The 72,089-nt window shown below is 33.7% G+C and overlaps 2 protein-coding genes across 2 annotated transcripts; one reads left to right on the forward strand and one right to left on the reverse strand.

Moving 5' to 3' along the window:
• The first annotated feature begins 21,039 nt into the window (after positions 1–21,039).
• On the forward strand, positions 21,040–23,282 carry LOC114712361 (UDP-glycosyltransferase 82A1). Its single transcript, XM_028896881.1, has 2 exons — positions 21,040–21,542; positions 21,845–23,282. The coding sequence occupies exons 1-2, from the start codon at positions 21,056–21,058 to the stop codon at positions 22,690–22,692; spliced, it is 1,335 nt and encodes a 444-aa protein (XP_028752714.1). The 5' UTR covers positions 21,040–21,055; the 3' UTR covers positions 22,693–23,282.
• A 22,896-nt stretch (positions 23,283–46,178) lies between these two features.
• LOC114712353 (chloride channel protein CLC-f) lies at positions 46,179–56,410 on the reverse strand (the record flags this gene model as incomplete). Its single annotated transcript, XM_028896873.1, is given in 11 exon segments — positions 46,179–46,685; positions 46,772–47,004; positions 47,445–47,657; positions 47,812–48,039; positions 48,336–48,440; positions 48,563–48,596; positions 49,029–49,032; positions 49,318–49,533; positions 55,599–55,635; positions 55,638–55,760; positions 55,763–56,410. Coding segments are annotated over 11 exon segments (1,923 nt in total), but the record flags the coding sequence as incomplete, so codon positions are not given.
• Between the last annotated feature and the right edge of the window lie 15,679 nt (positions 56,411–72,089).

Consider the following 72,089-nt stretch of genomic DNA (forward strand, 5'->3'; position numbering starts at 1 on the left):
GGTTCTTCATTGAACTAACAAATTTATGAAGGCTTGATCAACCTTGTGGTAACACTTTGAGTCCTTGTTCTTCCATGCTCAAGGGTTCAAGTAGATCACCAGATGATAGCATTCCATATAGAGGTCCTAAAGTCCAACAAGCCATCCAAAGTACATCTCTAGATTGATAATACTTACATGGAGGATGACATGGATCAGTGCATGAAGGGTCATATGGACATATTGATAGCATATCAGGAGGCATTCAATATGAAGCTCATGAAGCGCAAATAGCACTCTTTCAATTAGAGGCCACAAGCCCTCCAGAGTATTCAAGGAATTTATAACTTAGAACACCTACATGGAGGAGGACATGGATCATCCTTGGATGATGACATGGACACATGTGGAGCTCAATGTGACATGTGGAAGGCCACCCCGAAAGCCACCATGGCATGTTAGTCATTGGAGTATAAACACTTGGACCTTGACAAAGACAAAAGCACATTCTAAGAGCACAAAAGGAGCATTTGAAGCCAATTCCTATGTTATTAAAGGTCCAACACAATAATATGTGCATAGAAGAGTCCATTGGAGTTATAACCTTTTAAATTGGGGCCCAAATGCATTGTGTTATGGACCATGAGAGTTTTAGAATGTGATTAAACCATATTCAAGCCCAAATGGATGTCTAAAAGGCCAATACATGCTTATGGACGTGAATAGCATTTATGAAGATCCATTTGAAGGGTCCATGAACATTCAAGAAGGTCAAGAAGGCATCATTTATGAATTAATTATGATTTAAATTTATTTTAAAGAAGTTTCCTTTTCTTTATTTGCTTTGAATAAGGCCTTTTGATCAAGGATTGTTCTAAAAGATCATGTTATGATCTAGTTTCTTATTTTCAAATAGCAAATTTGTTCTCAAGTTTAAGTTATTTCCTTTTATTTCTATGTAATAAATGGTGCCTTCCATAGTCAAATAATCATTAATGAGGCATCATTTCTAGTATTTATGTCTTAAGATGCTGACTCTAGAGTGTTGTATAATTGTCTATAGATAGGCTATGATTTTGCAATTAAATTTCAGACTTAGATGAATGAGAATAGAGTTTATTTCTTTCTGTGTGAGCTTTACTTGCATCCTTGTATTCTCGTGAGAATAATTGACAGTATCAAGGGATTGATCAACCTTGTAATGTCTTCGTGGCTAGGGTTGTAAGAGACAGGTTCTTATAAGGTTCTACCTAGATCAACCATCTGTTTGTTACTTGATTCTAGCTGGTCAGTATGTCGCTCCCATACAAGTGGTATCAGAGCTAAGGTTTGCTAGATTTCAAGCTCTATCTTTTACGTGTTTTCATTTTTTTTCTTTCTTTATTACTTCCGTCTTCTTTTCGTTTCCATTCTCCTTGTTCTATCTTCCTTCTTTCTTCCCTTCTGTTTCTGTTTTTCCTTTTCATCTTTTTCCCACCCATTGTTTATGTTCATTTGACTTGCTGTTGTTCTTTTGAGTAGTAAAAAAAATTGTGCAAAAAATGGTCCAGTTGTGTAGAGCAAAGAAAAACAACAACAAAAATCATGCAAAAAAAAAGGAGAAAAAAAGTGCAGTTGTGTCCTAAGGGCTGCAGAATTGCTGGAAAAAAAATAAATTTGAAATTAAAAAAAAAGTTAAGAGTTTCCAGTTTTGGAGATTGCAACATAAGAGGCAAGTTTCCTATTTTAAAAGAGCTGCCATTGCAAGTCACAATTAATTTCTTAAATCTTTATGCTTGGATTGTAAGACTCCTACTTGCCTATTTCTACTTTTCTTTATTTTATCTAGTTTCCTATTTTGAATTCCTTTTCTTTTCATACTACTTTTGTATTCTTTTTCTTCAAGTTTCCTTCTTTCTTTTGTTTCTTATTTCTTTTTCCTTCCTTTTTCATACTATTTGCTTAATTTGAGTTATTTTCTTGTAAGGTACTCACTTTCCTAACATGCTCTCAAGGTGGTAGTAGTAATACTTTTCCTAATTTCTTTGTTTCAACTTTCCTTTCTTTCCATACTCATATTTGTGTTCATAAAGTTTCTGATATTTTTGTCTACGTTTTTTCCCCTTTCTTATCCATATTTTTTTCATCATATGCTTTTCTTTTGCATTTGTCTTCACTCCCTCCATTCATCCCATATTCTTTTCTTGTCTATCATAACTTCTACAATTTATGGTTGTGAAGGCCACTGCAAACTAACATTGTCTCTTGATTTTATTGAGTTTCAAGCAAGAATATTATAGCAGGTAAGCTTGAGTGATAAAAGGCAAGAGTGTTTTATATCAATTTAAAAGCCAAATTTGAGTGAAACATGAGTGAAATAAATTATTTTGAGTGATACATGTGAGTACAGTGGTGAGGTCTATTTTCTCTCTATTTCTAATCTTTCAGGCACAAAAAAAAAAAGTATGGTCACAAAGAACTTGGGGAAGATCTCAAATCTTTCCTAAAAGAAGTTCAAATGCTAAATACTGAAGTAGACTAGTTGAAGTCTAAGCACAACTTCAAGATTAAAAGAGATTTATATAGAAGATTGTAGGAGTTGAAACAATGGGACTAGGGCTAGGATAAAGGAGACTCCAGAAGCCACCATGGATTGTTTTATATGTGGGCTTAATCCTAGATTAGCACGTGTTGCAAAAATGTGTAGCTTCATAGAGATTTCTGATTTGGTTTCTCTACTTAGCAAGCATGGGAAAGAACTCAAAAGAAAGGCTCAGGGAAGACAATGCTCCTCTTCAAAGAAGAACAATCAAGAGAAAGATGTCATGTCCACATACAATTCAAGTCACATTAACTCTAGTGTTGTGGATAATTATGAAAAAGAAGAGAGCTTGAGTAAAGAACAAGTGAAGAAGTATCTCAGTGTCGTCAAAATAATGAAAAGAAAGCATTGAACATATATAGTTGAGAGTGATTCCAAGGATACTGAGTTGAATGAAAAGAACGATGAAAAGAATTGTGAGAAAAGTAGGGTTGAGAATGATTCCAAAGATATTTCTTCGATTACTAACAATCCTAATCATTCTTTTGTATGTATTTTTGGTGAATTGTAGGTATTAGGAGATTTGTTCCCCAAAGAGCCACCTGATGGGTTCTTATCCTTAGGAAGCATTGAACATATATCTCTTTTAAGCAACAATATTGGAAACTCGGTTGAGGCCCGAAAAGTGAAATTACTATGAAGATAAACTGTTACAAAATTTCTCGTAAACGGAGGTTTTTGGGAAAATATTAGAAAAAGAGGAGAAAAATAATTATTTTAATTAGTTAGAGGCCTCAATAAATTTAAAAGGATGAATAGATCATCTAAATATTTATTTGAATTTATAAATTTGGTTTTAGGCCTTGGAAACTCAGGAATTAAGTTTAGGGAATTTATTTTTCTGCATCGACACTGATAAAGGCCTAATTAGAAAAAATTCAAAATAAATATCTAGAGTTAGTGAAAAATTATGAAAATTTCTGAATCATATTCTTATATTAAAAGGTGAATTATCAACAAAGGTTTTTCCAGAAAATATTAGAAAATTAGGAGAAAAATAATTATTTTAATTAGTTAGAGGCCTCAAAAAATTTGAAAACAAGATATATAAATCATCTAAATATTTATTTGAATTTATAAATTTGGTTTTAAACCTTGGAAACTCAGGAATTAATTTTAGGGAATTTATTTTCCCGCACTGATACTAATAAAGGCCTAATCGGAGAAAATTCAAAATAAATATTTAGAGGTGGTGAAAAATTATGAAAAATTTCAGATCATATTTTTATGTTAAAAGGTGAATTATCATGAAGAGAAATAAATTTTTAGAGTCTGAAAAAATTATAGAATGTTACTAGTGAATAGTAACCGATAAAGTTTCAAAGTGGTTTGAGATTTTGCTTTGAGATGTGGGCCAACTTTTTGGACCAGCCCAAGCCATTTGTGGGGCCCAATAAGAGCCCAATTTTGTTGTTTTCTGGCCACTCCACAAAATTAATTAAAACAAATGCAAAATTAAGGGATAAATGCTTAGAAAACTCTAGAATTGTGCCATTGTTCAAATCTAAATTTCTTTTGCATTTGATGGCTGCCACATACTCCCATGAGGTGGCAATTTTCAGCCAAGTAAGGGGGAGAGAAGGCATATTGCAATTTTTTATATATACCCCTCTTGAAAATACAAAGAAATGTTTAGAAAGATTGGAAAAAGAGGGGAGGTGCTGCCACTGTAGCTTCAGACCTTAAGGACCCAAAATTTGGAGCGCTTTGGACAAAGAATCATTTAACTTACATCAAGGAAACATCAAGGTATGCTTAAGCCCTCTTATCCCTAAATTTAAAGCTAGTTTAGTTAGAGTTTTGGCTTGAAATTCTAAGGCTAGAGGCTGTCCCATTTCAGTCTAATCATGGAAGGTTTAGGAAAGGATAGAAACCTTAAATGTCAAGTAGAATAAGCAAGATTAAGTGGTGTATCGATTGGTTTTTAGAAGAAAATACGCCTAGGGATCTATATGCTTAATTCGACCAAGGGATGTTCTTGCTAGAGGAAATTGTTTTAGCTTAATTTGATGATTCTAATGGGTTTAAAACATGCTTTTGTGTAGAGGTATACTATTGAAAAGTGTTTAAAATCATTGGAATCAAAAATGAAATTTTTGAAAGATTATACCCCTTGTTCGGCCAAGATGAATTCATGGGGAAGAAGTTTGATTTTCAAAAATATGATTCTATATTTGAATTGCTCATGAAAAATTGTGTAAGAATGAGTCATGAGGTTATTGATCCTAAAGGAAGAATTATTTTGTTAAAAATCCAAGAAAAAGGGAGAAATTGTTAAGTTAAAGATAAAGTGTTATGTTTAAATGGTTTTGCTATTAATGTGACCTATGTTTATGCTTGATTTAATAGACTTTGTAAGGAGGAGTTAAGGAGGATCATTGTCCCTTAAGGAAACCAAATTAATCAAGTGATAAAAAGTAGCTTTGAATTATAATTCGATTGTATATCTTGCTTATTTAATGTGAGTTGTTGTTTGCTTAGATTGAGGAACTTGTATTGTGACTTGGGTTGGTTGGATACCCCTGGTTTATGCTTTGGTCAAATGCATTGAATTGTGTTAATATGGAAGTGTTAATGTTCCTCTCCTAGCATATTGTTGGATATGATTTTATATGGCTTGAGGATGTCTTGAAGTTATAACATGTCACATTGTAACTTGCTTGATTTGCATGATAATTGTAATTCAAGTGCTACTGGGATTCCTTTGAAATCTCACTCCTCCTATGTTAATTTATGTACCAAAAAGGGAATGGTTCATTCGATGGCAAGGGCAAGGAAATGGTTTTGGGATGAAGGAGCAATATAGAACTCATGATATTTTGGAAAGTTATATAATGCTTTAATGAACTTTATATTAAGTTGTAATGAATATCCTTATAGAACTCAATGTTGAAACATTGAGTGGTAGAATGTCACAAGGATAAGGAAAAAGGAAAAAGGGAAACAAAATTTAAGAAAGAGGTAATTAGGGGATAAAATTTCCTACATCAGAGTTAAAATGGTAACACATAAAATAATAAGCAAATGATAGAATATAGACCTGAGATTTTACAACCAAATAGATCTCATTTTTAGCTTTAAATCAAGTGGTAAATCATCAAATTTGAATATGTGGGCTAAGAGTTATGCCCTTTCAAAGTTGGGCTAAAATCCTAAAAATTCAAAAATTGACCATATGAACAATGCAACTTTTCAAATTTTATGGTGCTGATCTGGATGCACTTAAGTCCAATGAATATCTTTTATCTATAGAACTCTTAGCAAGTTGCTTCATATGAAAATTAGAACCATCTCGTTTCGATTTTTTTAGAATTAGTTATGAATTTTCAAAGTCGGCTCAAATTTGGATGAACAGTGTACAGACAGGATTAAATGTGAAATTTTGAAACTAAAAATTTTCACCCATAAACATTTGGAAACATGTTATAATTGTTCCAATTAACGTATAATGGGATAATAAAGAAGGTGTTATAGGTTTCAAATAATCATTTATATTTGGGTACATGTTATAATGAAAAGATTTTTAACCCAAAGCAAGTTTCAACAATTTTCTAAATTCAAGTCTCCTCAAATAAATCTAAGAAATCAATATCACTCTCAAGATCTTAAACAAACCTATGATTTCACTTACAAGATTCCTCCATTTGGTAAGTTTTGTGTTCATATTATTTTTGGAAACTCTAATCTCTTCCCTTTTGATCCAAGTCAAGATTCGAAGACAAATCTTTTCGAAGAGGGAGGGAATGATAGTATACCAAGAGGCATTTAATATGAAGCTCATGAAACCCAAATAGCACTCATTTAGTTAGAGGCCCAACAAGCCCTACAGAGTATTCAAGGAATTTATAACTCAAGAATACTTACATGGAGGAGGACATGGATAATTCTTTGGATGATGATATGGACACATGCAGAGCTTGACATGACATGTGAAAGGCCACCCCGAAAGCCACCATTGCATGTTAGTCATTGAAGTATGAACACTTAGACATTGACAAAGACATGAGCACATTCTAAGAGCACAAAAGGAGCATTTGAAGCCAATTCCTATGTTATTAAAGGTCCAATACAATTATATGTGCATGGAAGAGTCCAAATGCGTTGTGTTATGGACCATAAAAGTTTCAAAATGTGATTAAACCATATTCCAGCCTAAATGTTGTCTAAAAGGCCCATAGATGCTTATGGACATGAATAGCATTTATGAAGATCCATTTGAAAGGTCCAAGAACATTCAAGAAGGTCAAGAAGGCATCATTTATGAATTAATTATGATTTAAATTTATTTTTAAGAAGTTTTCTTTTCTTTATTTGCTTTGAATAAGGCCTTTTTGGTCAATGATTGTTCTAGAAGATCATGTTATGATCTAGTTTCTTATTTTCAAATAGTAGACTGTTCTTGAAGTTTAAGTTATTTTCTTTTACTTCTAAATAATAAATGGCGCCTCCCATAGTCAAATATCATTAATGAGGCATCATCCCTAGTATTTATGTCTTAAGATGCTCATTCTAGAGTGTTCTATAGTTGTTTATATATAGGCTATGTTTTTGTAATTAAATTTCAGACTTAGATGAATGAGAATTGAGTTTCTTTCTCTTTGAGCTTTGCTTGCAACTTTGTATTCTCATGAAAATACTTGACATTTACCTTGGGACCAAATAAGTTATTGGGCAGTCAAAATTGTAACTGGCGTACCTGAAGCTATTCTTGTAATAGGATCATCTTTGATAGAGTTATTATGCCGAAGTGCTAGCATGGGCCCATCTATCTTGACTCGTTTTTATAGTTTACACACTTTTGTATAAAGAGTGATCTTATATGACATTAAATAGGATTATATTTTGTTTTAATTAGTTTTCTATTTTACAGTTTTCTATTTTATATTGATTGCTTCTCAAATGCAAAGACTTGGTAAAGTCAAATAAAATTCTTCTCATTAATTATGGGATCCTCTTAGGTAGTGTGTGATCTAGAGTATTCTATCTTGACTAGCATGTTAGAGTATTCTATAAGGTCTTTTGATTTTTCTCATTTTATTGTATTTTCGCATCAATTTTTAATGTATTTTATTTAGTTAGTCTTTTAGGCTCTAATAGCTTATAATGGGCTTTTGTTACTAATTAGGGTTTTGATACTAATGTTTTCAAGAGCCTTAGTTTATAAATAATTCCATGTGTACTCTTTTCAAAGGGAGAGAGATGATTTGAATGATTAATAACATGGAGAATTTTATTTCTCTTGGATGAGCTTTGCTTGCATCCTCATATTCTCATAAGAATACTCAACAGTATCAAGGGATTGATCAACCTTGTGGTATCTTCATGGCTACGATTGTAAGGGACAGGTTTTCTTAAGGTCATATCTTGGTCAATTGTCTATTTGTTACTTGATTCTAGCTAGTTCATGCGTCCCCTAATATCACCTGACCTTTGTTTAGCTTTCTTGGGGTAAGTATATTTCATATTGGTTATGGGTTTGCACCAAAAAATGAGATCACTATGATTACAAATGAGAAAAAATGAATTAATTCCTATTAGAATACATAATTTTTGGCATGTTTGTATTGATTATAGGAGGCTTAATAATGATTCTACAGTGAAGGATCATTTTCCCCTACCCTTTATACCAAATGCTTGAAAGATTGGCTTGTAAATCTTACTACTGTTTTCTTGATGGCTTTAATGGCTATTTTCAGATTCCCATTACACCTCAAGACTAAAAGTGTTTATGGATGATTTTACTATCTATGAGAATGATATTGATGAATGTTTAGTGAATTTGAAAAAAGCTTTATCCAAATGTGTTGAAAAGAACCTTATTTTGAATTTTGAGAAGTGTCTCTTTATGGTCAAGCAAGGTATAGTTCTTGGTCACCTTATTCTGAAAAGGGGATAGACAAAGCAAAAATTGACGTGATTTGATCTCTGCCTTGTCCAACAAATTTAAAGGAACTTAGATCCTTTTTAGGCAATGTTGGACTTTATAGAAGGTTTATAAAGGACTTTTAGTAGGGTAGCTTTTCTAACGTATAAATTGCTGCAAAAAGATGTTGTCTTTGATTTTAATGATAAATGTAAGGTGTCTATTGATGAGATCAAATCCAGATTGACTTCTCCACCCATTTTGACTTGTCCTAATTGAGATTTACCATTTGAATTGTGTTGTGATGCCTTTAATTAAGGTTTTGGGACAAAAGGATGGTAAGGTTTCTAAAGTAATTGCTTATGTTCATAAAGATTAGTTAAAGCTGAAACCAATTACAAAACAACTGAAAAAGAGCTTTTCTCCATTGTTTTTGCACTAGACAAGCTCAAACCAAGTATTTCCACGATCAAGTATCTTTTCAGCAAGCCACAATCCAAACCGAGACTCCTAATGTTGATGTTGTTGATCCAAGAATTTGATATTGATGTGAAGGACAAGCCTGGAGCCAAAAATGTAGTAGCTGACCATCTAAGTCTCCTACCTGAGGCTATAAGGGGAGTAATTGATTCAGATTTTATTTGTGATGAGTTTAAAGATTGTTCTGTTTCTACGTTATCTCTCATGGAACCTTGGTATTGTCACATTGTCAACTTTTTGGTTGCTGATTTAATCCCTTCTTCGTTGTCACATTTTTAGGTGCAAAAGATTAAAAGTGAATCATTTGGGACCCTCCAATCCTTTGGAAAGTGTGCAGTGACCAAATGATATGAAGGTGTGTGCCAAATGAAGAATTTCAAGACATTCTGTATGCTTACCATTCTCAAACTTGTGGAGGACATTTTAGTGCACAAAAGAAGGCTAGGAAAATATTAAAAGCTGGTTTGTAACCCTTACTCTTTAAAGACTCTTACGAATATTGTAAGAATTGTAATATTTGTCAAAGATTTAGTAGTGAAAAACCATGTCATAGGGGCTCTTCAGAGAAAAACTAAATCAAGCTAAAATATAATATAGTAGCCTAAACTAAGTCGATTCACAAAGGAGTCTTTTTATCTCTTAATTCCTACCTAATCCACTAATTAACAAATTAAAGTTGCAAGCAAAAGAGCAATTATTTAGTTTAATCTTCTGGTTTATAATTACAGAAAATAGATCCTTATAATTTCCTGATTTATCTGGATGAGATGGTGTGAAGTGAAAAAGTGATAGAATATCAAATGTGGAAGAGTGTTCTCTAGGAAACATGCTCTGCCTTCCTAGTCCGATTATGACGTTGGAGTGAAACTGAATTAAAAGACTGAACTAACGACTTATTAATTCAATCGTCAATTAGATTTCGTAACTGCAATAATCCAAGGACAGGCATACTCATGCGGTTAAGAATCAGACGCACAACAAATCAAGCATCTCTATGACAATCACAATTGTGCACTGACTTGAACATTAATCAAATTGATTTTAAAGTCTGCAACAACTCGAACAGAAACTGTAATCTGATTCTACTCAATAACAGAGAAGGCACTTTCAACTCGAATGTGCGATAGATTCATTACTCTACTAATCCTCGAACAGATTCTAAAGTCCCAGTGAAATATAATTCATAATCAATCCTAAAATAGTAATATCAAATGAACAACGTCCAATTCGCATTATAATTTCAGACCAGAACTGAAGAAACAAGAAACTCCCTATTAAAGCAAGGACTCGGGCATAGGTTCCATCTTCAGGAAGAACGAGAGAGATCAGCAACGCATATTCTGCACTGCAAAAGGACGAAAAAATGCTTCGGCCATGGTGGAAATGACGGAGGAAACGAGATAAGGAGAGACAGAGATGAAAAAGATCAGGAAGATGGAAGTGTGATGGATATCTGGTTCTAAAGTGAAGATGATGATTAAGTGATGAGAGGTGACAGAGAGAACGAAGCTTCTTCTTCTTCTTCTTCTTTAAATTTTTTTATTAAATCTGATTCTCAATCCCCTTCTCCAAAACGCATAGCTTAAGCTGGTCCTTTTTACTTAATTATGAAATTTGGCAATTTTCCTCATTAATCCTGCAAAAATCATATAAAATATTGTAAGATTATGTAATCACAGAATATCCAAGATTAGTGCAATTTAACTCACAAAACATACTAAAAACTCCAATAATCTCAAATATTAGCATAGTACAATATGGATTTATCTGTGAAGTATTTGAGGTGTGGGGCATTGATTTTATGGGCCCTTTCTCTTCTTTTATGGGTTATACTTATATTCTTCTTGCTATTGATTACTTTTCAAGATGGGTAGAGGCCATAATAACTAAAAAGAATGATGTTGCCACTGTTTCGAAATTTCTTAAAAATAATATCTTTTCTAGATTTGGCATCCCTGGAGCAATAGTTAGTGACAATGGAACTTATTTTTGTAATAAGTTGTTGCAAGGGTTGTTCACTAAATATGAGGTGACACACAAGACATCCACACCTTATTATCCCCAAAGTAATGGGAAAATTAAGAAGGTGTTGGAAAGGATAGTTAAACCATCTAAGAAGGATTGGAGTACTAGGTTAGATGACGCTCTGTGGGCATATAGAACTGTATTTAAAACCCCCATAGGCATGTCCCCTTATGCTAAAAGTGTCACTTACCGATTGAGATTGAACATAAGTCTTTTTGGGCAATTAAAGCACACAACCTTAATCTTGATTCTGCTGGTATGGAAAGGTTATTACAGCTACAGGAACTTGAAGAGTTAAGGCTTTACAAGAGGGAAAAAAAAGATTATTCATGACATGCAAATTTCAAGGAAAACTTTCAAGTTTGGGGATAAGGTACTGCTATACAAGGCACGATTTACATTCAAACCTAGAAAGTTGAGCACTAGATAGGAAGGACCATATTTGGTCACTAGAGTGTATAATTTTGGCATGATCGAGTTGGTGGATGAAGCTAGTGGTAAAACCTTTGAGGTCAATGGCCACTTACTAAAAATCTACAAAGAGAATTTCAATCCCATATAATTTCAGGCTGTCTCCTTCCCTACCTCACATACATTAGTCTGTGTTTATTTGACTTTCATCATCCTTGAACTATATTTTTGACCAAGTGTGGGGGTAGGATAGTTGAGTTCAAAAAAAATATAATAGGACTGTTCTTTTCTTTTCTCTTTTCTGTTTTTCTATCATTTATTTACTGTTTGACTTCTTATCTTTCTTTTTCACACTGAGGATAATGTTCATCTTAAGTGTGGGGAAGAGGATGCAAATTCTGGAATTTGAAAAAAAAAATGATTGATGATTTTCATACACTCCTTCCTGCTTGATTTGGTAATCATTGGAATTTTCCTGAATCTGGAACTATATTGTGCTGTATCTTGATGAGCATTCATTGATGTGAGCTATGCTAATTCATTAGTTTTCATTCGTGAAATATGCATTATGATTGGGAGCTTGGTGCATTAAGTCTGATTCACATGTAATTTTTACTTGGTAAATGAACATGGGAACTAAGCCAAGTTGGAAGGATATTTGGGCCTAATTATTCTTATATTGTGTGAATATCACTTAGCAAGATTTTCTGCAGAATTTGTCCAAATCCTTAATTCAAACCATAAATACATTTGAACCTGTGGAAATGACAAGGGCATTTTGTTCTACACCTATTTTTCACTAAATACAAACCTCAACTAATAATATCCCCTGCTGGCCCTTTGAAACCTTCATTTCCAAATTCCATGCATTCCATGCATTCCATTTAGTGCGGTGTATGAATCAATCTAAATTGTTCAAGTTTTGATGATTGGTTTAAATTGTTGTTGCCATTACGTTTTGTATTGATTCTTCCAATGGTGCCACATCAGGGAAAAAAAAGAGGAGAAAAAACAGAAAAAGTCAAGAACAAAAGAAAGAGAACTAAAAAAAAACTTATGAAAAGAGAGGAAAAAATGTTAGAAAAGCTTGAAAAAATCTGTGAGAATAAGATGCTCACCTTAAGCAGTTGAGTTCTATCAAGTAAGAAGGAGCTAAGCCTTCATCATTGCTGTTTGGATCATTTGATTAAGCTTGTATTGAGTTCAAATTTTCAGTTTTCACCGAGCTAAGCAGTGGTTGTATGTGATCGACTCTATGTAAATTCATGCATAGCACTACATTGTTATATTTCTATTCATGCATTTTTCCATGTGACCAACTCCAACATTACAGCCCTATAAAGAACCTTAGATTCACAGATTCACTTGTTACTAATGGTAGAGATGGAGGATTTTTACAATCCTACGGAAGAGGTCAAGCTAAGATGATCAAGAGAGAAATAACCCTTAAACACTTGCGAGTGAGAGCATTGAATTAACCTGTGAGGAAATCTTCCCATGTTCCATCTTTCCTTGGTTTAATTGTTTGTTGTTTCATTCCTTTTGCATTCGGTTATCTTGATTAATGCTACCTAAGGGTGGTGACTAATAGTTGGCTAGTTCATAATCAATATTCTTTGTCATTTTCCAGCAATATATACTCTTGTATTCATTTGGATTCCAATTGTTTTGCCCAGGAGAGCAAAAAGGTAGTGTGGGGCAATTTGATAATCTCTTATTTACCTTTGGAATTTAGATAAATCCTATGGAATTCAATGATTAGACTGGGATTAAATTGGGAATTTTTGGCGAGAATTGGATGCTTAATAATTCTGGAATAAGTGGATAAATAAAGCTTTTTGCTGATAATAATGTGGTTTAACATTTTGGATAATTTAAATCCATGTTTTGTTGCTTTTCCACTTCAGGACATGACTTGGTTGTCGAAGAAATAAAGTGCCAGGGCTATTTTTGTAAAAGTAGAAGGAACACTACTAAAGGGGAAGGAAATTCCAGAGGAATGGACAACTGATTCCTTTAATGAATGGAATGGAAAATGAATTCCAGCCCCTGAATATCACGATTGAATGAAAATTTAAAGGGAAAAGGGCGCGAAGGAGATTGAGAGTAGCTAGAGCCAGAAGAATGGTGCTGGATCATTGGGTTTTTACTTGACATTGTCACATCCCAAGAAATTTCACTCAAACATAAAGAATTAAAAATTAGGATAAGGCCAATGTAAAAACTAGACAGAGAGATGAAATAACTTTTGATGTAAAACCTCAATAAGGTCCAAGCTAGCATTTTCGTAATTATCGGTCTAGGAAGGATAAAACGGGAAATTTTGAAAAAATTCTAGAAAATTCCCAAAAAATGGGAAAAATACATATTAGAGGTTTTAGAATTTCAGTTGAAGCCTGAAAGGTAGAATTATTATGAAAATAAATTATTAAAGAATTTTCCCGTAAACAGAGGTTTTTCGAAAAAATTATTGGGAAATCAGAGGAAAATAATTATTTTAATTAGTTAAGGGCCTCAATAATTTCAGAAAAAATATGAAAAAATCATCTAAATATTTTTTTGAATTTATAAAATTAGTTTCAAAAATTAATTTTAGGGAATTTATTTTCCTGTAGCGATGCCGATAGAGGCCTAATCGGAGAAAATTCAAAATAAATACCTAGAGGTGGCAAAAAAATATGAAAATTTTCAGATCATGTTTTTATATTAAAAGGTAAATTACTATAGAGATAAATGAGTTTTTGGAGGTCTAGAAAAAAATTATAGAATGTTACTAGTGAATAGTAACCGATAAAGTTTTGAAATAGTTTGGGATTGTGATTTGGTTTGTGGGTCTTTTTGGGCCAAACTAAACCATTTGTGGGGCCCACATTGAGCCCAATTAAGGTCCAATTTCGTGCAGCTTTTGGACCCTACTGTTTTTAATTAAAATAAAATACAAAATTAAGGGATAATTGTTGGAAAACTTTAATAATGGACACTTGTATATATCTGAAGTTATATTGCATTTGATGGCTACCAACTCACCCTATTTTGTGGCATTTTGTGCGTCCAAACTGGGGAGGAAGTGGCAGGTTGGTTTGTCTATAAATACCCCTCCCTAAAACACCAAAAAAATGTTAGAACATCAGAAAAATAGAGGGAGGTGCTGCCACTTTGTGTCCAAACAAAGGAGACCAAAATTTGTGAGGTATTTGGGCAAGGAATCATTCTTTTTTTTTTTATTATTAAGGAAGCATCAAGTTATGTTCAAGCTTTCCTATCCCTAAGTTTCAAGCTAGTTTAGTTAGGGTTTTGGGTTGAAATTTTGAGGTGAGTTGCTGCCCAATTTTCGATTGAACATGTGCTATTTAGGGAAGGATAAAAACCTTAAAGATCAAGTTGAATAAGCATGGTTAAGTGGTGTATGGATTGATTTTTAGAATAAACCAAGTTAAGGTTTTGTAGCGTTCAATTCAACCAAGCACTGTTCATGCTGAGCTTGATTCACTTTGATTTGATGATTTCAATGGATTTAAAATGTATTTTTGGGTAGGGATATACTATTGGAAAGTGTTTAAAATTATTAGAATCAAAAATAGAATTTTTGGAAGCTTGAACACCCTATTCAGCCAAACCAATTTCATGGGGAAGGAGTTTGATTTTTGAAAAATTGATTGAATATTTGGATTCCTCATGAAAAATTGTATAGGAAGGAGCTAAGAGATTATTAATTCTAAAGGAGGAACTATTTTGTTAAAAAAAAAAAAGAGGAGGAAAATGTTAAGTTAAAGATAAGTGTTATGTTTAAATTGTTTGGTTGTTAATGTAGCTTATATTATGCTTGAGTTAATTGGTTTTGGGAAGAGGATACAAGGGGAGGATAATTACTTCAAGAGGCCGAAACCTATTAAGCTTGAAAGGTAGCATTGAATTATAATTTGATTGTCTATCTTGCTTGTTTAATGTAATTATATTGTTTGCTTGGATTGAGGAATTGATGTTGTGGTTATGGTTGACTGGATAACCTTGGTTTGTGCTTTGACCAAATGCATAGAATTATATCAATGTAGAAGTGTTGATGTTCTTCTCCCAGCATGATGTCAAGTACGATTTTATGTAGTTTGATTATACCTTAAGGTGTAATAACATATCACATTATAACTTGCTTGATTTACATGATAATTATGATTCAATTGTTACTGAGGTTTGATAGCATACTAGGAGGCATTGAATATGGAGATCATGAAGCCCAAATAGCACTCCTTCAGTTAGAAGCCCAACAAGCCCTCTAGAGTGTTCAAGGGATTTATAGCTTGAGAATACTTACGTGGAGGAGGACATGGATCATTCCTTGATGATGACATGGATACATATGAAGCTTAACGTGACATATGGAAGGTCGCCCCGAAAACTACCATGGTATATAAGTCATCAGAGTATGAACATTTAGACTTTGAGAAAGATAAGAGCACATTCTAAGAGACCAAAAGGAGCATTTGAAGCCAATTTTCATGTTGTTGAAGGCCCAACACAATTATATATGCATGGAGGAGTCTATTGGAGCTATAATCTTTTAAATTGGAGCTCAAATGCATTATGTTATGGACCATGTGAATTCCAAAACGTGATTCAATCACATTCAAGCCCAAATAAATGTTTAAAAGGCCCATTTATGCTTTTGGACGTGAATAGCAATGAAGGTCCATTTGGAAGGTCCAAGAAGATTCAAGAAGCATCAAGAGTGATATTATTGACATTAATTAAGACTCTGTTTGTTTTAATTAGTTTCCTATTTTACAGTTTCCTATTTTCAAATAGCAGACTTATTCTTGAAGTTTAAGTTATTTCCTTTTATTTCTATGTAATAAAATGATGCCTCTCATAGTCAAATAATCATTAATGAGGCATCATCCCTAGCTTTTATATCTTAAGATGGTGATTTTAAAGTGTTCTATGGTTGCCTATATACAAGTTGCGTTTTTGTACTTAAAATTAAGATTTAGATGAATGAGAATTGAGTTTATTTCTCTCTGTGTGAGCTTTGCTTGCATCCTTGTATTCTCGTGAGAATACTTGACAATATCAAGGGATTAGTCAACTTTGTGGTGTCTTCATGGCTAGGGTTGTGAGAGACAGGTTCTCCTAAGGTCCTACCTAGATCAACCGTCCGTTCGTTACTTGATTCTAGCCGGTTCGTATGTCCCCCCATGTCAAGATTTCTATGAAATCTCATTCATCCTATGTTAAATTATGTTTCACATAGGGAATGTCTTGTCCATGGATCAAGGCAAAGAAATGGTGTTAAGATAGTGGAGTTTTATGATTTTCATAACATTATGATATGTTGTATAATGTATAATGAACTTTATATTAAGTTTGTAATGGATTATGGATAATATTGCACAATGTATATATATTTGTATAACGAGCAAGGATGCTAGAATTATGAGTGATGGAGGGAAAGGAAAATAAAAATCTAAGAAAAAAATGATTAGCGGATAAAATTGCCTAACTTAGGGGCAAACTTGTGCCGCATAAAATAATGAGCACATGGATGAATTTGGATATGAAACTTATTATAGAACTCACTTTTAGCTTTAAAACAATTGGTAAACCATCAAATTTGAAGTTTTATGCTAAGAGTTATATGCCCTTCCAAATTTAGGCTAAAATACTGAAAACTTGAAAATTGGCCATATAAACAGTGTATTTTGTCAAATTTTCTTTGGATGGAATTGAGGCTAATGAGTTTTTTTTTTATATTTTAAGAACTCTTAGCAAGCTTCACATGAAAATTGGAATCACCTTATTTTTTATTTTTATAGATTTAGTTATGAATTTTCAAAGTTAACGTAAATTTGGATAAATAGTGTACAGACAAACCTGAATGCAAAGTTTTGAAATTGAGATTTTTCACTCGTAAATGTTAGAAAATACGTTATGATGGTTTCAAATGATGTATAATATAGTAATAAAGGAGATGTGACACTTTTATTCAATTGTTACATCCCAAGAAATTTCACTTGAACATAAGGGATTAAAAATTGGGATGAGGGCCAATGTAGAAACTAGACGGGGAGATGAAACAACTTTTGATATGAAACCTTAATAAAGTCTAGGTTGGAATTTTTGTAATTATCAATCTAGGAAGGTAAGACAGGAATTTTTCACAATTTTTTGCCACCTCTAGGTATTTATTTTGAATTTTCTCTGATTAGGCCTCAATCAGTATCACTGCAGAAAAATAAATTCTCTAAAATTAACTTTAAGCTTTCAAGGCCTGAAACCAATTTTATAAATTCAAACAAATATTTAGATGATTTGTCCATATTTTTCTCAGAATTATTGAGGCTTTTAACTAATTAAAATAATTATTTTCCTCTGATTTCCCAATATTTTCTCGAAAAAGCTCTGTTTACAAAAAATTCTTTAATAATTTATTTTCATAAAATTCTACCTTTCAGGCCTTAACCGAGATTCTAAAACCTCTAATTTGCATTTTTCCCATTTTTCTTGAATTTTCTCAAAATTTTCTGTTTTGTCCTTTCTAGACTAATAATTACAAAAATGTCAGCCTGGATTTTATCAAGGTTTCACATCAAAAGTTATTTCATCTCCCCATCTAGTTTCTACATTAGCCCTCATCCCAATTTTTAATTCCTTATATTCGAGTAAACTTTCTCGGGATGTGATAGACATCACTTCTCCATTTGATGAGGGAGCCAAGTCAGTTAGAAAGATCTGATCTGATTTAAAAGGAAGATTTTCTAGTTTCCATAAGACACTTCCACATTTCCAGATTTTGTTTTCACTCTACCCCTCAATTTTCTCTCAACATTTTCGTCTATTTCCTCTCATTCTTCATCTATTTTCATGGTCCTCTCATTGATTCATATGGAGCTAGTGGCTAATTAGAGGATGATTGGTTGAATCTTCAAGTTCCCCTAGCAGTAAATCTAACCTAAGTTTATGGAGAACAAGGAGTCTTTTCATATCTGATTTTCACTTTCAATTCTAAGATTCATTTATATCAGTTGAACATTTGTGATTAGATTGAGAGCTGTTTGATTTAGTTTTTCAGTTTTGGAATCTTGGATCTGATTGAACACTTGAAAGTGGCTTTGTTTCCTTTAGTTCAGTTGAATGAAGGATTTTCTGTTTGATTGTACATCTAATTTGAATTTCTTAGACTATTGTTCTGTAATTCTCAATTTGATTGACTGATTCTGACTATTCACAGTTGTAGTCATCCTTAGAAAATTCAGATTTGCTTCTCAAAGTGTTCTTGTCAATTAATTTTCCCTTTCTACAGAGCAAAGCAATTAATCTAGTGAGATAGTTGTTCTTGATCTGTGGTTAGAGAGATCTAAGCAATGGCTGAATCTATCCTTTTTAATTTACTTCAAAAGACTCCAAATCACAATTTGCATTTTGAATCCTCACTGTCATTTCTGATTTTGTTTGATTTCATCTTTGGTTTCGAATTCCAGTTCTGGTTCCACTTTTATATACAAGAAAACAACCTGTTTAGTATAAAGTGAATTGTTAGGAACCTAGATTTAACCTAAAGCTCTTTAGAGAAGAATGACCCAGGTTCGTATCACTGTATGCATTTTTTCCTAGTTTAATTTTTTTATTACCTATCAATAAGGTTTATCGACCACTAATCCACTAAGTGTGAGTGGGAGATATTGGAATAAAACTTAATCCACCAATGGCAGATTAGGCCCAAGTCCAAGAAGCTTAGGGTCTAATTTACTGAAAGATTAGGATAGATATTACTAGAATACCCAATCTTCATTTTGAACTTTGGTAGGAACAGTTATAGGGAGTGGGAGTATGTGCATGATGAGAAAAAAATGTTGTCTAACTACTCTTTTTTCTTCCTGATAAAAATTTCTCCCCAAAGCTCTTCCTCTCTATATATTTGTTCTAAACCATAAGTCTGTATTTATATTTGTAAACAGACTTCGTATAGGCAAAAGCATACCGAATATCACATTCATGTACGTCCAAAAACCCAACAATAACATATACCTACTTTCCGTACTGAAGAAACAATTTATTAGCATCACTTTAATCATTATTCGGCACTATATATATACATATATCATTATCAAAGACAAATATGGGAGGAGATCATCACACTGCGCATACTATATCGTCATATATTATTTATATTCACTATATCTGGACATTAACGCAAACATATATAAGTATATTTAATTTTTTATATGTTAAATTCAATAATTAATTTCTTAAGACAATCCATTGTAAAAATAAAATTTATATAATTTATTATAATATGGACAGTTTAATTTTTAAAAAAAATATCCAATAATTAATTATTTCAAATTTAAGTCTTGCTGGGGATCAAATAATAGTTAACTTTTCTATAATAATCTTTTCATTTAGAAAAATCTAACATGAGATCATACCTAAAAAGAACCAAATGATCTTTTCATTCGACTAACTATCATATATCTGTTGTATGCTCAAGCTCCTTTCATACAAAAGGTGTGTCGTGCAGCTTTTTAATTTGAACAAGCCAGTGCAATCAATAAGCTTTCATTTCCATTTTTCTTTGGGTTCATACCGGACATTTCCAAGTTGAGATGACGCGGAAAATTAATAATAGTACTTTTTTAACTAAACACATAGGCAAATAAAATCATTAGTTCGTATATATTAATGTAAGCGTGCTCCCAATGACATCATACCCACGTTGGAAAATGGATAAAATAATAGGTAAGATGGTGTGAACTCTTTTCTTGTAAAAATATTTGGACACAAGAAATTTTCAATTAAAAAAAGTCAAAATACCTCAGTCATATCCCTTACCCACCCACAAAGGGAGTACACAAGTGGATCATATAAAACTAAAAAAAATGATGCTTTCATAAAGTAGCCATACGTTGTCATTTCATTGAAAACTCCATCATTGTAACGTTATTATGTTGACAATTGGACTTATTATGAATTTACTATATATTACTTTATATGCATATAATTATTTTTATTAAATATTTATTTATTGTGTGATCATTTTTACTGCTGGCTGTATTATAAAAATTGTGAAATCCTAATATTTCCAATTCAACGTGAATCCAGTCTGGCTTTTAAAATATTACCTAATATTTCCTGCTTCCATCTTTTTTTATAAGATTCTCCTTCATGGTTCTTGTCTTATGGCTCGCTCTATATTATCTAATGCTTATTTGTAAATGCACTCTATTTTGATATTTTAATTTCTAATTAACCAAATATATACTTCCTGAATAACTCCTTATTCTCTATATAATGAATTCCATTCATTAATAATAATTCTAGAAATTTAAAAGCATTAGTTAACACAGTAACTAAATTTCATAATCATTGTAAAATCGTTAACGTGTTTTGTAACAAGGACGAAGAATATATAATATAAAAATACCGAATAAATTATAATAGTACAACTCATTTAGGCAGTGGCGCATGTTGGCAATTCAATATAACTCATTTAGGCACATGCAAGTTGACTGGTCTCTCTTTGTGTACGTGCTTATTTTATACAAGAAGCTTCTTCTATAAACCAATTAATAAAAGAGACATTGTACGTACAGCTAGCCTCTATATTCATTCAGTCAGCAACCTCACTTGTATATATAGGGTAGCGTGGAACAACTAGACTAAACCAAATTACAAGCAAAACTAAGCCAAAACTGATTGAAGATTGCTTGTCCGAGACGGGAAACATGAAGCAATCAGAGAAGCCAAGGATCATTCTGGTGCCATATCCAGCACAGGGACATGTAACTCCCATGCAAAAGATGGCCATAGCGTTACTGAACCTTGGCTTTGAGCCGATAATGGTTCTTCCCCAGTACATCTACAATCAGATTGTGATTCATAATGAAGAGAATCATCATCACCACGATCGCTTCAAGTGGGTTGCTGTAGCTGATGGATTGGAAGAGGACACTGCTGGGGATTTCTTTGGGATTGAATCAGCCATGGAGAACACTATGCCTTCTCAGTTGAAGAGTTTGATTCAGGAGCTTCAACAAGGCGGGGGCGGCGTGGTGGTTTGTGCGGTGGTTGACTTGTTGGCTTCTTGGGCTATACAAGTTGCTGAAAAGTGTGGCATCTTTGTTGCCGGGTTTTGGCCTGTCATGTTTGCGACTTACAAATTGGTTGCATCCATACCTCACATGGTTCGCTGTGGCCTCATTTCTGAAACAGGTTTATATAGTTGTTAATTTGTGATCCTTTTTTTCTTTTTTGACCAGAAAGTTAATTTGTGATCTAACTCAGTTTACTGTTTTAAAACTTGCTAATTGTATGATAAATAAATAAAGAATTTTATTTCAATTGAATTGTTCAAATTGTATAATCATCAATTACTGACATTGGTAAATGGCCCAAAGCAATTTGATTATGATTCAATTCGTGACAATCATAAGTCAAAAGTTCATATTCTTTAGTCATTGATGCAATCACAGAAAGAATCTAACTTGAAACAATTTTGATATATTTGCCTCCAGGTCTTCCACAACATGAAGGCAAATTTTGCTTTATACCACAATTGCCTATATTAGACACTGAAGATCTTCCATGGCTAATTGGAACAGTTGCTGCAAAGAAAGCAAGGTTTAAATTTTGGACAAGAACTCTAGAGAGATCTAGAAGTCTCAAATGGCTTCTTGTGAATTCCTTCCCCGATGAAACCAAACTTGATAATTCTGCCACGACACTTTTGTCCCTAGGCCATCTTTTCAATCATACACACACCAACAATCCAAGTTTTTGGGAAGAAGATAAGAGTTGTTTGGGGTGGCTAGATACTCAAAACCCTAACTCTGTAGTGTACATCTCATTTGGGAGTTGGGTGAGTCCAATTGGTGAAGCAAAGTTGAGAAGTTTAGCGATGGCACTTGAAGCATTAGGAAGGCCTTTCCTTTGGGTTTTGAAGAAAGCTTGGCGTGAAGGGTTACCAAACGCGTTTGAAGAAAGAGTTTCAAGGCATATTGGAAGAGTGGTTTCATGGGCACCACAAATGAAGGTTCTAAGACACAAGTCTGTGGCATGTTACCTCACACATTGTGGGTGGAATTCGGCGACAGAGGCAATACAGTTTGAGAAGAAGATGTTGTGTTATCCTATGGCAGGTGATCAGTTCCTGAACTGTGCTTACATTGTTCAAGTGTGGAAGGTGGGTATCAGGCTGAATGGTCTTGGAGTGAAGGATTTGGAAGAAGGATTGAGAATGTTGATGGAGGATGTGGAAATGGAAAGTAGGCTAAGGAATCTGCATGATATAGTCATTGGAAGGGATGATGATTTGAAGGAAGATCGTAATGTGCGTGCCTTCATTCAAGATTTTTCAAAATAGAGATAGTAAGCATATACCTTTAATTTTGTTCAGGCTGTTAATATTTGGTAAATTTTCTTGTTGAATACTCCTTGTCATAGAAGACCATGCCTGGTACTCAAGCATGAGTGAATTCAAAGGGAATGGTAATTAAGAGGTAAATGAGAATGGGTTTTAAAAACACAAACTAATAGTATACTAGGAGGTGTTTAATATAAAGGTCATGAAGCCCAAAAAACACCCATCCAGTTAGAGGCCTAACAAGTCCTCCAGAGTGTTTAAGGGATTTTTAGCTCAAAAATGCTTCCATGGAGGAGGACATGGATCATTGCTTAGATGATGACATGGACACATGCAAAGCTTCATGTGACATATGAAAGGCCACCCTGAAAGCCACTATGCATATGAGTCATTGGAATATGAACATGTGGATCTTGAGAAAGACAAGAGCATATTCTAAGAGCCCAAAAAGAGTATTTGAAGTTAATTCTCATGTTATTAAAGGCCCAAAAGTTGGGGCCTAAATGCATTGTGTTATGGATCATGGGAGTTTTAGAACGTGACTCAACAATCCAAATGGATGTCTCAAAGGCTCATAAATGCTTATAAACGTGATAGTATCTATGAAGATCCATTTGGAAGATCCAAGAAGATTTAAGAAGCATAAAATATGGTCTTATATGGCATTAATTATGATTTTATTTGTTTTAGTTAGTTTCCTATTTTACAGTTTTTTATTTTGTATTGATTACTTCTTGAAAGCAAAGACTTACTTATTTTTTACTCCTTCTTTGGTTCTCCAGATCCTTTTATTTACCTATAACTTTAACATAATTTCTTATAATATCTAGTTCCTTATGATCCAAGATAAATGAAAATCAGCTAAGAGTCGTTAACAACACTTGAAAATGCATGAATTAAATGCAAAAAGACAGTGATAAGAATTGGCTCAATGATAGGCAAAAAGTGTGTGAAAACACTTCAAGAACTTTAGAAATAACTCAAGAAAGAGTGTTAAATCAACTATCCAACACTTAAACCTTTGCACTCCTGAGCAAAGCTTTCTAAATCATTCAAAAAATGAAAGCTGAGGGTTAGTTAAACCACCTTCTAAAGAAGTCGACAAAAGTGGGATGAAGAAATGCCAAGAAAGTAATTACTATGAGTGCTTAAACTAAGAGATTGAGCAAAAGAGATTTTCTCAAGAGTAAGTGTTTAGCTCATAGCTCACTTGATCAAGATTATTTCACTCTAAAAGCTGCTTAATTAATTCTCTGCCATAAACTTGTAATGATTCTACCTCTCCATAAGAGAACCATGAATTGTGAATCAAGAGGGCTTGAGGGTTGTAATGATTAGTGAAGGCCAAGTGAAATGAATGGAATGGAAAGAGAAAAAGAAAAAGGAAAGTACCATGCATCTCAATTGTTCTCTTCATGCAATCAATATCTATCTTTCTAAAGGTGATTTTAAGGTTCTTATACAATAAATTTTTGTTCACTATTTTTTTCACTTTTTCACTTCTTTTTGTATTTTTTTCTCTTCTTTTTTTTTTAAAGAAAAATACTTAAGCAGTCACCATTGTTTTTCAAGAAAGATACTTACAGCATTTTTTATAACTACGCATGTACTCAATGATGGGTGGTCCAAAATGGTTAGCAAAGGTTAAGTATTTGGGCTTGTGTATAGAGGTAAAACGAGTTTAGAAACAAATGCCTCTATCATATTCACGAAGTTCTAGAGAGACATAAAATTAAGCAGACACTCACAGGCAAGAGAATTTAGGCCCATATACCCGTCAACATGGTTATCATCTCAAGTGGTCATTCTCAAAATTCAAAAACACATAGCACTACTTTCAAGGCATAAAATCACTCACTTCAAGTTGAAAGCATTAAAGAGAGAATTAACCAAAACCAACTACCATTTAAAAACATGGATGATTTTCTAGGAACACAAGTAGGACTTCTAATTTCCAAATTTTCAAAGCAAGGTAGTGTGAAAAATTCAAGTTGAAAAGAGCTGTTGATGTAACAGTTAAATTGCAAAGCAAAAAGGAAAGAAAGAAGGCAACGATTTTTTTCTTTTTTTGGTTTTTTTTATTGCCTTCAACATTACTGTGTCGAAGTTTACCCAAGAAGAACACAATTAAACGTTGAAGGGCTTCACCATGACGAAGTTGAGAGTTGGTGATATTGTGGGACATACAGACCAACTAGAACCACATATAGGATGGGATAAGATCCTAAGAAACTGAGCGGATGATCGAGGTAGAATCTTAAGAGAACTTATCTCTTACAACTCTGGCCATAAAGACACCATTAGGTTGATCACTCTCTTGATACTGTCAAGTATTCTTATGAGAATACTAGGATGCAAGTAAGGCTCACACAAAGAGAAATAAAATTGTCACAGTATGAATCATTTAAATCATCCCCTCCTCTAAAAAGAGTATACATAAATTAGTTATAAACTAAGACTCTTAAAAACTATAGTATAAAAAACCTAAGCCCTAAAAGCCCAATATAAGTTATTAGTGCCTAAAACACCAACTAAATAAAATACATCAAAAATAGATGAGAAAATATAATAAAATTAAGAAAATCAAAAGACCTTTTAGAATACTCCAACTTGCTAGTCAAGATAGAATAATCTAGGTCACACACTATCTGGAAGGATTCCATTATTAACGAGAAGGATCTTATCTGACCCTCTACTATTTAATGCAATGTACTTTGCCTTTAAAAAGCAATCAATACAAAATAGAAAAGTTTAAATTAGGAAACTACTTAAGGCAAATAGAATCCTAATTAATGTCATATGAAATTACTCGTGATGCTTCTTGAATCTTCTTGGATCCTTCAGATAGATCTTCATAAATATTATTCACGTTCATAAGCATGTACAGGCCCTTTAGACTTCCATTTGGGCTTGAATATGGTTGAATCGTGTTCTGAAACTCTCATGGTTCATAACACAATGCATTTGGCCTCCAATTTAAAAGATTATAGCTCCAATAGACTCCTCCATGCATATATGATGTTGGGCCTTCAATAACATTAGAATTGGGTTCAAATGCTCCTTTTGGACTCTTAAAACGTGCTCTTATTTTTCTCAAGATCCAAGTGCTCATATTCCAACGATTCACATGCCGTGGTGGATTTTGGGGCCTTTCATATGTCATGTCAAGCTCTGCATATATCCATGTTATTGATAGCATACCAGGAGGCATTCAATATAAGGGTCATGAAGTCGAAATAGCACTCATTCAGTTAAAGGCCCTACAAGCCCTCTAGAGTATTTAAGGAATTTATAACTCAAAATGTTTATATAGAGGATGATATGAGGGGACGTACGGACCGGCTCGAATCAAGTAACGGACGGATGGTTGATCTAGGTAGGACCTTAAGAGAACCTGTCTCTTACAACCCTAGCCATGAAGACACCACAAGGTTGATCAATCCCTTGATACTGTCTAGTATTCTCACGAGAATATAAGGATGCAAGCAAAAGGAATAGGAAACAAAAGAAAGAAGGAAACTTGAAGAAAGAAAATAGGAAAGTAATATGAAAAGGAAAGGAAATCAAAATAGGAAACTAGATAAAATAAAGAAAAGTAGAAATAGGAAAGTAGGAGTCTTACCACCCAAGTATATAGATTTAGGAAATTAATTATGACTTGCATTGGAAGCTCTTTCAAATTAGGAAACTTGCCTTTTATGTTGCAATCTCCAAAATCTGAAACTCTTTCCCCTTTTTTTTTTTCAATTTTCGAATTTTTTTTCCAGCAATTCTGTAGCCTTTTTTTTTTTGCTTTTTTTTTTTGTTTCAACACAACAGCACTTTTTTTTCTTTTTTTTCATGATTTTTTTTTTTTGCTACTCAAAAGAACAAAGCAAGTCAAATGAACAAAGAAAACAATGGGTGGGAAGGAGATGAAAAGGAAAAAAAAACGAAAAAGAAAATAATAAAAGGGATGGAAATAAGGAAGAAAGGAGGAAGACAAAATGAGGAAAATGGAAAGGAAAGGGAAACGGAAGCAATATAGAAAGCAAAAAAAAAATGAAAACACCAAAAGGATAGAACTTGAAAGCTAGCAAATCTTAGCTCTGATACCACTTGATATGAGGGGACGTATGGACCGGCTAGAATCAAGTAACGGACGGACGGTTGATCTAGTTAGGACCTTAAGAGAACCTGTCTCTTACAACCTTAGCCATGAAGACACCACAAGGTTGATCAATCCCTTGATATTGTCGAGTATTCTCACGAGAATATAAGGATGCAAGCAAAGCTCACACTGAGAGAGATAAACTCAATTCTCATTCATCTAAATCTGAATTCAATTACAAAAAACGTAGCCTATACATAGGCAACAATAGAACACTTTAGAATCAGCATCCTAAGACATAAATGCTAGGGATGATGCCTCATTAATGATTATTTGACTATGGGAGGCGCCATTTATTACATGGAAATAAAAGGAAATAACTTAAACTTCAAGAACAAGTCTGCTATTTAAAAATAGGAAAGTAGATCAAAACATGATCTTCTAGAATACTCCTTGACCAAAAAAATGAATTTAAATCATAATCAATTCATAATGAGGCCTTCTTGATCCTTCTTGAAGATTCTTGGACGTCACTTATGACCCTTGTCCAAGGCACATGCTTGTCACATGGTATTTTAAGTGAATTCTTCAATCTGAACCCCACATGGGCCTTGTACATCATCTTGTTGGGCTTCTAGCAATGTGATCACCAGTTTTGGACTCCTTTTAGGCTCATTAAAATGTGCTTCTTCGAAATAAATGGGCTCTAGCTCTTTTAGCTCTCTTATTAGACAATTTAGGGCCTCCTTCATAGCTTTGGTCCCTGCTCTTGTCATTGGGCCTCCAATGCCTTGTAGTGGATCTTTTGGAATGTTGGACTTATTTGTTTGGGCTCCTTGCCTGTGCTCCTGATCACACCATGCTCCTCCATTAGAGGAGGACATGGATCATTGCTTCGATGATGACATGGACACATATGGAGCTTAATGTTTTGAAAAGACAGATTACCTATCTTTTCTTTTATCTCAGGCGAAATACGATCAGGGGGAGCCAATTCAAACCCTTCGGTAAAATAAGAACAGCCCCGACATTCAAAGCCCCCTTTTTACCATTAGCAAGAACTTGTTTCGTTTGCATTATGGAAGGCAACCCCGAAAGTCACTATGGCATGTGAGTATTGGAGTATGGACACTTGGACCTTGAGGAAGACAAGAGCACATCTAAGAGCCCAAAAGGAGTAGTTGAAATCAATTCATATGTTATTAAAGGCCCAACATAATTATATGTGCTTGAAGGAGTCCATTGGGACTGTAATGTTTTAGATTGGGGCCCAAATGCATTGGGTTATGGACCATAGGAGTTTCAGAATGTGATTCAATCATATTTGCCTAAATGGATGTCTAAAAGGCCCATACATGCTTATGGATGTGAATAACAATTATGAAGGTCGATTTGGAAGGTCCAAGAAGCATCAAGAGTGGTCTTATATCGCATTGATGAGGATTCTATTAGTTTTAATTGGTTTCCTGTTCTATAGTTTCCTATTTTGTATTGATTGCTTTTTGAAGGAAAAGACTTACTTTTTTTGTTTTGCATTAATTAGTAGAGTCAAATAAGATCCTTCTTATTAGTGTGTGATCTAGATTATTCTATCTTGACTAGCAAGTTAGAGTATTCTAGAAGGTATTTTCCTATTTTTGTTGTATTTTCGCATCTATTTTGATGCATTTTATTTAGTTAGTGTTTCAGGCTCTAAAACTTATATTGGGCTTTTAGCGCTTAGCTTATCAATTAGGGTTTTTAGTTTAGGGTTTTTAAGAGTCTTAGTCTATAAATAATTCAGTATGTACTATTTTCAAGTGGGAGATGGTTTTGACTAACATGAGAATTTTATTTCTCTTTGTGTGAGCCTTGCTTGTATCCTCATCTTCTCGTGAGAATACTTGACAGTATTAAGAGAGTGATCAACCTTGTGGTGTTTTCATAGCTTTGTAAGAGACATGTCTGTTCTATCTCGATGTCTGTCTGATTCCTTGTGTGCCAAAAATTAAAACATCATTTATATACAAACAAATCATGCCACCTTTCCATTATGAAACTTACTATAAACATATTTGTTAGATGCATTGATTTTATATCCATTTGTTAGAACTACCTCATCAAATTTGTTATGCCATTACTTAGTGCTTGCTTAAGTCCATAAAGAGACTCAATTAACTTACACACCTTAATCCTCCTGGTTATATCAGATACACCTCTTCTTCCAACTCTATAAGGAAAAGTTGTTTTAACATCCATTTGATGTATAACAAGATTGTATATGGAAGCAAATTCTGTTAACACTCTAATTGTGGAAATCCTTACAGCCAGTGCATATGTATTAAGATAGTCTATTCCTTCCTTTTGTCTAAAGCCCTTAGCAATCAACATAGCCTTAAACTTATCTATAGATCTACCTACTTTTAATTTCCTTCTAAATATCCATTTATAACCAATGGGTTTAGAACCAGGTGGGAGGTCTACTAATTTTCAATTTTTATTTCCTATTATTGAATTCATTTCATCTTGTATAGCCTGATATGAGGGGGGTACAGACTGGCTAGAATCAAGTATAGGATGGAATGAGACTCCAAGAGAACCTGCCTCTTGTAACCCCAAAACACAAGAAAGTAAACAGATGATCGAGGTAGGACCTTAAGAGAACCTGTCTCTTACAACCCTAGCCATGAAGACACCACAAGGTTGATCACTCCCTCGATATTGTCGAGTATTCTCACAAGAATATGAGGATGCAAGCAAGGCTCATACAAAGAGAAATAAAATTCTCATATTATTCAAAAAATCATCTCCTCCTGAAAAGAGTACATACTGAATTATCTATAAACTAAGACTTTTAAAAACCCTAATTGATAACCTAAGCCCTCAAAGCCCAATATAAGTTTTTAGAACCTAAAACACTAACTAAATAAAATGCCTCAAAAATAGATGCGAGAATACAACAAAATTAGGAAAATCAAAAGACTTTCTAGAATACTCTAACTTGCTAGTCAAGATAGAATAATCTAGATCACACACTACTTAGTAGGACTCCTTTATTAATGAGAAGGATCTTATTTGACTCTCTATTAATTAATGCAGTACAAAATAAGTAAGTCTTTACCTTCAGGAAGCAATCAATACAAAATAGGAAACTATAAAATAAATAGAATCATATTTAATGTCATGTAAGATCACTCTTGAATCTTCTTGGACCTTCCAAATGGATCTTCATAATTGCTATTCATGTCCATAAGCATGTATGGGCCTTTAAGACATTTATTTGGGCTTGAATATGATTGAATCACATTCCAGAACTCCTATGGTCCATAATACAATGCATTTGGGCCCCAATTTAAAAGATTATAGCTCTAATGGACTCCTCCAGGTACATATAACTGTGTTGGGCCTTTAACTACATAGGAATTGGCTTTAAATCTCCTTTTAGGCTCTTAGAATGCGCTTTTGTCTTTCTCAAGGTCCAGGTGTTCATACTTTGATGACTTATATGCCATGGTGGTTTCGGGTGGCCTTCCATATGTCACTTTAAGCTTCGTATGTATCCATGTCATCATCCAAGAGATGATCTATGTCCTCCTCCACGTAAGTATTTCGAGCTATGAATCCCTTGAACACTCTAGAGGGCTTGTTGGGCTTCTAACTGAAGGAGTGCTATTTGGGCTTCATGACCTCCATATTCAATGCCTCCCAGTATGCTATCATTCTCTCCCTCTTTGAAAAGATTCGTTCTCGAATCTTGACCTGGATCAAAAGGGAAGAGTTAGAATTTGCAAAAGCAATTTGAAAATAATACTTACTGAGTAGAAGAATCATGTATGTTCTGTTCTGGACCCTAGCAAGATCCTGAAAAGGATCTAGATTCCTTGAAGTCACATGAAGATACTCTAATATTAGAAGCTGGTGAAAGTTGCTTTGGGTTAGAAATCTTTTGTTTCTCACATGCACTTAAATAAATGATCATGTGCATCCCACGTGCACCTACAAAATAACCTAAAGCAACAACAATATCCAAGTAACAAGAAAGCCTCTTAACCACAATATGCATACGATAAGAAAACCTATGAAAAACAATTCATGTTATAATTAAAATTCAACATGTGAAGTTCAAGGCATCTTAAAGACAAGAAGTCATTAGGAATAACAAGATTTAGGTCATTAGAATGTGCTTCAATATTGTTTGAATGAAATCAGAATCCATTGGATGGCTCTTTGTCACATCCCAAAATTTGAACACTGAAGGGAGCCGGGCTGGTGATACCGGACTCCCAGGGGCAAAATTGGAAATTTTATAGAAACTCCCAAAAATTCCCCAAAAATAGAAAAAGGCCAAATTATATGTTTCTGAGATACCTATGATGTTTTGGGAGTGACAATGGCCCAAAATAAATTATGGTAATTTTTTCCAAAAATAATTATTTTTGAGGAAATAGTGAAATTTGAGGAAATATGATTATTTTAATTATGTAATGGCCTCAATAATTGAAGAAAAAATATGAATAAATTCCTTGGGAATATATGTGAATTTATAAAATTATTTCCAAGCATTTAAATGAAGGAAATAATTTATGGGAAATTTACTTCCGAAATTCCATTGGTAAGAGCCCAATTTCGGAGAAAAATGTGAAATAAATAGTTAGATGTTGTGAAAAATTTCCAAAATTTCCAGATCATTCTTTTAGATTAAATGGGAATTTATCATGAAAAGAAATGAATTTTTAGGAGTCCCGAGCTATTTTTCCTAATATTGGGCTAAAAAGGGGTAAATTGGATGGAAGATTGTAATTGGAATTGAACCAAACCAACTCCATTACTTCCCAACCAAATTTGGACATTTTTTTAGCCCATTTTAGTTAGGAGGGACGTGCTCTCCAAGGCCCAAAGATCACATGTCAATTTGCTGCCACATTTTTTACCATTGGATTAAAGTGACTTGGTGGGCAAGTAATGATTTTGTGGCCCATATTTTTCCTGTTTTTTAGATGAAAATTGGAGGGCATTTTGGGCAAAAAAATGACTGACCAAGGGCAGGTTTGGGCAGCTCATGAAGGTCTATAAATACCCCCTCCATTCTTTCACATTTCGGCCAAAATAGGTAGACCTTAGGGAAGTGCTGGCAAAATTTCTACCCACCTCTAATCACCTTCAAACCACTTCAAGCAAAGGCCAAGTTATCAAGTTTCCACCAAGGATTAATCAAGGTATGTATAAGTCTGATTTTTATGTAATTGGAAGGTTAAAATCATGTCTAATCCTAAGGGGAAACTATGTTGAAATTTTGGCCAACATAAGGAAATGTTAGGGAAGGATAGAAACTTTGATTATGAGCTTGGATTGGTATGTTTAGATGTTGTTTGGAATGATTTATGGAAGAAAATCAAGCTAATTTAGCCAAGTCTTGTTCTTAGGGTTAGGAATTGTTTCAATGTGTTTTGATGATGCTAATGAGTTCAAAAGATGTTTTTGTGTAGGAATATACTAAAGGAAAGTGTTTGAAATTATTGGAATCAAAAATGAAATTTTTGGAAAATATGGACCCCTATTCGGCCAAGCTTAAATGAAGGGAAAAGAATGTGATTTTGTAAAATCTAATTAGATATTTGGATTCTACATAAAAAATTCATGTAGGAATGACCTAAGAGTTTGATTGAAACGAAGGGGAAATGATTAGGTCAAAAATCCAAGAAAAAAAGGGATTTAATGTTCAAGTATTGTATAATGTGTTTGAATGGTTGGTAAATGATTGGCATTGATGTTGGTTTGCTAGGTATTTTGCCAAGTCATCAAGAAGATACCCTAAACTTAAAGGGGACAAGTCACTAAGTACACAAGAGGTAGCATTGACTTATGATTAAAGTGCTTTCTGGCTTATATTTATGTGTATGTGTGTACGTGCTATGAATGCCATGATGTGACTAAGCTATGATGTTGAATTATGATTGCAACGTTTATGTTGAACATGTTTTAGCATTATTTTCCATGAATATGAAGGAATTGGCTTACTTTTCATGGCATTTTATTATGTATGAGCAATAAAGTTATGTGCACAAAAACATGTCACATTATGTTTGCATGATTGCATGGTAATTATGATTCTTTGCTACTAGGATTTCTTTGAAATCTAATTCCCCAATGTATAAACTAACCTTAGGAGGAGGATCAAGCAAGGGCAAGAGCAAGGGCTAGGAAGTGGTGATTGAAGGCATGTAAATGCTTAGTAACATTATTAATGAACATTATGTTATGTTATGTAATGTTTTGGGATGTTTTGTATTTGCTGGATAATAGCTCCCTTATGGAATTGAATATGTGTAATCATGTATGAAAATGTCTAAGCATATTAGATTGTATGTGCAAGCATATTATGGGTCCCAAAAGGTTAAGAATGAGAAAAGATAAAAGAAAAGGCAAAGTTGGACCTGATTAAGGGATAAAATGACCCTAAAAATGACTAAACTTGGGACACATAAAATAATAAGCATTTCTTTGATTCTGGACCTGAGATTTGGCACAGTTATAGATTATATTTTTATCTTTAAATCAAGTGGTAGAATGTTAACATCGGAGTTTTGTACAAAGAGTTATGTCATTCCAAAATTGGGCTAAAATACTGGAAATTCAAAAATTAACTATATGAACAGTGCACTTTGTCAAATTTTTTGGTACTGTTTTGAATGGAAATGAGTCCAATGATATTTTTTCCTAAAGTAGCTATGACAAACTTCTTGTGAAAATTGGAACCATCCCGTTTCAGTTTTTCTAGAATTAGTTATGAATTTTCAAAATTCGCCCAATTTCAGATGAACAGTGTACGAACAGAATTAAATGTAAAATTTTGAAATTGAAAATTTTCATCCGAAAACATTAGGAAAAACATCATAATGATTCTAATTGATGTATAATGAGGTGTGACACTCTTTAGGAATCAAATTGACTACCTGCAACACACTAGAATCACAAGACAAATAATAATTAAGATAGCTATCAAGGAAATATCCTTGCAATCACTTTTAATCTCTTTTTTCTCAAAATTCTTTTCATCTTTCTTTTCACTCAGATCAACACTCTCATTATTTTGACAATATTGAGATACTTCACTTGTTTCTTTACTCAAACTCTCTTCTTTTTCATGATTATCCACAACACTGGAGTCAATGTCATTTGAATTGTATGTGGAGATGACATCTTTCTCCTGATCATTCTTCTCTAAAGAGGCGTATTGTCTTTTCTTGAGTTCTTTTTCATGCTTGCTAAGTAGAGGAATTAAATCTTCAATCTTCATGAAACTTCACATTTCTGCGACACAGGCTAATCTAGGATTAAGCCCACATATAGAACGATCCATAATGGCTTCTGGAGTCTCTTTCCCACCAGTTCTAATCACAGCTAACTCCATCTCATCGTAATAATTCTCAACATTCAAGGAGCCTTGTTTCAACTCCTACAACCTTCTATATAAATCTCTTTTAATCTTGGAATTGCGCTTAGACTTCAACTGGTTCACTTCAGCATTTAGTTGTTGAACTTCCTTTAGAAAAGATTTAAGATCGTCCCCAAGGTCTTTGTGACCATACATTTTTTTTTGTGCCTGAAAGATTAGAAACAGAAAGAAAATAAACCTTACCACTCTCTACTCACATGTATCACTCAAAATAGTTTATGCCACTCGTGTTTCACTCACATTTGGCTTTTAAATTGATGTATAACACTCTTGCCTTTTACCACTCAAGCTTGCCTCCTATAATATTCTTGATTGAAACTCAATAAAATCAAGAGACAATGTTAATTTGTGGCAATCTTCACACCTAGAATTGGTAAGGAACTATGGGAGAAAGTAAAGGAATATAGGATAAAAAAGTAGGGGATAAAGAAAAACTTCAAAGAAAAGTATATAATGGAAAAAAATATGGATAGCGATAGGAAAGCAAAAAATATAGAAAAGGGACAGGAAAATTATAGACGCATGTTAGATTTAAGGTTTTGATGATAACAAATCAAGTATGTTCTGGTTTAGTAAGTTAATCGATCTTGTGTCAGATAAATTATCTTTGTTTAAAAGAAAGTTGGTAGTAAATTTGATCGATAAACTGATAGATAATTCAAATTTTATGTGTTGATAGATTAATTGATCGATCATTGTTAGCACTGTTTAATATAGAACCTTACAGAAAATTATCAATAATTTGATCGATAAACTAAAGATCAATCAGCTATCGGGAAACTTCATACAATTATGGTAAGCATTTATTGATCACCTGATCGATCAACCTATTATCAATGAGCTCACAAATAAATGGTGAAGTCTTCGTACTCACTTAGTATTCTAGTTGATTCACTATTTATCGATTACTTTATCAATCTTACTTTAATCGATAACCTATTCCATCAATGCATATTAACTTATTGGTTTACTGATAATAGCTTCTACTTAGATTGGCTGTCAGGTTCCTTAATCGATCAATTGATCGCTCAATGATTTATCAATTAAATGATCAATCATCATCACCTTTACTGCATTTACTTATTTTAAGCCTTTTTCTGATCACCTAATCGATCATTGAGTTATCAATTGGTGAGAACCCACAAGAAAAAAATCCCACGAACCCATAGCCAATTTGAATATACGCACCCCAAGAACGTAAACAAAGGTCTGGTGATCCACTTGAACCCTTGAACATCGGAGAACAAGGACCCGAAGTGTTGAAAGATGCCACAAGGTTGATCAAGCCTTGATAAGTCTGTTAGTTTAATGAAGAACCCTAGAGAGAACCCCTCTCAAGTCAGAAATTGCAAGATGCAAGTTTTTCATTCAAATTCCCAATCTGCCGCCAAAATGAGGGTTACAATATCTTATAGAGGATACATTCAAGATCTGACCTAAAAAGCATTTAATGCAATCTAGAAAATCAAAATTTAATAAATTCATAAGGACTTGATTTAGGTAACTTGGAAATTCAAAAGTCAAATCTGCCAACTAATTATGAATTTTCGCTCAAATGCATTTAATGAAATATAATCAGCATATCAAGCCCAAAATATGATTAATTAGGCCCAAATGAGGCTTCTCATGTGTTGTACTTGATCCAAGCTCCTTAAATTGAAGTTTCCAAGCCCAAGATAGGATCAGTAGCTCCATTTTCAGCCCAAATGACATTAGTGACGTCCTCAGCATTTTTATCCAGATTTGATACTCTAACAAATGCCATTTGCTTTGTCAAGGTGTCTTGCACTAGCCCACTCAAAGCTTCCTTAATTCTTTTAGCTCTTGCTCTTGTGATTGGTCCAGTTGGGATTTGCAATGGATCATTGGAAGTTGAAGAGTTAGTTTGCTGTATCGTATCATCAATGAAATGATCTATCATCAAGTCACCTGAAACTTCTATTTTCACATAATGTGATTGACCAAAGTTTTCCTGGCTCTTCTAAAATAAGTTTTTCAATGTTATTTTATCAATCATCATATATTTTGTAACTACTCTGTATAAATCTTTGTTAAACTTTTATCGATCAATTTCTCTCATACTTAGCCTTACCGATAACTTATTCGATCAAACAATTTTCAATCACTTGTTCGATCATTGTACAAGTTCATTTCATAACAAGCTTTTCATGATGATTTTAAAATCTCTCATACTTTTGTCTTTAAGCTTTTCTCATCCTTCTTTTTACACATAATTCTCTTTGAAAGGATTCAGAGGCATACATGATCTTAAAGCTTTATTCTTGCAAAATCTTTTTCATAGGTCATTGTAGTCATATCTCACCAGTTGTCAATCACATATTCGATCATCTGTTGATCCACAATTTAATCGATAAATATACATGTCTGTTTCAAGCTTTTTCTCTGTGTTTAATCGATAACTTGATGATTAATTGTTCATTGATCAAGTATGTACAGGTTATATTTAAAGTATTTGATGATTGATTCATTGTACTTCTAAATATTATATGAATATCAATGATCATCATTTGTCTAGTTATCTTTACAAATTTCCTTTTGAAAGAGGACTTATTTGTTTCTGAGGTTGTTGCAGATTACAAAGCTCAATGGTCACAAAGCCTTCAACCTACCATGTCAGAAACATTAATGGCGAACTATTGTTACAACTGCCGAACACACACAACCAAACTTACAACGGCTAGAAGCTCTTTAGTCTAACGGTTAATCAAACCTCTCCAACTATAAAAGGCACGAAGGGCATTGAAGGAAGTATTGAATACGCGAGTTACCTTCCGTTGAAATATTTACTGTTACATTCAATACTTTGTTTTCATCGAGCTTCAATGTTTATTACTCATTTATTCTGTGAGAGAGCATGATACATCTACTTTACTCATTTTCTGAGAGTAACTCAAGAGTGTGGACTGTTGAGAGAGATTATAACCATATGTGTAGTAAGGGGGAGTGATTGAGAAAATCAATTACTATACTGAGGTGCCAAGAGCCTATTTAATCTTGGGATCATAATGGAACTCTCTGAGGTGTTCTGAGCACTAGATGTAGGTCAGGCGGTTAAGACCGAACTAGTATAAATTTTGTGTCTTTGCTCTATCGTGAAAGCCTTCTAACTCAGCCTTCTCTGTTTTATTTACTTTACTATTTCAATACATTAAAATCTTTTATAGCTCACCCAATTCACCCCCATCTTGGGTAAAGCTGCCACTAACAACATAAATATATGTGTGTAAAGAAAGGAAAGTAGGAACAAAGCATCTAAAAAAGGTACTAACTTGAGATAACTTTAGGAAAGTGAGTACCTTGTAAAAAAAGAACTCAAATTAGGCAAGTAGTATGAAAAAGAAAGGAAAAGGAATAGGAAACAAAAGAAAGAAGAAAACCTAGAGAAAGAAAGAAACTAGTATGAAAAGGAAACGAATTCAAAATAGGAAACTAGATAAAAGAAAGAAAAGTAGAAATAGGAAAGTAGAAGTCTTACCACCTAAGCATAAAGATTTAGGAAATTACTTGTGACTTGCAATGGAAGCACTCTCAAATTAGGAAACTTGCCTTTATTTTGCAATATTCAAAACCTACAACTCTTCGCCCTTATTTTTTGAATTTTTCTCTTTTTTTGGTTCACCTTTTTTGTTCAACACAACATCACCTTTTTTCCCTTTTTTCCTCTAATGGAGGGATAAACAAAGTCACTTAAAAAACACACAATGGGTGGAAGCAAAGACAAGAAACAAAGTGGATGGAACAAGAAGGAATGAAGAACTGAGATAGAATATGAAGGATGGAATAAATAGAAAACAGAAGTAATAAGGAAAAAAAAAGGATAGAACTTGAAATCTATCAAACCTTAGCTTTAATATCACTTGATATGAGGGGGTTACGGACCGGCTAGAATCAAGTATAGGATGAAATGAGACCCCAAAAAACGGAAAACGGATGATCGAGGTAGGAACTTAAGAAAACCTGTCTCTTACAACCTTAACCATGAAGACACCACAAGATTGATCACTACCTTGATACTATCTCGTATTCTCACGAGAATACGAGGATGCAAGCAAGGTTCACACAAAGAGAAATAAAATTCTCATATTATTCAAAAAATCATCTCATCCTGAAAAGAGTACATATTGAATTATTTATAGACTAAGACTCTTGAAAACTCCTAAAATGAAAACCCTAATTGATAACCTAAGCCCTAAAAGTCCAATATAAGTTTTCAGAGCCTAAAACACTAACTAAATAAAATGCATAAAAAATAGACGCCAAAATACAACAAAATTAGGAAAATCAAAAGACTTTCTAGAATACTCTAACTTGCTAGTCAAGATAGAATAATCTAGATTACACACTACTTAGTAGGATCCCTTCATTAATGAGAAGGATCTTATTTGATTCTCTAGTAATTAATGCAATACAAAATAAGTAAGTCTTTGCCTTTAGGAAGCAATCAATACAAAATAGAAAACTATAAAACAAGAAACTAACTAAAACAAATAGAATCCTATTTAATGTCATGTAAGATCACTCTTGATGCTTCTTGAATCTTCTCGGACCTTCCAAATAGATTTTCATAATTGCTATTCACGTCCATAAGCATGTATGGGCCTTTTAGACATCTATTTGGGCTTGAATATGGTTGAATCACGTTCTAGAACTCCTATGGTCCATAACACAATGTATTTGGACCCCAATTTAAAAGATTATAGCTCTAATAGACTCCTCCAAGTACATATAATTGTGTTGGGCCTTTAATTACACAGGAATTGGCTTCAAATCTCCCTTTGGGCTCTTATAATGCGCTCTTGTATTTCTCAAGGTCCAGGTGTTCATACTCTGATGACTTATATGCCATGGTGGTTTTTGGAGTGGCCTTCTATATGTCATGTTAAGCTTTGTATGTATCCATGTCATCATCTAGGGAATGATCCATGTCCTCCTTCATGTAAGTATTCTCGAGCTATAAATCCCTTGAACACTCTGGAGGGCTTGTTGGGCTTTTAACTGAAGGAGTGTTATTTGGGCTTCATGTTCTTTATATTCAACGCCTCCTGGTATGCTATCATTGCCTCTTTCCAAAAAGTTGCATCTTGAGAGTTCATAGCCCCCTCAAATGTTTTGGGATTATTTTCTAAATTAAAACAAATAGATGAACAATTTTCAATTTCTTCCCTTGACCCTTGAACAAGAAACATGAAGAAATTTGAACAGTAAGTTTTTGCTTTTCTAGCTCTTTTACTTCTTCTAAGTTCTATTTCTTCTAAATTATCACCACTAAATACATTCTCCTCTTAATTTGTTTTCTCATTGGAATGAGAAATACCCTTGGGTTTAAGGATTGAGTTAAACCTTTCTTCTTGAAACAGTAGTCTTGATTCAATAACTTTATTAACAGGTATGAATCATTTGGTTCAATAACCAAAAACTGATATGCCTTACTATTTTCAGCATATCCAAAAAAGATACATTCAACTCCTATTTCACCTAATTTCTTCCTTTTGGGTTCTGGAACTTTAACTATTGCTCTATATCCCTAAACTCTAAAATAATTGAGATTGGGCTTTCTTTTCTTCCATAATTCATATGAGGTTATCTTGTTCCTTTTATTACGAACTCTATTTGATATATGACATGCAATTAGCAATGCTTCATCCCAATATCCATTAGACAAACCAGAGTAAGATAACATGGCATTTACCATTTCAACTAAAACCCTATTTTTTCTTTCAGCTATACCATTTTGTTGTAGGGAATAAGGGGTAGTTATTTGATGTATCATCCCAATGGACTCAATATTTTAGATCAAAATATTCTCCTCCTCTACCAGTCCTTAAATATTTAATAAAGTTTCACATTGGAGCTCTATTTCAGTTTTAAAGATCTTAAATTTGTCCAAGACTTCATCTTTTGAGTGCAATCAATAGACATAATAGTATCTAGTGCAATCATCAATGCAAGTCACAAAATACTTTTTACCACCCAAAGCAGGTTAACCATGCAAATCACAAATATCATAATAAATCAATTCTAATATTTTAGAACTTTTTTCTACTCTAGGAAAGGGTTTCCTTCTTATTTTAGTCAACATACAAGTAGTACAAGAGTCATAATTGATAGCAGCCTTTGGGATCAATTCAAGTTTCATCATATTCATTTTGCCAAAATTAACATGGCCTAAACGATAATGCCCTAAATCACAAGAGTCAACAATATAAGAAAAAATGTAAATACTATCATTAACTTTAGTAACATTACATTTAAACATGTTGTCACAAAAATAACCCTAGCCCACAAATATTTCACCCTTAGTGAGAACAAACTTGTCTCCCTGAAAATACAGACTTAAACCAAAACTTATTAAGTAATGAAAATTAAATTTGTCCTAACTTCGAGTACATAATAGACATATCTTAAAGTAAGAGTTTTCCTAGAAGTGAATTCAATTTTCAGGGTCCCTTTGCCCTTGACGTGGATAGTTAAACCATTTCCCATATAAAGTACATCCCCGTCTTCCTCCTTCAATGTTTTGAAGAAGTTTTTGTTTTTGCACACATGACGTGTGGCACTAGGGCTACATATGGGCAGGGCTGGGTAGGGCAGAAACCTTTGCCTGGTACCCAGCCCGAAAAATGAACGGGCTGAAAAATACAACCCATTGCCTATGAAAAGTCCTAGTAAGTTTGGGCTAGGCAAATTCGGGCTAGACAGGGCGGGCTTCCATGCCCAGTAAATTAATATACTATATTAATTGACTAATTATTTATATTCCCCTAAATAATCTAATGCAACTTTATATTAAAATGGCAACTTAGCCTTAATTTAGTTATTACTAATTAATATAGTATGAAACTATATTTTATAGTAGCTAAGAGGAGTGAACTCTATGACAAACAAAAATGTTGTTAGTATATTTTATTAAACTTAATTACTTTCCTAGTTTCTAAAATTTCTTAAGCAAATATGAATTTTTTTCCCCATAACTCCCAAATACTCATAGGAGGATGGATCAATTATACAAATTACCAATGGTCATAATATTTGCATTAGAAAAGAAAATAGTGATACAAATCAAAGTAAATGATAACATGTTTAACTCTCAAAATTGTTTGAGAAATAAACAAGTATAATGAATAATGAATATTCAGGAGAAAAATATGAGATGAATGAAATATATATAATAGAATTATATATATTTCTGCAGGCAGGGCTGAATGGGCAAGGCAGCATATCGTGCCTAATGCCCAGAACTGCCCGACAATTTACTCGACCTGAACATGCCCAATATTTCTTTCGGGACATTTTTTTTAAGGATGGGCTGGGCTTTTTTTTTGCGGGCTTAGGCGAGCATTGCGAGCAACCAGGCTCTATGAACACCCCTATGTAGCACGAGAGTCCACCCACCATGATTCATCATTATGAACTAGGTGGATCTTAGAAATTACTGCCACAAAATTGTCTTCTTTTGCAGATGGCTTGTTGTTTTTCTCTTTCTGCTTTTTAAAGAAATGACCGTCTTTCTTGAAATGACCACCTTTTTCACAAAAGAAGCAATTACCTTTCTTTTTCTTATTCCTGTGACCATCATGTGTTTGGAGTTTGTCTTTATCCTTCCCTTTTTTCTTTGAGATCTTATTGGATTATCCTTTCTCCACCACATGTACCTTTTCTTGAGCATTGGCTTCCTTCTTAGCATCTTGCTTTCTATGTTCCTCTTCTAAACAAAAATAATTTCCCAATTGTTTAAGAGAGATATCTTCCTTTTTATGTTTGAGACTCCTTTTGAAGTCTTTCCATGAAGGAGGGAGTTATATCTATGATTAAAGAGACAATAATGGACTCATCTATATGTGTTTTATGTTGATTGAAATTATTCAAGATATGTTCAAGTTCATGCAGTTGCTCTATGATAGACGTTCCATAACCATCTTATAACTATTAAAACGAATGACAAGAAATTTTTTACTTTTAGTATCCTCTTGCATGTACCTTGCCTTAAGTTTGTCCCAAACATCCTTTGCAAAGGTTGTATCTTGATAAACATCAAAGAGAGCACCGTAGAGTTTGTTGAGGATATGTCCAGTGCAGATATAGTCATCATTCTCCCACTTTTATCTCTCTCTAATTTCAGCAATGGTTCCATCCTCTTTCTCTTGAGGCTCAAGAGTGGTGATAACATAGGCCACATTTAAAGTTATAACAAGAAATTTTATCTTCCTCTGTCATCTCAAAAAGTTGCCTCATTCAAATCCCTCCAACTTCACAAAATATATAGTCAACTCCTTTAAAATATAGGAATAAGTGGGGACGAATTAAGCCTAAAGGAAAGTACTGCTCGTGCCTCGAAGACATCAGGTACCACTTTCTTCTTCATCTCTTCTTCTTGTACTCTCCAAAGAACTATTCCCAACACTTTCCTTTAGACTTAATTCACCCCAACCTATTCCTATCTTTTAAGGTGCAAGTTGGGTTGGCCGTTAAATTTTCTTTAGGATGTATGAAGATCCTTGAATATAGATTGCACTTCCAAGATTCAAATGAAGACAACAATGGCCTTTACAAAGTAATAATTTGACTCTAACTCTACATGCAATCAAAGACAAAGGCAATTGAAAAAGCCTTTGTAGGGCCTCTTCAAAGAAACTAAAATTAACCTAGGTCAATTCACAAAGGAGCCTTTTTATATCTTAATTCCCAACTAATACACTTTTATCAAATTAACAAATTAAAGGTGCAAGGAAATGAACATCTATTTATTTTATTTCTAATTTTCCAAATGCAGAATATAAATCTTTGTAATTTTCAGATGTATTTAAATGAGATGTTGTGAGGTGAAGAAATGATAGAATATCAACTATGAATAAAGCGTTCCCCAGGAAGTATTACTTTGCCTTCACAGTCTAGCTATGAGTATACAGTTTGACTCGACCAAAGTCCTCAAGAGAATTGAAGCACTGTCTAATTCTACTACAACTGAATCCCTATAGCCACTCAACTGAGATGGGATTATAGAAATTCGATGATAGGATTCTCGTTTGGTAGAGAATAATAGCACGGCAATACTGAATTCTCTGAAGCAATTGCAACCACATCTTACTTTGAACAATAATCAGATTAATGTCAAAGGCTAACTTAACTCGATTTAGTAATCAAGATCAATCTTACTCTTAATCCAAGAATACAACTATTCAAGTGAACCATTGCAAACAGAATCACCATCCTATTAAACTCTTAATCAGATTCACACACTCTACAGATATAAAACTCAATGTCAAAATCCACAACTATATTCTGAATGAATACAACTAAACCATTTGAATATAGAATTGGATTAGAGTAAGTGAATCAGAGAAAAATCCCTATTTGATGTAAAAACCAAGGAAGGTTAACCTCCCATCGTCGCAAAAACTCCACTTAAGCTCCACAAGATAATCAGCCATCTAATCAAAGATGAAGAAGAATGACGGTGAATGACGGTAGTCACGTAGGGTTCGAAGGGGAAAGATGAGATAGAGAGAATGGGGATTCAGTGGGTGGAGAGAATAAAAGATGATGGAAGGCAATGGAGATGCCAAAGGAATACGGAGAAAATAGTAACGGTGTGGGTGAAGGAAAATGACGGACTGGTGATGATCTCCCCTGATGTAGAAGTGAATCTCTGATAGTGAAGTATATTAGACGGAGAGTTCGAAGCTCTCCTGATCCGAAATCTGAATCTATCAAAACGTACAGCATCTACTGGTCCCCTCTAGTCATTTTACAAATTCCATTCTGCCATTACTTTGGTCCTTAGATGTAATTTCTGAAATCTTCATTAAATATGTAATAATTCCCATAAAATGATGTAATACCCAATATCCCAAAATAGACAGTAATTAGTACAATTTAACTCATAAAAGATAATAAAATCTCCAAATAATCACATATAAAACATAGTAAAATATGGGTTTATCAACAATGAATTTGGTCTTTGTATTTGTGTTATGACTTGTTCTTTTGTCGCCAAATAAAGTAATGGTGAGGGGTTTATATATACCATAAAATGATGGTTTGAAGAAATACCTTTTAGAATAAATAAAAGTCACAACCATATATTAGTTTATGAATCAAAATAATAAATAAAATATATTTAATATGTAGGGTCTTTTAGTATTGTTACTTCTTACATAATCATTCATATAAATATATTAATTCATATGAAGACTTTTCAAAATCACGTCTTTTCATTTTAAAAATATTCCAACAATAACAAGTGGTTCCAATTACTTCTATTTGATGTATAAAATGGTCTAAAAGTAATGTGTGACATGATGTAAATAATAGGTAACAACAATCCAAAGTGGATCAATGAAAAGAAATTGAGATGCTTCAACTTTTACAAAAATTGGGTAAGAACTTTAGGGAGAAGCAAAGAATAAAGCAAGAGTTTTAAGATCTTTTACCGTAATTCCAATTCTTTCCTATAAATAAGAAGCCCATCTTTCTTCGCTTACACTAGGCACTTTGAAAAATGATTATAAACAAGAAATCCATCTTTCTTCGATTACACCAGGCCCTTCTCCCACACTCTCTTCAGTCCATCTATGAATCTAGTTCTTCTTACATGATCTTCATTACCGGTGTGGATTCATATACAGTTATATAAGTAGTTTTATCTAGTAAAAAAGTAATGAAAAGCTTCAAATTTAGCCATTCAATAAAAATGTTTTATAATAAGACTTACAGGTATGAATTCATCGAGATGTGTGCCTCCTATGAGAGAGCTATTCTGAAAGTTACAAGAAAGATCTTCAAGCTTATAACCTTCAGATTCATGGCTCTGTTTATCTTTGTTTCTTGAACAAAAAATAGACGCGTGGCTCATGGAGCAGATACTTCTCTTTCTAAATTTTGTCCTTTGGGCCATCGATCAATTAGAGATTAAGTAATCCAACAATGTTCATGTTATATTACAGCTATATGAACTCCACTGTTTGTACAAATCCAAAAGACAACGATAATTATTGATGTGACAACGAGAATGAAGCTTAAAGAATGCGATTAGTTTAACTCAAACCACTAATCACGATAAAAGATGCATAGAAAAAGCATTAAAGCAAATTTGATCTTCAACAAGCCAGCTGAGGAGCACATTGCAGAATGAGACCGTAATAGGGTAGAGATTTATGAATGGGTATGAAATTGAGTTGGCACTTGGCCTCTCAAGTTATCACAACCGTATAGAAAAAGTGAGGTGGTGATGCTGATGCATATTGAGAAGCACTGATTTCGCGAAGAAGGCTTTTTCTTTTTTTCCCAATTAAAATCACGTCCTTTGGCCAAAAAAAAAATTTAAAATCACTTCCAGTCTCTGTGTCATGTCACCAAAATAAACAGCATTAGTGACGCATAAGCAGACTTAGCACCGTTAACTTTAGATTTGTACTTATGAAACTATAGGAACTAACGTTATAAGCAGAATAAAATTTAAAGAACCAAAACTTAAAACTACAGGGATCAAAATTAAAATAAGAACAAACTATAAGAACCAAACATTATATTAGCTTTTTTGAAAAAAGAAATTAAAAAAGAACGTTCAAGCGCAACGGCTTCTTTTGCCGTCATTTCAATATTTCAAATGGGTCCAATAACCCTAACCTGGCATGATGCATATCCAACATCCATATTTGTCTCTTATAAATTTTAAAAGTATGAGATTTTCCCTCGTTAGAACTCTCAATTCCTTTTCACGTTTGCTCAGTTTTCACCTTGGCTATTCAAGGTCATTCCCCCAGCCACGTAAAAGCCAAAAAAAAAATTTAGAATATCTACTACATCTTCAATCAAACTCCACGAATTCCAAGATTATGTCCCTAAATCCCATTCTAAAGCGAAGATGAGCAAATAGGCAGAAGAAAAAACTGTCACGGCAAGCATGATGCGATTCGAAGTAACAAAACGAAGCCGGAGGCATATGACAGTAACCGGGCCAAAGGACTTCAAATCAAATTTGTGTACAAGTATCCAAGTCTCTTTCAAAGTGTAATCCATTACTTTCTTCTTTCATATTTGATTTACAAGTTGCTATGTGCTAAATTTTACAAAAGAATCTCGCGTATCAATGAAACTGGAATGACAATATTGACTTGTTCTTGTGGCAAGCTGCTAACCTTGAGAGGGCTGAAAAATTGAACTCGTATTTAAAGTATCAACTATCAACTAACAAATTAGAGGCGTCAAAACAAGGATGAACCGTGATGTGGTGCCAGAGTCTCACTTTCAACTTAGCTTCTGTGAAACTGGCTGCTACAGCCTATAGCCTCTTTCAACAATCTCTTCCTCAAGGGCAACCAAGAAACTTGAGGTTTGATGACAACCTTCAGTCTCTCCTGGCAGAGTTAATTTCCATTTGCAGTGATCACATCCAAACTGTTTTCCGGTCTACTTTGAAACAGAGTCTTCCGATTACTAATTTCATTCCTGAACATGTACATATCCATAAGTCAAAAACAAGGAATAGAACAGATATTGTAGATAGAATCAAAGTGTCAGATGATATGTAAAACCTGAGACAGTTCCAAAGCGAGTCATAATGAAGAAGAGCAACAATTCTTTGTTTCTTCGGTCTGCCAAAATCTCCACCCCGTTGAACCACTGGCAATTGCTTAATACCCTTGGCTTCCATCAAATCCTTGGCCATAGCCAAGGTGGTATCAGGGTAACAGGTTAGAAGTCCACGCTCTTTTCCACGATAGCTAATCCCTCGAGTACAGGCAGAAGAAACAAGACATGTACTTGCCTGCCAATTTTTCAAGTTGGCTTATCATACAGTAAATAGATATAAGGGAGCTTAGCCAGTATAGTTAAAAACAAGAGTTTATAGAATAAACTGTGACGTGATTATTCCATCCTAGTAAATATTCGATATCTAAAATTTGTTTGTAGCACTTCTAATTTTACCATATGAAATAAAGTGAATTAGATTGATTCAGTCATGGTTCCAAAAATTACTCTGAAAATCCTGCAGATGCATAAGAAACTCTTTATCCCGCTTTTTTCTAGCAGTGTGTTTTTGGGGAGAGTTTTAACCCCATATCACGCTGCTGACAAATAAACACAGAAGCAACAGATATGTTGCTTCTGCATCTTGTTGCCTGGAGAGGTGATGGCCACCCCAGTCATACTATAGATTCCATGAATTTAACAAAAAACAAATAGGTATTGGTACTTTCTACATACATCGAAAAGCCCTGAATCACTCTTAGAAGTATCACTAGTCTTCTTGGACAGAAACCTTTTGATGTCACCATATGTCAATATTCCTTCTAGAAAATGTTCATCATCAACCACCAGGACACTATTCTGCTGGCCATCATCCATTAACTTGGTTGCTTCTCTCAGTGTCATAGCCAGAGAAGCTTTCAAATAGTTTTTTGACATGGCCAGGGATACCTGATCAATGAAAGCAACGATATATTGAGGTTATGAAAGGATCAGATTAATAAATGCCAGAAATCAAGATCAAAGTTCAGTAACATGCTGCTGATTCGAGAACAGAATAGCTATGATATTAATATTTAAGAAGAAAGAGGAATGTATTCTCAACCTTAAGATTTTCCAGAAGAAGTTCCTCATCAATAGCCTCGTGATCACCAGCATTTCCAACAACAGAGAGTTCTAAACCATCTCCATTGGTTTGTCTCCAGTTCCCTCCATCATTATCTTCAGCTGCAAGGGAAGAATATCCTCTTGCTAAGCTTCTTGAATCAGGTACATCATTCTCCTTCGATTGGTTTGTCACTGAAGGAACCCATATTGCCAACCCAACAGCACCCTGAGAGTAGGGTTGACAAATACAAAAAGAGAAATTCAACATAAAACCAGCCTTCAGAGATTTTTTCCATCAAACAAAATTGGAAATTCTACTCAAACCCCATCCTCAACAGAAGTGTTGAATTGAGAACTTTGAAAGAAAGAAAGCAACTTAGTTGAGGTTTAAGCTACAAGTTATGGTTGTTTAGGAAACCCGATGCATTACATGTACCAAATATTTTAGATAAAAGCAAGAATGCCACACCGCTAAATAATATGTTGTATGCACAACAATATAAAATACTAAAGAATAGTTACCATGAGAGGAAGTAATATTCTATAATCTTTTGTCAGCTCAAAAAGAAGTAGAACTGAAGTTAAAGGTACTGAGCAAACTGATGCTAGTGTAGCGGCCATTCCAACCTGCAATAGAAGTTAAATAATTGTTGCATGAGCTTGCAGTAGTCGAATATATATATATATATATATATATATATATAAACCTAATCAGACTTGAACTGAGCAATTCACAAGAGTCATCTTACCAGTGCATAAGCCTGGGGTGGGCAACAAATGGGACTGGTGAATTAGACTCTGATTGTATAATTTGGTAAGGCAAAGAAATCCATTCATCATTTAGTAATCTTGTATCTCACGAAAGAAATAATATTTCTATGCAGTATCAACACTTAAATATTGTCTAGTGATAATTACTGCTTGACCTCAAGAAACTTTTGGTGGAAAGCACAAAAAACCAACTACAAGGCACTCAAATGTCATGGAGGTCGTAGGTTAAAATCCAGAAAACAGCCTCTTTGCTTACAAGGCAAAGGGCTGCATGCATCTATCCCTCCCCCCAGGAGCATTGTTCATTGGGTCTCCCTTTTTTTATAAACTATAAAACAACCCCAACAATCTAAGGACACATTCAAGAGAGAAGCTGTTCAGAAAGGTCAAGAATTACCATATTTCTTCTAATTTTAATATCTTTAATTGAAGTTATTGAGTGACCAGACTATGAAATTACATTCTAGGAAAAGTAAATTTAAGGTTCACTAAGAAATGTAAAATTCCTTAGAAGTTGAATATCTCATAATAATTCCTTTTTACAAAGGTGTCAAATACTATCATGCCAGGTTTGACAATATTAAAATTTCAGTAATCTGGCCACATCTTAATTTCAACAATATTAATACCAAATCAGTTTAAGGAAGAGGAAACTGATTAAAATGGTATTTTTCCTTATATGTTTGAGTTCCGTTTTCATACTAATAATAAATAATAAAAATTCATGGCATACAGCAAAGGTAAATGAAAACACCTGCAGCAGATTTCAAATCATAAGCAGGCACTGTAAAAGCTGAATGGGTTCCAAGTAAAACATTTGATACAGTCGATGAGATGACAGAAGCCAATATAATCATGGCAGTTGTAAACGGGGGAGAATTCTCTGCACGGAGAGGCCTTAACACCGTTTCAATAGCAAAGAAACAACCAGCAACTGCTGCATTGAAGCCTGGACACACGGAAAAAATTGAATAAATAAGAGCTAACTTATCCAACATTTGCAAAAGAAAGAAAATTTGGACACGATTCAATGAATTTATCCACAAACAATGATGAGGAAAAAAAGGGTTTAACGGTTTCCCAGTCTAAACTTTATTTAACCTCCCAACCCAAAACTACCTATCTTCAAATTTGAAAATTTTAGATTTTATATGGTTCACCTTCTTTTCTTCACTATCTCGAACATTAATTATATCATTAATTTAATCTAAATTTCTCAACTTGACTCGTACTCATTTGCTTCTTACTCCCCATCTAATTCTTTCTTCTTTCTCTTTTTCTTACTTAGCAGTATTGTTTCTCTAAATTGATTTATGATTGACCTCTCTTTCTTCATTATCTCTAACATTAATTATCAGACAACTGGTTAAGAATACCTTTTTTCAAATTTTATTAGCTAAAAGATATCTGAATTTGAGTAAGTGCAACTCTTTTTCAACTGTACACAACATATCTTTAGCTATGTGCAAATGACTTCTATTTTGAAGTCCTGTGTTCATAGTTGAAGATAGGTTGCATGCAACTTACTAAAAAAAAAAAAAAAATGCACTTGCTGAAGATGAGTTCGCCAACTCACTTTGGCCAATAAAATTTTCAAACACGTACCTTTAACCAAATTTCCCTTAATTATACTAATTTCCACTACTCGTTTCACTCTAATTTTCTCATCTCAACTTGTATTATCCAAAAAAATTATAAAATAGGTCCCTTAGCCCTCTATTTATAGGCCATTAATCCACATCACTCCTAGCCCCCTCTAGCTAACCCACAACTAACTTCTCTTCTGAATTACAGTTATATATCAATACCCCTCTCCAAAAAGACCCTTGCTCTCAAGAGTCAAGTAACACAAAGAAATGTTACAAACCAGAACCAAAGAGCATCGTGATTAATTCTCCCTTAAACCAATTCTGAACCAAAATTCTTGTAGGATAACATGAAGGAATAAGGCCCACCGTTGCAACAGCCCATCATCAAGGATACCCATAGGCATTGTAAAATCCAATTGCAATGGTCTTGGGCTCTTTTCTTTACTGCCACATTCAGAGGCCATGTAACTTTTTTGCAGTTATATATCAAATTCTTCCTTCTTTCTTTTTCTTACTTTGCAGTAATGTTTCTCTACAGTAATTTCTTCCAAAATTTGCAGTGTATTCCTTATAAACATCCTCGAATTTGTCTTTCTCAAATATGATGAGAATAGAAGTCTAACAAAGCCACAGGCTATGGAAGGATTATTCAATCACCAGAACAGCTCCACCGCAATGGAGGATTACAGAAATAACTAGCAAAACGATTCCATTCTGCACATTTGAGAGGCACAGAACTCTCCTACACAACGCTCAGCTTTTCCATGCCTACCCCCGTAACCCACCCAGCAAATATACTCACCCCTTTCCATAACTAACTCTTAGAAATACCCAAACTAACCCTTGTCACATAAAAAACACTACGCATCAGAATTGGGCTTCTTCCTCTGCCTAACATATCTCAAGTTGGGCCCGTGCTAAACAAAGTCCTTGTTAGGTAAAACCACAATTGGCTACAATATGTATACGTTTCTCCATATTTGTGCATCCCTTTCCTATTCATCATAAACATGTGGGCAAGCCCCTCTCCTCTCAAAAAAGAAAAGAAAGGCCGGGGTTGGGAGGGGGGACCCAGAGGGATCTCAACAAAATTTATAAAAGCATGTCGACTGGAAGATTGGAAAGAAAAAAGGTAAATGGTTCTACATTAAATATTTTGGTTAGGAGGCCTAAAGACAATATTTTCACTCACAGGCTTATTAAGGTTATGCTAAGGATTCACTAAGGGCTTATCAGGTAAATAAATTTTGTGGACGGATCTAAATTATAATCACATAATTACAATCTTTTACTTTGTCTTATTTGGTGCGTGCTGCTAACTCTTGAAATGCTACTGGATGGATTGGTCTTCTCCTAAATCAGAAATATGTGAAATGAGTTTGCAAAATCATCTGCGATAAGAACTTACGTAAGCTTTTGAACAAAAAAAGAGCTCACAGAAGCTTGATTTTGGATGGCTGAGTCTTTGGGTACTCGTGACATCTTATTCACTGTGCCTTTTCGTAGAAAGCCCATATTTATTCAGAATGGGCTTTCCTTTCATCTGGAAGTTATAGTTTAGCATCATATAAATACATGGTTATATTTATTTTTGCAGATTATGATAAACTGACTTTCTATTTTATTTCATCTTTAACAAAAACATATATAAATGCACATCAAACAGGTCACTATCTAGTTTTGCATTGTTAAAATGAGTTCCAAATGGGCATAAAAATTTAAACATAAAAAGCATAAACGAATTATCACGGGCCAACAAGATTTGATTCAAATTTAATTATCACGATTTTATTAGCATTTATTTGGATTTTAAATTGATTTAAGATTTGGATATTATTATATTATTAGGAGGATTTAGATGGAACGTTTTATTAATATTTGAATTAGATATATGAAGATTTGAGTTAGATATTATGTATTATTAAGATTTCCCATGACTTATAAATTTTTTTTTTTTTTATTGAGCTTAGGATATCCACTATTGATAGCAATGACTAATCCCTCCGCACTGTAAACTTCCCAAAAGGGCTTTAGTGCTGGCCACAAAACCCCCTCTATACGCATTGCCAGGGTTCAAACCCTAAACTAGATACTTAAAAAAGGGAAAATTGCAAATAAAGACCCTCCAATATATAAAATAGCTATCAGGGACCCTGAATTTGGAAAATAGCTTCAAAGGACCCGGTCCCAAATTGCAAATATGAAATGATGGTAGAATGTCTAAAATGCCCTCTGCTTTTCTCTCTTTCTTCCTCTCCAGATCATCTTCTTCCCGACCTTGCCTCCTCATTTTCCTCTCTCTCTTCGTTCTCTCTTTCCTCTCCAAGTTTCCTTCCCTCTCCTCACTCTTTTCCCCAAGTATATGGAACTCACAATGTCTTTCGGTGGTCCTCTCCTCATTGTCATCCCTGTCACTTTCTTCTTATCTTGCTTACCTGCTCTTTCATTAACAACGAAGCATCTTCCATCATTCTCTCTGTTGCTGTGGAAGGAGAGGAGAGTCGGGAGAGTCGGGAGTTTGAGGAAGTGACAAGTTGACAAGTTCTGATACCCAGTTCACGACAAGTTCAGTAATGCGAATAACAAGTTTAGTAAGGCGAATAACAACTTCTGATAAGCAATTCATAGAAATTCGAGTTTCTCTGTTAAAATGACAGCATTTTCAAATTTCTTTAGCAGATGACAAGTTCTGATACACAATTCATGACAAGTTCAGTAAGGCGAATGACAAGTTTAGTAAGGCGAATGACAACTTCTGATAAGCAATTCATAGAAATTTGAGTTTCTGTGTTAAAATGACAGGTTCCCAGTAGGTTTTCATACTTTTTCCTGTTAAAATGACTGGATTTCCACATTGATTTATCAAATGATAGGTTTACAATAGAAAATGACAAGTTTTCATAAGATTTTTATGCTTTTTTTTGCTGGAATTAAATTTGCACATTTCTGACAGCAACAACTTCTAATAAATACGAAATGACAAGTTCAAAATGAAAAATGACAAGTTAAGTATAGCAAATGACAAGTTCCCACAGTGTTTTCATACATTTTCATACTTTTTCTGCTAGAATTACAATTTGCACATTTCTGACAGCACCCACTTCTGATAATTGCAAACAAGCTCTAAATTGTGGAAATCAAGTATGATGATGTATTTCGGTGGAAAAATCGATCAAGTGTGGTATGTGAGGAACAAACGAGCCCTAAATACACAGTGCTAAACGAATAAAGTTCTCGCTTTATATGTAGAATTTGATGGTTTATTGTTCATATGATATGACAATTTATATTTGGGATTTCATGGTTGAGGATGCACTTGTGAGTGGATATGATCATCGTAGTGCATTTGCCACTGGTGTTGATATGAGCATGCTTCTTGAGGGGCTTATGAGAGTTCTGGTGCTATAGTTTTATACATTAGGAGGAAATGAGAGGTGAAGTTGATGATGAAAGATGTTAATCAGAAGTGGTTGCTGTCAGAAATCTGAACATTGTTATTTCAGTAGAGAAATTTACATTTGTATGAAAACGTGATGGGAACTTGTCATTTTACATACTTAATTTGTCATTCGCTATTGTGGACTTGTCATTTATTGTTTATCAAAAGTGATTGCTATCAGCAGTGTGTGCAAATTGTAATCCCACCAGAAAAATATGAAAATGAAAACATTATGAAAACTAGAATTTGTCACTTGCCATACTTAACTTGTCATTTTCCATTATGAACTTGTCATTTCGTGTTTATCAGAAGTGGGTGCTGTCAGACATGTGCAAATTGTAATTCTAGCAGAAAAAGTATGAAAATGTATGAAAATATTGTGGGAAGTTGTCATTTGCTATACTTAACTTGTCATTTTTCATTCTGAACTTGTCATTTCGTATTTATCAGAAGTTATTGCTGTCAGAAATGTGCAAATTGTAATTCCAGCAAAAAAAAGCATAAAAATCTTATGAAAACTTGTCATTTTCTATTGTAAACCTATCATTTGATAAATCAATGTGGAAATCCAGTCATTTTAACAGGAAAAAGTATGAAAACCTACTGGGAACCTATCATTTTAACATAGAAACTCAAATTTCTATGAATTGCTTATCAAAAGTTGTCATTCGCCTTACTAAACTTGTCATTCGCCTTACTGAACTTGTCATGAATTGTGTATCAGAACTTGTCATCTGCTAAAGAAATCTGAAAATGCTGTCATTTTAACAGAGAAACTCGAATTCTATGAATTGCTTATCAGAAGTTGTTATTCGCCTTGCTAAACTTGTTATTCGCATTACTGAACTTGTCGTGAACTGGGTATCAGAACTTGTCAACTTGTTATTTTCAACAACTTATCAAACTCGTTATTTTCAATTACGAACACAAGCTAAAATCAAAATAGAAATGAAGAATAAAATCCAGATTTATTGAGCGTTGTCTCAGCACCAAGCAATCACCACACACATTGCAAGCAAACATTACAAGCATTGCAAATGACTGTCACTCTCCCTCAAACTCCCGTCCCGACTCTCCTCTCCTTCCACAGCAACAGAGAGAATGAGGAAGAGGCTTCATTGTTGACGAAAGAGCAGGTAAGCAAGATAAAGAAAGTGACGGGGATGACAATGAAGAGAGGACCACCGAAAGACATTGTGAGTTCCATATACTTGGGGAAAAGAGTGAGGAGAGGGAAGGAAACTTGGAGAGGAAAGAGAGAACGAAGAGAAAGAGGAAAATGAGGAGGCAAGGTCAGGAAGAAGATGATCTGGAGAGGAAGAAAGAGAGAAAAACAAAGGGTATTTTGGACATTCTACCATCATTTCATATTTGCAATTTGGGACCGGGTCCTTTGAAGCTATTTTCCAAATTCAGGGTCCCTGATAGCTATTTTATATATTGGAGGGTCTTTATTTGCAATTTCCCCCTTAAAAACTCAGCTGTGCTGGTCTCGTGGTTGACTTCTTATAAATACTAGTGATCAATCTTTTCTATTATGTTTCAAAAGTATCAAATTATTCAATAATTCAAGTTTTTCTTTTCTATTCTTCTCTCTTTATCTTTCTTCTCTAAAATATTCTCCTCACCTTTCTTTTCTGCAATTCCTTATCACGAAACAAGCTAGATGTAGCATAAACTTCCAGTTCATAGAAAAATAACCATAGAATAAAGAAGAGAAGAGGATTTTTTTTCTTTTTCTCCCCCCCCCCCCCAAAGTTAGACAGCTCATTTCACAAAATCATATAACAACTCGAGTTGAAACAATAAGTTTTCACCCATGGTATTATCATTCCAACCAACAGTGACTTGGGCACAAAATATATAAATGCATACTTGTGGAATCACCTATGAATAGTTTGAATGAGGATTAAAGGACCAGTGAATGAAATGGACAATAATAACACCGTGTATCGCAAAATTAGTGGGACAAGAAAACCTGGTTACCTGAAGAAATCCCAGCTGCTGCTCCTGCTGCAAACGAGGGCTATCATTCTTTTCTCTGTTATTTTCCATCATTAAGGAGAATCCATTGGCACAAGACTTTCCGATGTCTACGCTGGGGCCTTCAGGACCCAAAGAACCACCAGTACCCAAAGTAACTGCAGCAGCTGAATGGCCTTTATTGTAGGGGAAAAACCAGCAAGCAAATCAAAACCCTGTGTTTGAGAAGAACTGGACTGCTTGATTTGATCCATAATTTCGAGTAAACCGTGCATCAAGCCAACAATGACTCCACCAGTCACAGGAATCAAAAGAATTCGATGCCACGTATCAGACAATCTCTGCAATCGAAGCCAAGCAGCGCCCTCAGTTGGAGTACCAGCCCAGGCCCATTCATGAATGAGATGCACTCCTTTGTTAAAAGCGGCGACGCAGAGACCTGTGGCGAGACCAAGAAGACAGCCAATGAGAAGTAATGCCCATTCGGGAGGAGCACTGTCGCCTAGAGCATCGTCAGAATCGACATGAAGATCCAACACATGATGATGATGTGAGTGGGGGTGAGAATCATCTCTTCTTTCTCTATTTTCCCTTTGATCTCGCTTGACGCTGTGCCTGCGACCAGAGAACTCCCTATCCAATTTCTTCAGAAAACCCTTCAATGGCGAACCCCCTCCTCCTCGATCTTGAACTTCAACGTCGCCTTTTCTCTCTTCTGCAGTTTTACCGTTGAATGCCGATTCCCCCAACAGCCGACTCTGATCATCGTCCTCTCTCCTCCCAACATTGGAGATCGTTGAATCCCCAAACAGATTTTATTGTAAATAAAATCAAAATCTGGGATCTTTCCGCACGATGTGCTTGAAGCACTTCTTCATGACTCCGATAGATCTCATATGACTTGCATTTCTTAACTTCAACAATGGAAATCAAGCCCCAAGTTTCATCCGCCTTCACGTCTTTCTCTCGATCGCTTTCCTCCCACAACTGCCTTCTACGCTCTTCTACTTCCGGAGTTTTTTTTTCCAATGACCAAAAAGACCATTGGAAATTACAAAATTGCAAATAAGATATACTTACAAAAATATTATGATATTTATATTTATAAGTCAATTATCAAAACTTTAACCGTAATTATAAAATTTTGTTTGTAGATTATAGACAAGACTTTATAATTAGGATCTAAGATAATAATAAATATTAATTTGAGATTTAGTAATTTTTAAAATTTTTATTATTATTGTTTAAAAAAAATCAAAATCATTTAAACACAATAAAAGCTTAATGGTAATGGCAGTATAAAGGAAAAACCAAAATGCGAGTCCTTATTCTTCTATCCCATTTTTAACGGAGTCCTCCAAGTTATTTTCCTTTTTATTAGCCCCTAATTAGTTCAGTCGTCTAATTTGGCAATCTTTTTGTTTAAGAAACGTTAGACAGGCTAAACGTCGTTGAAGAGTCTAATGTGGTGAACAAGGGATCAAACGTGGCAACCGATCTTCTTCCACCACCGCGGAACACATGCGCCTTGGCGGCCGCATTCTAAAAGATATGCGCGACGAAATCAAAGACAAAGTCACAATTTCAAGGACCGTATTCTCTTTCGCTGCCTATGAGACCTCTTAGTGGATGAGTGAATCAAATTTGATTGAACTGGGAGAATTAGAGGCAATCAAATACCAATGACCTAAGTGGCTACTTCGGGCAAGCAGGGCTTCCGGGAAATCATGGCCTCTTGAAGATAAATGAGACTTCAACCATACATCTTCTGTGAGTGTTCGACGAGTAAGTTTCAGATTATTGTGATCCATGTACTGCAGCAAGATGATATACCTTTCACAATTACTAGTCTTCTTGTTATGGTGGATAGCATGAAGCACTTGAATAAGATTTTTAATCTAAACTCCTCCTTTATGAGTGTGGGGCGGGTTCTATTTATTCAGAGAGAGTTAAATGGCATTCCATTGGCATAATAATAGTGTTCATTATGCTAATAAAGTTATTTCTTCTATTTTTTATTTCCTTCTTAAACATTATCATTGAATTTGAATCCAGATGAATGATGTTGGATTTCTGAGCTTGAATCCGTCTTTGATGGGCTAGATTATTTAATTAGATATTAAAAGAATATTCTAATCAAATATCCAAACAAAACTGCGATATGTTTGACTTGGTCAAACAATATGAATTAAATCTAATTGGTTATGGTATAAATTAAATTAATTAAGATATAAATCAAATTAATTTATATTCCAGACTAAATATATATTAAACATATATATTTAGAATTAATTGATATTAATTCCAAATTTAAATTCAAATTCATAATCTTATCAATTAAGAGATATTTTAATTTGAATTCAAATTCAAATAGATGATTCAGTGGATTTTTTGCCTTCTCAAAATACCCCTAGCCAAAGCTATAATAGAATAAGCAGCCCAAAAAGCCAAAGGCCCTAAAGCCTAAATAAGGCTGCCAGGGTCGCCCTAAAAGGCTAGTTGAAGCGGCCAAAAGGGTCTTTAAAGCCCACATACTTTAAAATTTATTTAATTATTAAGCCCAGCCCTTGGACATGCGGGCTCAGGGCTTAAAAGGGCTGGCCCTTTTATGTTCTTTTTTAAAATTTAAATTCTTTTTAATTATTTTAAAATAAAAAAAAAATAAAACAAAACTTCTAAGAATTTTATTCAAGATTTTTATTAATTATAAATATAAAATAAATTAGTGGTGTATAGAAAAAAAAAATAAATGTCAATAAACTATTATCCAAAATTTAAAAAAATCAAAATCTAACAAAACACGAAAAACAAAAGATAAAATCTAGCAGTTAAAGATTAACAATATCAACATAATTATTATCTTTATCATCATCTTCATCAGTATCATCAAGATCAGCTATTTGATTGTTCTTTACTACAAGTGAGTTCTTCTTTAGTGATAAAAATATTAAGGTTTTTGTCTTCATTTACCTTATCTAAAATAAAACTATGCAGTAATTATAAGTACAAATAAGAGCCTGAACATTTCTTCGAATAAGAAAGTTTTACACTTTGTTAAGATATATAAACTGATGGTAAAAGAAGATCTACTAGCTATTATAGTGATTAAAATGTTAAGAATATCAGCTACCATTCTTGAAAGAATTGAAAATTGATTTTAATTATTCTTCCACAAATCGAAGACACATCTAATTCTTTTCAATTATCTAACTTGAGTATTAATTCTTCTAAGTATTTTTCTAATTTAAACTTATTCATAAAAGACTAATATATAACTTTATAAATATTTGATAATAAAAAAAAAATAGGCGGGCTTAAAAGGGCTAGCCCTTGGCCCTAAAGGGTTGGCCCTTTTATTTTTGAGCCTATAGGGCTAGCCTTTTTAAGTCCAGTTTCCTTTAAATCAAAATCACCTAAAATACAAGCCCGGCCCTCTACTTAAAAGGGTTAAAAGGGTTGGCCCGATGGACTCAACCCGTTTTGACGGCTCTAGCTATAAATAGATGCCTCCATCTATCAGTTCAGCTCAACGTAATAGTTAAGTTTTCCTACTCTCTTCTCTTTCTCTCTCTCTCTCTAATATTTTCTCTTGTGTGGTGCTCTACTATGCCACTTAGGTTTAGGCTTTAATAGTCTAAACTTTGCGTAAGCATCGGTCGATCAAGTCATGAAGTTTCGGAGGAATAAGCCGGATTTGAACATGAATCTAACCCTGTATGCACTTTGTTTTATATTTAATATTTCCAACATTAGCATCAAAGTCCCGCCAATCTTTAGATCGTGATAATATCCTATGATATTAAGTTATTTGAAACAACTTTGAACCAATGTGTTTTAACTAGATATAACATCAAAATCATCCTCCCCTATCCCTAACATATTTTGGCCAACATCATACCATAAGGGTAACTAGTTTTTTCAACCATAAAACCAAAAAAAAAAAGCATAATACAAAGTAGAACAACCTACTAACATTGGATCTAAGCTTCGATGATCAAAGGTGGTGTCTTCCTCTTAATTATACTTTAAGAATCAAAATGGCAAGAGTATAACCCTAAGTTTCTCTCCTTGGCTGAAAATGAGAGGGGGAGGGGTTCTATTTGTAGCCAAAATTTGGCCTTAAATGGACCAAAATGCCCTTGGGAGCTAATAGAAAGTGCGAGGGCCAGCTTGGAAGTTCAAGTGGACTTTTATATCATCATTGCATCATCCCTTATATCATTCTTCTAGAAGTGCTAGGTGTCAAAAATCTAGTGGAGAGGAAGGGAGAATGAATCTTAGCCATTGGATTAAACTTAATCTCCAAGTTTCCTTCCAATTTATTTAGCTCACATTTATCCAGCTTTCTTAATGGCCTTCTGGAGCTCAAAAATGCTTTTGTCTATTCTATAAATTCCGTTTATTTTTAGAGAATATCTATGAATTTTCTTAAACCATAACACTTCCCTTAAGCCTTGCATAAAAATCATTTACTGAAATACCTTTTTATCAACATAATTGACTTTATATTTTATTAAAGCCATTTCACTGGCCTTCCGGTTGTAAAACTAATTTTATAAATTAGTACAAATTTTTAACTATTTAATCTCATTTTTTTATATTTTTAGGGTTTATTGCTATTTTAAATAATTACCTCCTCAAACAGTGTACTTTTTACCGACTATAATTTTATAAATTCCATCTAAATTACCTCAAGGATATTTTTGTCATTTCTCTTCGCCAAAGAGTCTTAGGATATTATTTCCCATTTTTTGGGATTTTTATGAAATTTTTTGTACACTTTTCATTTATACCCCTATTAGTCTATATCTCCCTGAATTTATGATTTTATACCTACTTGGATTCAACCTCATAAACCATCTGTTTGATGCTTTTAACTTAACTTTTGGCCTATATTTAGCCTCTTTTCTCTTTCTAGGCACTTTGAGCCTCTATTGGAGCCTCAACTTAACCATTTACCTCTTAACAACTTTCTTATTTTGTAGTTTAGTCTTTAAAACTGCTTTGACTTTCTTTCTCATCTTTAAGACTTTTGCTTAAAAGGGCTTGGTAACCTATCTTCTTTAGGCTCTTAAGCTTTTGGGCCTAAAATTTGGGATATGACAGTGTAACACTGTAATTTCACCAGAGACCTCTCGGGCAAAGTTTGCCGTGGCGAAATCACAAGATTAATCGAAGCACCTCTCAAGAATGTTTCACCGCAGCAAAGTCATTCCTTCACTACAGCAAAACCTTTGAATATGTAACCCAGATTCGAACCCTTTTCCAAAAATTAACCTACCCACTCGTGGAAACTAACCCAGACCATCCCTTACCATCCCTTCACAAAATTAGAAACCCTATTTTCATGCATACACATCATTCTGTTCAGATAGCCTCTATGTCTCATCCTCTCTCACTCTCTCTCATCTAACCCCAATCTCCTCTATTTCTACTGTCAAACCTCCATCATAGATAGTTCAAATTCATTCCCAATTGTGATGCTTCAGAGCTTAATATGTGGCTAGACATTTCTTTTCCTCTTGAAGGTGGATTAATGGCTTGAGTTCAAGGAGTTTAAAAGGGGAGTAGCTTAATCAATGATTTAGTTATGTATTTATGAATTCCTAAGTTTAGGGTTTGTAAATTGTAGCTAAGCTATTTGATTATGGTTGTAATCAATTTTGGATATCCATTTTGTGTACTTTGGATTGGTTAATATAGAACTCTGTGCTTCAATATATGTAGTTAAATATATGTCCCGTTGTAATCCTCTTGATTCTTTCTTATCTTGCATGGTTGTGTTTTAATATTGAGCTGGTTTTGGACTATATTGGACTAATTGCATTGGCTAATCCTAACACACACACTAAGTGCACTTAATAGGATCTTATGAAATGGGGTGCCATTGATTAAGATTCTAAACTTAAAGAGTACTTTAAGGTTTTCCCTTTAGAAATTTAGTGATTTTTACTTCCACCAAAATCAATTTTGAACTATGATAGCCTAAGTTCACTTTTATGAGGTTCTCTGTCACTGTTTAAAACACTTGTTTTCTATCATTTCATTTTTAATCTCCAAAATCCAAAAAATACTTTTACATTTTGATTCAGTTCAATTCATAGTTTCAATTGAAAAACCCCCTTTTCCAATTAGTTTGCATTTCATGGCACATAGTTACCTAGGTCCATTCATTTAAGGCTCCAATTAAGTGAACAACTTGGGATTGCACCCTATAGTGCAATCCTTAATAATTTTTGAATTTAACCTCAAAGGGCATAACTAAAGTTTGAAATCACAAACACATTAAGAGGGGAATTAGAAGGTTGTGTTTTACTATTATAACCCTTGTGGTAAGAGTTTGAAAAGTTTCCTGGAGGGGTAAGAAAATTTATAATGACCAAACTGCAAAGTAAAAGTTTCTCTGAAATAGCAAGGCATGTAAGTTAGAGAATTTGATGAAGTCTTGAGGGGCTCAAGTATGGAAATTGGATATAACTGAGCGAGTTTTTGTCCTTTTAAGGTTTCTATAATTTTAAGGTTTTTTCTTTTTTGTCATGGTTGATTTTTCAACTAAATGAGAAGATTTAACCAAATTGGGTTTTTAAGAAGAACAACTGTTTACAATTTGATATTAGATTCAGATATTTGGTGAACTATGTTGTTTGTGTTGATTTAGTGGCAATATACAATATCACAAGTAACTTTCTCTACTGGTTTTACATTTGTGTTTGATTTTCTTCCCTTGTTTTCATTTTGGTGGGTTATGTAACATCCATCATTTTAACATCTTTTATATGCCTTGGAAACATTATGGTTCAGACAAATCATTAATTAAAGCCAATAAATTAAAATCTTACATTTGATTCTCGGGTTACTATTTATTTGGTAATCCTCCATTGATCCTAAATATAATACCTCTTTTATAGTGTAATTTACACTATAAAAGAGGTTTTATATTTAGGACCAGAGGAATATTAGATTTATAATACAAATTTAAAAATACATAACTAAATACAAAAAATTTTTATAGGTTCAAGTCTCTATTTAAAACTCCTTCAATTCTCTACAAGCAAAAAATACTTTCTAGCTTGTTTACCTGCTCATGCATTCTAGAAAATTATGCAAACTTATGCTATTTATTTGGTAAAAATTTTACTGTTTAGATTTCTTACTTTAATTGTTGAAATTCATAACTTTTAATATACGCATCCTCTTGTAATAATCTCTATTTTATTTAAAGCTTAGGATGTGTGCTATATGATCATCAAAGTTCATGAGCAAATTCAATTAGTTGCCTTATCAAAGTACAACCACATTTTCAAGGCCCTAGAAGTACAATTTTCACCATTACAGCATGCAAATCCATAGTCATATCTTCTTATGCAAAATTACACATGCCAATAGCATCGTACACAATTACATTATATAAATGGCATGTTCATACAATTGTTCCCATATAAGGAACATTTACAATAACATAATAACACATATCTCTTCAATTCTCCTTAATAATCCTATTACTTTACGTCATGCATTCTTTCTCCATGATTATTATGCCTATTATGGTTGGGTGGAAGGTGTTAGGAGAGTCTCAATAGCAAACATACTACTGAAACATACAAGGCATGGCTTGGTATTATGCAAGCAAATACCAAACATATGATCCATAGTCATACCAAGCTTCACACTGCTTTTATTGCTTTCTTTTCTTCCAACCATTGAAGTTGCTTGACTAACCTTCCATTCATATTCATTGACCTCTTATGGCCCTAAATACATAAAACATTATGCATGCAATAAAATTACTCTATTTAAGTAATATTAACTTACTTTATTTAAACCCTTAACATTTTAATTTTTAGGTCTTCAAGCTAATCCTTATAAAATTATTTTTACATGCTACACCAACATAATTTTGCATTAGAATCCATTTTGATTTCTAATGCTTCCAAAACTACTTTCTTGTCTTACCATATGCAATTTTTCATTTAAAACTCATTTTATGCAAGCAAATACCAAGTATATAAGAGTAAGGTAAAGTTTGCTAACTTAAAGCAAACACTGCTTTTATTGCTTTCTCTTCTTCCAACCATTGAAGTTACTTGACCAACCTTCCATTCATATTCATTGACCTCTTGTAGAAGTACTGAAATTAGCCTGAAATGGGCAGGTTACTAGATCTTTTTTGGTAGAGGTCCCAGAGACTCCTTGGAGGGACAGAGGGATTCCTAGGGACTAGATTGCAAAGAAAAGATTCCAAGGCCAAGTAGGGACCTAATTGTAAATAATAAAAGTTCTAGTCGACCAATGTTCAAAGTTGTTGAAAATGGCCCAAATGTTTCAGAAAAATTCTAGAAAAATGGGAATAGGATCCCAGGGCCGATATAAGGCTAGAAATGATGAAAATACCCTAAAGCCATTCTAGGGTTTTGAGTAATTTGAGATAGTAATATAAATTAAATTATTTAAGATATGAGACAGCCTCAAATAATTAAAAAAGCCTGGGGAACAATAGCTGAGGAATTATCACAGATTTTAAAATTAATTTTGTCCCCAGAAAGTAACAGGGTTAGCTTTAATTAAATTTAAAGCCTATTTATACCATATCCAGGAAAAGTCAAAATAGCCATCTAAGGTTTGAATTTTGGCTTAAGTTAGAGGAAATCCCCGTGATGAAAGGGAAAGAATGAAACTCAAAGGCAGATCAACGGAGTTATGAGCCAGTAGAAAAGAATTCGGCAAAATCGACTCCGATTAAGTACCATTTAATTAATTGTCACTGGAAAGAGAGAAGTAGGATATTTCCTTCTCTATAAGTATGACATGAGGGGATTAAGTTATGAGTCAATGGAAAGGTACTCTGACAATGCTCATAAACCCAAAAGGGAGCTGGACCGACAATGTCAAGTCCCTAAAGGGCAAAATGAAAAATTCTAGGAAAATTTTCAAAATTCCCTAAAAATGGAAAAAGGGTAAATTAGGGGTTTTTGAGTCATATATGATGTTTTGAGAGTGAAAATAGCCCAAAATAAATTATTGTGACATTTTCCAAAAATAGTGATTTTTGAAGAAAATAGTGAAAATTGAGGAAATATAATTATTTTAATTATGTAAGGGCCTCAATAATTCAAGGAAAAATATGGATAAGTTCCTTAGGAATATATATGAATTTATAAAGTTGTTTCCAAGCATTGGAAATGCAGAAAATAATTTATGGGGAATTTACTTCTGAATTCCTATCGGTAAAGACCCAATTTCAGAGAAAATGTGAAATAAATACCTAGAGGTCTTGAAAAGTTCCCAAAACTTCCATATCACATTTTTGGAATAAATAGGGATTTATCATGAAAGAAATGGAATTTTTGAAGTCCTTAGCTACTTTTCCTAATAGGGGGCAAGAAATCGGGTATTATGTAACCAAATGATTTGTAAAGTATCCTAACCAATTCCATTGCTTCCTAATCAGTTTTTACCATTTAGTTAGCATCCAACAAGGCCTAAATTCATGCTTATCATGACCAGAACAGCTGGCTTATGTGCTAGGCAAATTTTCAACCATTGATGAAAAATGACTTGGAAAGCAAGGTGCAAGTGGATGGTTAGGATTTGCTGATGGCTTGACTTTAATTTTAGGCCATGTTTGGCACTTGAAAATTATTGCCAAAGGGGGAAGAACCAACAGAAATTGTGGCCTATCAATACCCCCATAATTCTCCCAAAATTCGTGCAAAAATCTAGAAAAATAGGGGAGGTTCTGCACAAATTTTTCTTGACTTCTAAACACCTTCAAAACCACTTCCAATCTAAGGCTAATCATCAAGCTTTGATCAAGGACTCCTTAAGGTATGTTTAGGCTTTAATTTGGTGCATTTCCAATGGTTAAATCATGAGTTCTTGGTAAGGGAAATTGCTTGAAAATTCTGGTTGTGCTGGAAATCTTAGGAAATGGATAACCACCCTCCCATTCACTTGCAAGGTTCAGCCAAATGGAGAGACCAAACAGCAAAGGAAAAGAAGGAGGAGAGGAAGATCATGTAATCCGAAGCCAATCCAAGGTTCATTCAAGGTATGTTTATGGATTTGAATGTAGTTTTCATCCTCTTGCTATTTTTGAGATTGAATGTTGGTTTGGTTGAGTTTTGGATGGTTGAAAACCTAGGCCAAGGTGCTGCACGAATTTGATTGGGTTAGGATATGATGATATTGATGTTAGGGAATTGTTTAAAGGCTTGGAAACAACAAGAATCAAGTGGTGCTGTATTGATTTTGTAAGAAATCCAACTTTCCCTTAATTTGTGATTCTGTTCGACCTTGACTGTTCTGAATTGTTAGGATTAGATTTTGATTGTTTTGTGCTTGAAAATAGATTCTACATGTAAAATTATATGAGAATAGCATGTGGAAATGATTTTAGAAAGATTGGAATTGAAACTCAAAAGTTAAAGTTTAAAGTATGTCCAAGAAAGAACCAAGTAAGGGTAGGTTGGTGTCTTAGTTCTAATGAATGTTTTGTGTAATGTATTGACTGGTTTAGAAATTTGAGACATCCAAGAGGATGTTTAGGGACACTAACCAAGGGCTTATACGCTTGAAAGAATAAGGGATCTAAAGGAAAAGCAAGAGGAGTGAACTTACCTATAATATGGGCTTGATATGTATGTTTGCATGATGTGGTTGTGTTGCCATGATGTGACTAAGCTATGATGAATTGTTTGAAAAGTTATGTTTGCAAGTTTATGTTATGTTTTGCCTTGGCAATATGTTATGAAAGCATTAAATGCTTTAGCTTATTTTCCATGGCATTCATGTGTTAATGTTATAACAAGTCATGCATTTGCATTATGTCTTGTATGCTTATGGGTGGTGTTTGCTACTGAGATTCTTTCGAATCCCACCTTCCCTTAACAACCCCTACAAGCTTGAAGGAAAAATCAAGAAGTGGAAGTGCAAGATAAAGAGAAGAAACCAAGCATGTCTTATGTTTCCATAACATGCTATGTTATGTAACTATTATGTTAGTTGATGTTATAATCATCTCATGTATATTCGATGATGTTTAAAATGTTTATGGTATGTAAGATGGCATGAGATTATGTATGAAAAGAGTATATGTAATGACAACATGGAAAATGCAAGAAATGAATTTATTTGAAAATGTTGAATTAAGATAGGGAGTTAGAGAGTTTCTAAATGAGTCACGAATTAGTGTCAATGATAAGACAAAGCAAATGAATGAATTTTTCCATGAAATTTGGTGAGTGTTTAGAGCACATCCTGAGCTTTGAAACAAATAGTAGATCACATGAAATGGATGTGTATGCTAAGAGTTATGGCTGTTCAAAGTTGAGGCAGGACTTCTAAAAAACACTATTTTGACCAAATGAATAGTAATCTTTGATGAATAAACTGTACAAATTGGTAAGGTTTAAGTCCAGATTGTTATTTTTTTCCTTGTAGAGAATTGAAAGAGCTTTATGTGAAAATTGGAACCACTCTATTTTGATTTTTCTAGAATTAGTTATGATTTTTCAAAATTGGCCCCCCAAATTCTAGAATTGCAGTGAACTGTAATCGTACAAGTCAAACTTTAAAACTTGATTTTTTAACCTTAAGGCCAATGAATGTGGTTCCAAATGCTTCTGTATAATGTGCTAAAGTATATAAAAGTAAGGTGTGACACCTTTCATGGCCCTAAATACATAAAATATTATGCATTTTATCCATTAAAGCCATAATAGCAAGTAATATTAACTTACTCTATTTAAACCCTTAACCTTAAACATTAATTTTTAGGTCTTCAAGCTAATCCTCATAAAATTATTTTTACATGCTACACCAACATAATTTTGCATTAGAATCCATTTTGATTTCTAATGCTTCCAAAACTTTCTTATCAAATCCTATGCAATTTTTCATTTGAAACTCATTAAAAGCATCAAAATCATACCAAATCCTAACATGGCATCTAGCACTTGCTAATGATAAAGAGGGAAGTAAAACTAAAATGACATTTTGAAATTTAAAAAATGGCAAAAATGCCCTTATTATTATTATAATGCAAAAAAAAAATTAACTACTTGGCTTTGACCACCAATCATTTACTTTGTACAGGTATTGACTGCATTATGATAGGTATCAATAACTTCCATTTAGTAAGTAACAAAGTCACTCTTTTAGGTCATTTACAACTTTTGTATAGGTATTGTCATACATTAGACCATGTATTCTGTTTTCATGAATTTTTGGGAATTGTGAGGAATATTGGGCATAATTTTTAGTTTTGCTCTTTTTTGACTGAAACTTTTTAAAATGATAGTTTGGTTCTTTGCCTGGCTTCATTTCAAAAGTTGTTCCGTCTTTGTTTCCACCACATTATGTGGCCCTTAGTCAGTCCTAAGTTCCTTACCTTTTAGGTGTCATTTATCAAGATATGACATTTCTTCCCCCCCAAAATAAATTTTGTCTTTGAATTTTAAAACGTACCTTAGATGAAAAGCTTAGGATACTTGCTTTTTATTTCATCTTTTACCTCCTATGTTGTTTCTTCCAGAGTTGAATTTTTCTAGATCACCTTGACTAGTGGTACCATCTTGATCCTTAGCTATTGATCTTCTGGTCTATAATCTGCTCTGCTCACACCTCAAAGGACAGATTATCTTTTAATTTAATATTATCATGTTCAACAACATATGTGAGATCTGGTTGGTACTTCTTCAACTGGGACACATGGAAGACATTATGCATCTAACTAAGATTTGGTAGGTAAGGCCAGTCTATAAGCTACAGGCTCGACTCATAAAAGAATCTGAAATAGCCCGATCTACTTCAGGGTTAGCTTTCTTCCTTTAAGGGATCAGCCTACTCCTATGGTTGGAGACACTTTGAGGAATACATGATCCCCAACTTCAAACTCTAGCGGCTTTCTTCTCATATCTATGAAGCTCTTTTATCTATTTTGTGCCATGAGCAGTCTCTGTTTAATCATTTTGATCTATTCTGAGGTCTAATCCACTATCTTCAAACCATAATTTTTCCTTTCACCCAATTCCATCTAACACAAAAGGGACCTGCACTTTCTCCCATATAAGGCTTCATACAGAGCCATCTGATATACTGGAATGGTAATTGTTGTTGTATGCAAACTTTGCCAGGGACAGGTACTTATCCTAGTTTCCTTTGAAATCTAAGACACATACTCACAACATATATTCTAGTGTCTGGATTGTTCGTTATGTTTGTCCATCTGTTTATGGATGGTATGCGGTACTAAATCTCAAGGTAGTACCCATTACCTTCTACATAGCTTTCCAAAATTGAGACATGAAATGATGATCTCTATCTAATACAATGTTTTTTGCACCTCGTGCAATCTAACAATTTTCTTTACATATAAACTCGCTAACTTTTTAGGAGGATAGTTAATTTTCATTGCAAGAAATGGGCCGACTTGGTTAGACAATCCACTATTACCTAGATCGCATTGTATCTTGATGAAGTATGAGGTAATCCTATAATAAAACATATGGAAATGTTCTCCCATTTTCATACAGGGATATCCAAGGATTGTAGAGATCCTGAAGGTTTCTGGTGTTCAACCTTAGTCTTCTGACACGTGAGGCATCTTAACACATACTATGTAATATCCTTTTTTATCTCGAGCCACCAGAATAGCATTTTAAGATTGTGATACATTTTAGTCATTCCTAGATGAATTGCATATTTGCTTTGTATACCTCCTCCAGAACCTTCTCTATGAGATTGTTAGTGGAAGGGATGTACATTCTTCCTTTAAATTTTAACACTCTTTTTGATGATATCTCGAGATCTCTTATTTCTTCTTTCAACATCTTTTCTTGGAGCTCTTCTGCTAATCAATCTTATCTTTACACATTCTTGATTTATTCAGTTATCAAAGTATCTACCTGCAATGTTCCTGCTTCTTCAATCATTAAGCGCATCTGGTGGATAGGACTCCAATCTCTTACATCCTCTAACAATTCATGTTCTTTAATCATTAGTGATGCCACCTACATTACTTTTCTGCTGAGAGCATCGACCACCACATTCACTTTACCCAAATAACTTAATTTGATAATTGCCACACCTTACTTTTAACCCTTATTTTATCTCAATTGGAACCATTTTGGATCATTTCCTATGGTCTTAAGCTGGAAAAAAATTTGAACTTTAAGTTTTCTTAAATTCAGGTTACTATTCATTGTAACCCTTACAAATGCTCAACTTTAGAAAAGTATAACTAATTCTAGAAAAATTAAAATAAGATGATTCTAAGCTCTGTGAAAAGCTCTTGATATCCTCTTTGAGAGAAAAATATTCATTGGCATCCAAAATTCACCAATTAATCTCAGATTTTGTGCAAAATAGTACTATTCATATGATCAATTTTCTATTTTTTAGAATTTATGCCCAACTTTGGAAGGGCATAAATTTTTATAAAAAGCTCCAAATTTAATAACACTTGTTTTAAAGCTAAAAATATGATTTATTTATATGCCAAGTTTCAGCCAATTTCTTATCCAATTGTATAGAATTTTATTGGTCAAACTTTTTCCCTAAAAAGTCAACTTTATCCTAGTAAATTACTATTCTTGGTTATTCTTTCCCTTTTTAATCTATATGACCATTTTCATCACATAGCCCATATGAACACGTGATTACTTGATGATATATTCACATGCATAGTCACTTTGGTCGATAATACAATTATTCAACATAATTTATAATAATTCATAATAATTACAAAATATAATTTCAATGGCACTAGATTCAACCATCTTCCAACATGATTTTCTTTCCTTTCTCCTTACCTTTGGTAGCACCACTTGAGATTCCTATTGATTGTTTATACATTGAGAGGAGTGAGATTTTATGAAAATCTTAGTAACAGGAATTACAATGCTAATACTAAACATGCAAGATATGTTACATATAGATTCATGAATATTCTATGCCATACAAGTATCATCACAATTCACTCATAAACAATACATTGGTACATGTTGCCAAGACATACAATGCAATCAACCAACATATCATTTTCATCAAATAATCTCAAACATAACATAGCATATATTCAAGTAATCATATTAAGCAACAATCAAGTTAACATTGTAAATTGTAAATTATATGTTCCCTCTTTTTAGTCCGACATTTTTGGCCTCTTCAATTCCTTTAGATTCCTCCTTGTTCTCTTACACAATACCTATCAATTCATGCATAAACCCATCCTAAATTATCAATAATTCAAGCATAAACACTAATATTTGACATTAAGCTCAATTAAACCCCTTTTTCTTTGATTTTTGACATAATTATTCCTCCTTCAATTCTTTCAATTTCTTAGTTCATTCCTATATATTTTCATGTAGAATTCAAATTTCAATTCAGATTTACAAAATCACACTTATTTCCTTTCAATTAGACTTGGCTGAATAGGGGGCATTATGTTCCAAAATTTTTATTTTTGATTCCAATGATTTTATACACTTTTCCTTGGTGTTTCCCTACACATAAACACCTTTTAAACTCATTGAAATGATCAAATCACATTGAAACAAAATCCCAAACCAAGAACACAAGGTGGTTGAATTGTATACATAAAATCCTTAACTTAGTTTTTAGATAGTTTTCTTCTAAAAATCCATCCAAACATCACTTAAACATGATAACTCTAACTCATTTTCAAGGCTTCCATCCTTCCCTAACTCATGCTTCACTTGACCAAATTGGACAGCATAGAACCTTATGATTATGTCATGAAATTTCAACCAAAATAACCCTTAAATCCAACCAAAATCAAGCTCAAACTTACCTCACTTAATCCTTGATCAAAGCTTGGTGTTTCTCCCTCAAACTACACGATTAAAAGCCCTTCTTCCAAGTCAAGAATTTAGTAAGCACCTCCCCTTATTGTTCTTTATTTGGCCGAAAATATTCAAACGGGGGGTATTTATAGAGGTTTTTGGCCAGCCTTCCATCTGCATTTGTGGCCAAAACTTGGCCATGTGTCCTGTCACATCTCGAAAAATTTTACCTGAATACAGGGAATTAAAAATTAGAATGAGGGTCAATGTAGGAACTAAACAGTGAGATAAAACAGCTGTTGATGTGACACCCTGATTAGGTCCAGGCAAGCATTTTCATAATTATCAATATAGGAAGGACAAACTGGGAAAAATTAAGAAAAATTCTAGAAAATCTCCAAAAAAAAAAAAGGAAAAGTGTAAATTAGAGGTTTGAAAACTCAATTGAGGCTTGAACAGTGAAATTATTGTGAAAAAAATTATTATAGAATTTCCCGTAAATAGAGGTTTTTCAAGAAAATATTAGAAAATTAGAGGAAAATAATTATTTTAATTAGTTAGAGGCCTCAATAAATTTGAAAAAAAGATGAATAAATCATATAAATATTTATTTGAATTTATAAAATTAGTTTTAGACCTTGGAATCTCAGAAATAAATTTTAGAGAATTTATTTTCCCGCCATGACAT

This window comes from Neltuma alba, unplaced genomic scaffold, assembly GCF_004799145.2.
Source record: "Neltuma alba isolate B1F8T4 unplaced genomic scaffold, ASM479914v2 tig00011348_pilon, whole genome shotgun sequence".
In the NCBI taxonomy this organism is placed as follows: Eukaryota; Viridiplantae; Streptophyta; class Magnoliopsida; order Fabales; family Fabaceae; genus Neltuma; species Neltuma alba.

What these genes read in the sequence shown, in the direction of transcription:
- LOC114712361 (XM_028896881.1), top strand. Translation starts at nt 21,056, where the DNA reads ATGAAGCAATCAGAGAAGCCAAGGATCATTCTGGTGCCATATCCAGCA. An exon ending in TGGCCTCATTTCTGAAACAG is followed by an intron (nt 21,543 to 21,844) that starts GTTTATATAGTT and finishes ATTTGCCTCCAG; the next exon opens with GTCTTCCACAACATGAAGGC.